The sequence below is a fragment of the Ascaphus truei genome, chromosome 23 (genome assembly GCF_040206685.1).
Source record: "Ascaphus truei isolate aAscTru1 chromosome 23, aAscTru1.hap1, whole genome shotgun sequence".
In the NCBI taxonomy this organism is placed as follows: Eukaryota; Metazoa; Chordata; class Amphibia; order Anura; family Ascaphidae; genus Ascaphus; species Ascaphus truei.
The window spans coordinates 3,768,818-3,836,473 of NC_134505.1; the positions used below are offsets into that span (position 1 = coordinate 3,768,818).

At 52.0% G+C, this 67,656-nt stretch overlaps 4 protein-coding genes across 7 annotated transcripts in view; all 4 read left to right on the plus strand.

The window, feature by feature from the left end:
- Positions 1-8,970: 8,970 nt before the first annotated feature.
- Positions 8,971-14,476, plus strand: LOC142473116 (uncharacterized). Its single transcript, XM_075580273.1, has 7 exons — positions 8,971-9,050; positions 9,703-9,859; positions 10,415-10,576; positions 10,683-10,808; positions 11,012-11,223; positions 11,958-12,790; positions 14,114-14,476. Exons 1-7 carry the CDS (start codon positions 9,025-9,027, stop codon positions 14,212-14,214), a joined length of 1,617 nt encoding a protein of 538 aa, XP_075436388.1. The 5' UTR covers positions 8,971-9,024; the 3' UTR covers positions 14,215-14,476.
- Positions 14,477-21,677: 7,201 nt separating this feature from the next.
- On the plus strand, positions 21,678-29,620 carry LOC142473117 (keratin, type I cytoskeletal 12-like). 2 transcript variants are annotated; one of them, XM_075580275.1, is made up of 8 exons: positions 21,678-22,438; positions 23,576-23,658; positions 23,791-23,947; positions 26,006-26,167; positions 27,290-27,415; positions 28,191-28,408; positions 28,502-28,582; positions 29,363-29,620. In XM_075580275.1, exons 1-7 carry the CDS (start codon positions 21,761-21,763, stop codon positions 28,575-28,577), a joined length of 1,500 nt encoding a protein of 499 aa, XP_075436390.1. In that variant the 5' UTR covers positions 21,678-21,760; the 3' UTR covers positions 28,578-28,582; positions 29,363-29,620. The 2 variants fall into 2 exon arrangements, with proteins under 2 accessions (XP_075436390.1, XP_075436389.1); XM_075580274.1 differs by having other exon boundaries at positions 28,502-28,569.
- A 15,419-nt stretch (positions 29,621-45,039) lies between these two features.
- Positions 45,040-52,166, plus strand: LOC142473118 (keratin, type I cytoskeletal 12-like). 2 transcript variants are annotated; one of them, XM_075580276.1, is made up of 8 exons: positions 45,040-45,802; positions 46,840-46,922; positions 47,434-47,590; positions 47,716-47,877; positions 47,964-48,089; positions 48,500-48,714; positions 49,334-49,395; positions 51,706-52,166. In XM_075580276.1, exons 1-8 carry the CDS (start codon positions 45,173-45,175, stop codon positions 51,801-51,803), a joined length of 1,533 nt encoding a protein of 510 aa, XP_075436391.1. In that variant the 5' UTR covers positions 45,040-45,172; the 3' UTR covers positions 51,804-52,166. The 2 variants fall into 2 exon arrangements, with proteins under 2 accessions (XP_075436391.1, XP_075436392.1); XM_075580277.1 differs by having other exon boundaries at positions 45,041-45,802; positions 49,334-49,404.
- A 4,768-nt stretch (positions 52,167-56,934) lies between these two features.
- Positions 56,935-67,656, plus strand: part of LOC142473119 (keratin, type I cytoskeletal 12-like) — a 17,967-nt gene continuing 7,245 nt past the window's right edge. The window contains exons 1-7 of one of the 2 annotated variants that reach the window (XM_075580279.1): positions 56,935-57,685; positions 58,723-58,805; positions 59,316-59,472; positions 59,598-59,759; positions 59,846-59,971; positions 61,018-61,232; positions 61,852-61,922. In XM_075580279.1, the coding sequence (XP_075436394.1) occupies positions 57,056-57,685; positions 58,723-58,805; positions 59,316-59,472; positions 59,598-59,759; positions 59,846-59,971; positions 61,018-61,232; positions 61,852-61,922 (1,444 nt within the window). In that variant the 5' untranslated portion in view covers positions 56,935-57,055. The remainder of the gene's footprint in view (positions 57,686-58,722; positions 58,806-59,315; positions 59,473-59,597; positions 59,760-59,845; positions 59,972-61,017; positions 61,233-61,851; positions 61,923-67,656) is intronic. The other variant, XM_075580278.1, reaches the window with a different exon arrangement.

Consider the following 67,656-nt stretch of genomic DNA (forward strand, 5'->3'; position numbering starts at 1 on the left):
GATTGTATTTGTATTGTATGTCTTTATTTATATAGCGCCATTAATGTACACAGCGCTTCACAGCAGTAATACATGTGGTAATCGAATAAATAACAGATCATGGGAATAAGTGCTTTAGCTCCCTCACCTCCACGAAGCTCCCTTACCTCACCGGCGCTACCTCCCCGGCGCTCCCTTACCTCGCCGGCGCTACCTCACCTCCCCGGCGCTACCTCCCCGGCGCTCCCTTACCTCCCCGGCCGCTGTGATGCCAAGCAGCCTCCTCGGATCTGCGCCAGTCCCACTCTCCACCACCTCTCACTCCCGTCGTGTGTGTGTGTGTGTGTGTGTGTGTGTGTGTGTGTGTGTGTGTGTGTGTGTGTGTGTGTGTGTGTGTGTGTGTGTGTGTGTGTGTGTGTAAAATTAAAAAAAAAAAAAAAAAAAAAATATACTCCTGCCAACAATTTGTGCCTCACTTTCACCCCTACCCCTGCCATTGCGCCACCTGTGCTGAAGCAGGGACTGATTGATCCACCTGGGCCATGAAGCATGGACAGATTGAGTCACCTGTGCTGAAGCATGGTACTGATTGAGCCACCTGTGCTGCAGCAGGGAACTGATTGAGCCACCTGTGCTGAAGCAGGGACGGATTGAGCCACCTGTGCTGAAGCAGGGGACTGATTGAGCCACCTGTGCTGAAGCAGGGACAGATTGAGCCACCTGTGCTGAAGCAGGGGACTGATTGTGCCATCTGTGCTGAAGCAGGGACTGATTGTGCCATCTGTGCTGAAGCAGGGACTGATTGAGCCACCTGTGCTGAAGCAGGGACAGACCGAGCCACGTGTGCAGAAGAAGGGACTGATTGAGCCACCTGTGCTGAAGCAGGGATATCCTTAAAACCTGACCTGTTGGGGGTTTCTTGAGGACAGGCGTTGAGAACGGTTAAACATTTACTGCACATTGAAGCACACAACTGTTTGTGGACAAATTAAGATACAGTTGACAATAGCTTATATCTTAATGGGGATTTTATTTATTTTACGGAAGTTGTACCCAATCTTTTCTTTCTTTCTTTGACGATGTTGTAATACGGTCTAAATTATCAGCAATAAAAGCCTTACCTACCCAATGAAACCCGCAGCCAAGGCACATAAAGGATTGAAACCCCTAATTACTCCTTTGGGAGAGCGTGCGTATAATTTAAAGTGAGTGCCTAGCCTGTAATCAGATTTAACCTACCCAAACGCAGTTCAAATAAGGTGTCTTCAATGTAATTATCACTGGGAGACGGTTGAGAAATATTGGCGAGAAGTAAAAAATATATACAGCTCAACCCCCTTATAACGCTGTGCTTGGGGTCTAAAGAATCACGTCACGTTATAAGCGGATGGCGTTAGAAATAATGTACCATTGTATGCATTGTACAATAAAGTATTTAAGACGCCAATAACCGTGTTGTAAAGTATTCATACGTACGAAAATTGGGAGCCACGCTCACATCGCGCTATAAGCGGATCCGCGTTGTAACGGGGTTGAGCTGTAGGTGGTTACAAATACACAGTTACATATAGGCGTATGTAACGGTTATAGATAATATATATTATAGGCGTATGTAACGGTTATAGATAATATATATTATAGGCGTATGTAACAGTTACAGGTAATATATGTTACTAGCTGAGAGACCCGGCGTTGCCCGTGAGTTAAATTTCCCGCTAGGAAAGGGGGGGGGAGAGGGTGGGGGACAGTGGACAGGAGGAGGGGAGGGGGGACGACAGTGGACAGGAGGGGGGAACAGTGAAGGGGGGGGGCAGTGGACAGGAGGGTGGGGGGCAGTGGACAGGAGGGGGGGGGGGAGACAGTGGACAGGAGGGGGGAGACAGTGGACAGGAGGGGGGGGAGACAGTGGATAGGAGGGGACGGGACAGTGGACAGGAGGGGACGGGACAGTGGACAGGAGGGGACGGGACAGTGGACAGGAGGGGACGGGGACAGTGGACAGGAGGGGACGGGGACAGTGGACAGGAGGGGATGGGGACAGTGGACAGGAGGGGACGGGACAGTGGACAGGAGGGGACGGGACAGTGGACAGGAGGGGACGGGACAGTGGAGAGGAGGGGACGGGACAGTGGACAGGAGGGGTACGGGACAGTGGACAGGTGGGGGACGGGACAGTGGACAGGAGGGGGACGGGACAGTGGACAGGAGGGGGACGGGACAGTGGACAGTAGGGGGACGGGACAGTGGACAGGAGGGGGACGGTACAGTGGACAGGAGGGGGGGGGACAGTGGACAGGAGGGGGGGGACAGGGGACAGTGGACAGGAGGGGGGGACAGGGGACAGAAGGGGGGGCAGTGGACAGGAGGGGACGGGGACAGTGGACAGGAGGGGACAGGTACAGTGGACAGGAGGGGACGGGACAACAGTGGACAGGAGGGGGACAGGACGACAGTGGACAGGAGGGGGACGGGACAGTGGACAGGAGGGGGACGGGACAGTGGACAGGAGGGGGACGGGACAGTGGACAGGAGGGGGATGGGACAGTGGACAGGAGGGGACGGGACGACAGTGGACAGGAGGGGACGGGACGACAGTGGACAGGAGGGGACGGGACGACAGTGGACAGGAGGGGACGGGACGACAGTGGACAGGAGGGGACGGGACGACAGTGGACAGGAGGGGGACAGGAGGGGACGGGACGACAGTGGACAGGAGGGGACGGGACGACAGTGGACAGGAGGGGGAGGGGACGACACTGGACAGGAGGGGAAGGGATGACACTGGACAGGAGGGGACGGGACGACAGTGGACAGGAGTGGATAGTGGACAGGAGGGGACGGGACGACAGTGGACAGGAGGGGAGGGGACGACACTGGACAGGAGGGGATGGAACGACAGTGGACAGGAGGGGACGGGACGACAGTGGACAGGAGGGGGATGGGACAGTGGACAGGAGGGGGACGGGACAGTGGACAGGAGGGGGACGGGACAGTGGACAGAAGGCGGGGTGACAGTGGACAGGAGGGGGGGTGACAGTGGACAGGAGAGGGTTGTGACAGTGGACAGGAGGGGGGGTGACAGTGGACAGGAGGGGGGGTGACAGTGGACAGGATGGGTGGTGACAGTGGACAGGAGGGGGAGGGGACAGTGGACAGGAGGGGTGGTGAAAGTGGACAGGAGGGGGGGTGACAGTGGACAGGAGGGGGGACAGTCGACAGGAGGGGGGACAGTGGACAGGAGGGGACGGGGCAGTGGACAGAAGGGGGGGTGGGTTGCTAAAATTTCCGGGTCCCTCCTCTCCACTCCCACCTGTATGTTTCTCGGCTCCCCCCTCTCTCTACGCTCCTGACCCCACCCCCCCCCCCCCGTAGCTCCGGTCCCCACCCTACAGTGCCTGACACACTCGGGGGGGGGGAGGTGAGTGGAGCATCGGGGGGGAGGTGAGTGGAGCATCGGGGGGGGAGGTGAGTGGAGCATCGGGGGGGGAGGTGAGTGGAGCATCGGGGGGGGAGGTGAGTGGAGCATCGGGGGGGGGAGGTGAGTGGAGCATCGGGGGGGAGGTGAGTGGAGCATCCGGGGGGGGAGGTGAGTGGAGCATCGTGGGGGAGGTGAGTGGAGCATCGGAGGGGGAGGTGAGGGGAGCATCGGGGGGGAGGTGAGTGGAGCTTTGGGGGGGGAGGTGAGGGGAGCATCGGGAGGAGGTGAGTGGAGCAGAGAGAGAGAGAGGTGTGTGTGTGTGTGTGTGTGTGTGTGTGTGTGTGTGTGTGTGTGTGTGTGTGTGTGTGTGTGTGTGTGTGTGTGTGTGTGTCGTCACTCCGCCTCAGGCCAATGAGAGGTGCGGGGGCGGGCGGGCCAAGGGAACAATGAGATTTCCCCTAGGGACACAGGAAGATGCAGACAGGCATACAGTGCTTTCATTTTTATTATATAGGATAGGCGTATGTAACAGTTACAGATAATATATATTATAGGCGTATGTAACAGTTACAGGTAATATATGTTATAGGCGTATGTAACAGTTACAGATAATATATATTATAGGCGTATGTAACAGTTACAGGTAATATATGTTATAGGCGTATGTAACAGTTACAGGTAATATATATTATTATATATATATTATAGGCGTATGTAACAGTTACAGACCAGATTAAAATGTGAGACCGCTTTAGTTATGAAAGAACTTAGCCTGGTGGCGGCTGTGAGAGTCTCCGGCAGACTGTTCCAGTTTTGGGGTGCACGGTAAGAGGAGGAGGAGCGGCCGGATACTTTGCTGAACCTTGGGACCATGAACAGTCTTTTGGAGTCAGATCTCGGATGACACGTGCTGCGTGTGGTAGGGGTGTGGATGTTATTTTAGGGAATAGCCATAGTTAAATAGGAATAATGTACAGGAGCATTTAGCTTAGCGGACTGGCACGCAGTATGTCATATATGTCTTGTGTGTCTCTGCCATGGTAAGGTGATGGGTAGATACAGTCGGGAAGGCTAGTTCCGGGTGTGCACCAAAGCACCAGGGGTCATGCTGGAAAGCTTTGGGCAATGACACACTCTAAATAAATTGCTCAACCCTACATTTACATCATCAGCGGTTTAATGAGAGGTTCCCATTGCCCTAACAATAAACAATTATTTGCCCTGCTCTGAGCAAAGTTAATTAAGCAGGGAATGGTACTCTGCTGTCAAAAGCCTGTATATCAATGTGGCACACCCTACATCCTCTCTCTATATATATACTGTATTGCCGGGGATCCCAGAATATTAGGTTCCTTTGTGGGATCGTTACTTTCTGCTCCTGGGGTGGAAGGTGACCCCCTGTGCGGTAACGCCATGTCTTCGCGTGCTATCAGACTGCCAGTCCAAAGACGTGGTGGAGGTGGGGGTAGTTATGCAGGATCGCGGTATGTGTCTCGTACTAATGAGAGGGTGAGCTGCAGTGGCGAGTCTGCTGGAAGCTTCCGAGGAGGGCAGTGCGGGGCCGAACGTTGGTTGGAGTAATGGCCAAGGAGAGAGCTTGGGGTTCATCTATGGTGGTGGGCAGGGCGGTGTTTATGGTGGATATCTTAGTGGCAGCTCAGGAGGAGGTTGTGGTGGGACCACAGGTGGAGGTTACCGTGGTGCCCCAGGTGGAAGTACTGGTGGTGCTGTAGGTGGAGGTTTTGGGGGCAGCAGTGGTGGAGGTTTCGGTGTTGGAATAGGCGGGTGGCAACGGTGGCTTTGGTGAAAATGTTGGTTGCCCTCTGGAAATGAAAAACTAACCATGCAAAACCTGAATGGCCGCCTGGCCTCGTACCTGGAGAAGGTGCGGGCCTTGGAGGGGGCAAACTCGGACCTTGAGGTCAAAATCAAGGAATGGTACGAGAAAAAACGTCCTGCCTCCGGCAGCGGAGAGTCCAAGGACGGCAGCCAACTATATCCCACAATGGAAGATCTTAGAAGTCGGGTGAGAAACTGATATAGTATGTACCTGTGACATTCTAATCCAGCTTAAGAACAAGCATACAGGATATGGGCAACGTCTCAGACATCCCGGAGAAGCTCGAGACAAGAACGGGAGGTCTGAATCATTGCCCATAACCCAACATCATTCCTGTCTCTCTGAGCCATTTGTGGGTCAAGCTTGTCGAGGGTTTTTATTACTTGCTTTCGAGACGATGTCGTATTAATCGTTCTCGGCGTCCTAAAGATGGTCGGCTTTTAGTTCCAACGTCTTTCTCTGTGTTCTTGAAATTGATTTATTTTTATTTTTTAAATGTCATCAAAGTGTATTACTGGCGTGATTCATTTTAATTTGGGGACCTTGCTTGGTGTCTCCAATATATCACTCAACGGTGATGATGGGCTCTGCACTGCTAGATTGGTTTGTGTATAATCTGTGTACTGCACATATAATTCCATGGTTCTCCACAACACTTGTGGGTGCTAGTAATTTTCAAGACTTGCTTTTCTTCTTGTTTTTCATTTGATGAGGTTTCCTACCTGGTTTGGTAGTAGATACTACGAAGTAGGTTTGGAGGGCTGTTTGTGTGAATTTGCACATGTATGTATGTACGTACCGATGCAACTGCCAGTTGTTGACTGCTTTCCAAGGAAAATCTGTGGACCATCTCACAGTAACTCGTGAGATGGTCCACAGCAGGCTGTAATGGCCCATCAGATTAACACAGCGGGGGGTCCCTGCGTTTGAATGAGACTCGTAGCCTGGTAGGATTCACACAGCGTGAGCCCCATTCAAATGCACGGACCCCCGCTATGTTAATCCGATGGGCCATTAGTCTGGCTGCTGGAATCTTGCGGTGTGGGATGGGTCTAAGTGCAGAATTGTCAAGGCAAGCAGTCTACAACCGGCAGTTACAGTTGTATGTATCTATGTATGTATATATGTATACTAGCTGATATACCCGGCGTTGCCCGGGATTGCAGGGGCGGGGTGGGAAGGGGGGGTGCGTGAAGGGCGGGGTGGGTGAAGGGCGGGGTGGGTGCGGGGGGTGAAGGGTGGGTGCGGGGGGTGAAGGGTGGGGAGGGGGTGGGGGATGAAGGGTGGGGAGGGGGTGGGGGGTGAAGGATGGGGAGGGGGTGGGGGGCGAAGGGCAGGGGGTGGGGGGCGAAGGGGAGGGGGTGGGGGCAAAGGGGAGGGGGTGGGGGGCGAAGGGGAGGGGGTGGGGGGCGAAGGGCAGGGGGCGAAGGGGAGGGGCGCGAAGGGCAGGGGGTGGGGGGCGAAGGGCAGGGGGGCGAAGGGCAGGGGGGCGAAGGGCAGGGGTTGGGGGGCGAAGGGCAGGGGGCGAAGGGCAGGGGGTGGGGGGCAAAGGGCAGGGGGTGAAGGGCAGGAGTAGGGGTGGGGAGTGAAGGGCAGGGGTAGGGCTTGGGGGGTGAAGGGTAGGGCGTGGGGGGTGAAGGGCAGGGGTGGGGGGTGAAGGGCAGGGCGTGGGGGTGAAGGGCAGGGGGGGGGTGAAGGGCAGCTGTAGTGGGGGTTTGAAGGGCAGGGGTAGGGGGGTGAAGGGCAGAGGTAGGGGGGGTGAAGGGCAGGGTTAGGGGGTGAAGGGCAGGGGTGGGTGGGGGTGAAGGGCAGGGGTAGGGGGGGTGAAGGGCAGGCATAGGGAGGTGAAGGGCAGGGGTAGAGGGGTGAAGGGCAGGGGTAGAGGGGGTGAAGGGCAGGGGTAGGGGGTGAAGGGCAGGGATAGGGGGGGAAGGGCAGGGTAGGGGGGGTGAAGGGCAGGGGTAGGGGGGGTGAAGGGCAGGGGTAGGCGGGGTGAAAGGCAGGGGTAGGGGGGTGATGGGCAGGGGTAGGGTGGGTGAAGGGCAGTGGTGGGGGGGTGAAGGTCAGGGGTGAAGGGTGGGGGGTGAAGGGCAGGGGTGGGGGATGAAGGGTGGGGGGTGAAGGGCAGGGGTGGGGGGTGAAGGGTGGGGGGTGAAGGGTGCGGGGTGGACGGCAGGGGTGGGGGTGGGTGAAGGGCAGGGGTGGGGGGGGGGTGAAGGGCAGGGTGTGGTGAAGGGCAGGGGTGGGGGGGTGAAGGGTGGGGGTGTGTGAAGGGCAGGGGTAGGGGGGGGTGAAGGGCAGGGGTGGGGGGGTGAAGGGCAGGGGTAGGGAGGGGGTGAAGGGCAGGGGTAAGGGGGGGGTGAAGGGCAGGGGTAGGGGTGAAGGGCAGGGGTAGGGGGGGGTGAAGGGCAGGGGTAGCGGTGAAAGTTAGGCACAAATTGTTGGCAGGAGTAAAATGTCCCTCTCCACACACACACACACACACACACACACACACACACACACACACACACACACACACACACACACACACACACACACACACACACACACACACACACACACACACACACACTATACACATTATATATTTTACACACACACACACACACACACACACACACACACACACACACACACACACACACACACACACACACACACACACACACACACACACACACACACACACACACACACACACACACACACTGTCACACACACACACACACACACACACACACACACACACACACACACACACACACACACACACGACGGGAGTGAGAGGTGGTGGAGAGTGGGACTGGCGCAGATCCGAGGAGGCTGCTTGGCCCCCCAGCGGCCGGGGAGGTAAGGGAGCGCCGGGGAGGTAAGGGAGCGCCGGGGAGGTAAGGGAGCGCCGGGGAGGTAAGGGAGCGCCGGGGAGGTAAGGGAGCGTTGGCGGCTGGGTTAGGAGGGCCGCGCCGCGCTTCCCCTCCGTCCGGGAGCCGGTTGAGAGCGAGTGGGGAGGAGCCTGAAGTTGGCGACTGTGGCAGGAGTACCGCGCCGCGCTTCCCCTCCATCCGGGAGCCGGCGCACGTGATGGGGGGGGAAAGTGGGGGGGTGAGAGAGAGAGTGTGTGTGTGTGTGTGTGTGTCCCCTTTGGCCCGTCACTCCGCCTCAGGCCAATGAGAGGTGTGCGGGGCCGGGCAGGCCAAGGGAGCAATCTCATTGGCCTGAGGCGGAGTGACGGGCCAGAAGTCCAATGTGATTGCCCCTAGGGACAGGGAGACACAGGACAAACAGACACGCACACAACGGTTTGAGAAATATATAGATAGATGTGTATATAGCGCCATCCAGGTACATAGCGCGTCATACGGTAACACACGTGACATAATAATATAACACATAGTGGGAATAAGACATAAAAGTAATATTAGGAAAGGGAGTCCCGGCCCCGAAGAGCTTACAATCGAATTAATCACTACAATCTTTAATGTGTGCGAGTGGATGATAGGAAATCATATAAAGAACAGCGGGCTTTGTTTATTTTTAATCGTGAAATGGAATGGCAATAGGTATGATGAAGGTGCCGACGTAGCGACACGGCACATGTAATGCGTATAACTCGAAAACGGACGCGCGCTTCACATGCATCATTCGAAAGTGACAGATTTGTTGGGGCCGGTGATACATTTGATAGCATTGTTTCGGGCCTCCCCCCCCCCTTTTTTTTTAATCCCAGATCATCAACGCTACTATTGACAACACCGGCCCCGTTTTGGAGATCGATAATGTCAGGATGGAGGCTGATGACTTCCGACTGAAGTAAGCAGCTTTATGACTGGAACTAACCCAATTACACATGAACTGTAACACACCTCGCCCCTGATCACCGAAACACAGGAGGCCCTAAGGCCAAGTATTTTAAGTTGGTACAGGTTTACTGGAAACACTGACATATTATCAACATACCAACATGATGGCTTAATTATATACTATTATGAACCAGATGCCAAAAAATGTGTTGACATTTTTTTTACCCCCCAAAAAATGCAATTTAGTCACTTTGACTTTGTCTGTTCTTTTCTCACGTTGAATAAAGGGTTATTTGTAGTGTTGACTCTGTTTAACCTCTTGAGCTCAGGACAAGCATTGCTGCTTAAGGTATTAAACGAAGTTAACAAGGAAATACTGGGGTTCCTATAAAGTAAAAAGGGATTTCTATCCTATTTTTGTCATGGGGTGTCTGGTGCGTCATTTCCTAAGCAGAACTATGGGAAACACAGCGCTGGAGGTAGGTAACTGATCATAAGATACTGTAGGTAGGGTCGGAGGAAACATGTATTATCATACTGCTACCCAATACATTGTGAAAACTAAAGGGTGTGTACATGACACACACTTCTAACCAGAGATTGTTGTATACTGTTGGCATTATGTTTTGTTGTCGGTAAATGATACCATTCGGTGATATAAGGTATGAGAATGAACTCCGCCTGCGTCAGAGCATCGAGGCCGATACTAATGGACTTCACAAGGTCTCGGATGAACTGGCCCTGACCAACGCAGACTTAGAAGAGCAGATTGAAAGCCTGACGGACGAGTTGGCCGATCTCAAGAAGACTCACGAGACGGTAGGCAAACTAACCTTACCCTTACATGCCGGCCAGGACGGGAAAGCATGGGACTGTGTCTTCTCCAACAAAAAAAGGGGTTCAACTATCCCAATGTAGGACGAGGTTGGGTGGGGAATACTAACATGTCTTCACATTGCCCCCCCTCAAAAAAATGAATTGAACTACTTTGAGGCAACCTTTTTAAACTCTGCATGCGTAATAGGAAAAGGTGGTGTAGAGTAATCGGAAATGAAGGAAAGCTTGGCATCTCCAATTTTTAATCGGTGAAATTGATCCATTTTTGGTCAATGAAATGTAGACACTGGTGAAACCAATCTTTTGTTTCTTTGGGGGATGATTCCATAATAGGACAATTTTGGTTCTGTTTGGAGCAGCCATTACTGCAACCAGATTTTCTAAAGAATCTGTGTGAGTGCCAAAAGCCCATGTCTGCTGAACGGCGCATAGCCCAAACAACTCCAAATTATCCTTAAAACACATTTCTTGGTTGAGAAATCCATTTTCGTTGAGTACTTTTGAGTGCATCTTGGACGTTTTCTGCTTCCTGCTTAGGACATCCAGTCTAACCAGAGTACCACTATTGGCCAAGTCAACGTAGAGATGGATGCCGCTCCCGGTAAAGATTTAACAAAACTTCTAAATGATACGAGAGCAGAGTATGAAGCCATCGCAGAGAAGAATCGGAGACGGGCGGAAGACTGGTTCAACCAAAAGGTCAACATTTTCTGCTCATTTGCTTTTTCTGGGAAAATCAAAAAAAGGTTAATTTAGAGCATTGCCCAATCATTTCCCCCCTCTTTGTTTTTTTTTATACCATCAGAGTGCAGAAATGAAGCAAGAGATGTCTGCCGGAGTGGAGCAAGTGCAGACAAGCAAGGCGGAGATCACAGACTCGAGGCGAATTTATCAGTCGCTGGAGATGGAATTGCAATCTCAACTTGTCATGGTAGGATTGTGCAATTGAGCAATATTTTGGGATATCCTCCAACAACAACTTTGTTGAAAGTAAATGATTTGTGTCTCCACCGGTTGTCCGTCAGAAATCATAGCTTCCTCGAAATATTTCAACTGAACCTAATATTGGTGAAGTAGGCCGTTTTCCCTCTACCCACACTACAACTTATGCCAACTCTTGTTCTTTATCAACAGAAAAACTCTTTGGAGGAGTCTTTGGCAAAGACCGAAGGGAACTACTGTGTACAAATATCCCAAATCCAGCTCTCAATTAGTAATATGGAAGAGCAGCTGACCAGGCTTCGGAAGGAAGTGGATGGCCAGAAATCAGAGTATGAGCAGCTTCTGGACATCAAGGCCCGCCTAGAGAAGGAGATCGAGACATACCGCCAACTTCTAGAAGGAGGGTAGGGGCAAAGCACAGGCAGATCATCCTTATAGTGTTTCTACATCACTACTGCAAATGACCAAAAGAAGTGTAAAATAGTAACAGCCTACCTTTAGTCATTGTAACCCAGGAAATACTTGAAGAAGACATGAACTTTTCAATGTATGAACCATTGTAAAACAAAAGACAGAGAACCCCAACGGAGAACATCTTTGGCCAAAGCATTGGTACGATTGCCAAGAAATTTAACTAAGTTACCCTAACTTATGAGGAAAGAACAGATAAGTATTGAACTCAATTATTTGTCAGGTTCGTTGTCACATTGGGGCACTCTGTCTTTTGTTTATACAATGTGCCATACCCTATAGCACTCCTTTTCGACATAAATATACAGTATGTGGTGAGGGTGGTTTGGGTTTGAGCTACAAGGGTTGTGTGTGTCCTTTGCAAAATTATTTAAATATGTATAGCAATACATATGCCAACTTGTACCTATAGACCGGTTCATTAAATGATTTCCAGTGCTTCACTCGTACATTTACAATATACTATTTACATATTAGTCAATAGGCCTATAATTAACGCAGTATTGTAGAAGACAACATGGAAAAGATGGGTAAGTGTATTTCTTACGCAGTACCTGAAGAAGTGCATTTGTACAGAACAGGGAGTGATGTAATAGCACAAGTTGAACGGGAACTAGAATTGCAAACCAGCATTAGTAATGATAGAACTGCCATTTGTGTTCAACAGGGATTCCGAATCTGGAAAAGACTCCGGTACAGGAAGTGGGGCAGCAGAAGGGCCAAGGACTGGAAGTTCCAGTGGCCAGGGCTCAAGATCTGGAAGTTCCATCAGCCAAAGCTCCAGCTCCCAGTCTTCCAGGACCTCTACAATTCCAAGTGCAGGGCCTGCAACCTCATCCACTCAAAGTTCAAGATCAGGAACTTTAGGCTCTGGAAGTCCAGGTTCTGGAGGTCAAAGCTCTGCTGCCTCAGGTTTTTCTGGCTCTGGAAGTGCAGGTTCTCAAGGTCAAAGCACTGATGCTTCGGGTTCCTCTGGCTCTGGAAGCGTAGGTTCTGGAGGTCAAAGCTCTGGTGCCTCAGGTTCCTCTGGCTCTGGAAGCACTGATTCTGGAGGTCAGAGCTCTGCTGCCTCAGGTTCCTCTGGCTCTGGAAGCACAGGTTCTGGAGGTCAGAGCTCTGCTGCCTCAGGTTCTTCTGGCTCTGGAAGTGCAGGTTCTCAAGATCAAAGCATTGATGTTTTGGGTTCCTCTGGCTCTGGAAGCACAGGTTCTGGAGATCAGAGTTCTGCTGCCTCGGGTTCTTCTGGCTCTGGAAGTGCAGGTTCTGGAGGTCAAAGCTCTGGTTCCCCAGATTCTTCAGACTCTGGACATGCAGGTTCTGGAGGTCAAAACTCTGCTGCCTCTGATTCTTCTGGCTCTGGAAGTGCAGATTCTGGAGGTCAGAGTTCTGCTGCCTCGGGTTCTTCTGGCTCTAGAAATGCAGATTCTGGAGGTCAAAGCTCTGGTTCCTCAGGTTCTTCAGGCACTGGACATGCAGATTCTGGAGGTCAAAGCTCAGATGGTAAACATATCCCTTTGTTAATGTCTTTGGTATCATATACTGTATATATATCAATAGAATCCACTAAAGGTTAAAAATAGGTCATGATGTCAAAACATTCTGCAGCACAGAGACACGAAAGACAGGTGCATACACTGTGTGTTGGGGCGCCGAGCGAAGAATACAGTATATAGTGACTATAATACTGTGCGGTTCCCGTTATATTCTGGTCATGGGGACAAAGCGGCAGTGTTGCGTGATGTTTGTTGACGCCAGTAGGAGATGTGTGTAGAGGTCATTAGAACAGGAGACTTTTTTTTTTAGGGGAAACCTAAATGTAGGCCTTTATTAGCCACAAATGTAACAACGTAAATAGCTTATCATCAGCCACCCTGAGGTTTACAGGAAAAGAAACAGCCTAACTCCTGGTAAGAGCGCTCGCTACACCTCTCCAGACATTCTATCCATGGGTTGGAGAGCGGGGCTCTTTACCCACAATGCATAGCACAAACAGAGTGGAGGTCAGTTACCTTGGGCTGAGGTAGGGTTCTCTAGGTTCTCTTCACAGCGGTCCAGGGCCAAGTTCCTTCCTGGCCAGAAAGATCTCAGTAGTGAGTCTGTGTGGGGGTTTGTGTTCCCCTGACGAGTAAAATTGAGATGAATCAAGCTTGCCTGCTTTTGGGACTAACCTCCTCAGTGCTGCATCAGGCGGTGTGAACAGGATTTCCCTCGGCCCACTATGCGAGCGGGAATCCAACTTGTTACAAGGCCTTTATTCTGCTGTAGTGAGCTCGGCATGTTACACAGCTACAGAATAAAATAGCAGACTTTACCAAGTAAAGAAGGAATAATTGACATATATACACCTGTAGATGCACTGTTCAATTACTATAACATGCAAAGGCTTACTGTATCCGTCTCACGTTTACTGCATACCAAAAAAAAAAAACTACGTAGAGGGGCCTTGCTCATGACGCGTCGCAATGACGTGGCTGAAACGCGGCTGTTTCCAGGTGGTCGCCGCGTGATCAGTCTAGTCGGACCTTCATGATCAAGGCCCCAACTCTGGGACACAACAAGGTCCGATGCAGTTGTATCTCACCCCCATCTGGCGCCAACTCCAGGACACAACAAGGTCCGATTCGGTGGTATCTCACCCCTATCTGGCGCCAACTCCAGGACACAACAAGGTCCGATGCGGTGGTAACTCACCCCATATGGCGTTGACTCGAGTGGGCAGGTAACCTCACATCGGACCTTCACTGGATCCACCTCCGCAGTCCTCGAAATGATGGTACCCCGGCACACGACTTTTAAACATTGACGCTTTCTTTTCATCTTTAGAGCCCGTCAAAATTAGAAAGACAAAGACGATAACGGAGACGCTCCTCAATGGAAACGTCGTGTCAACCAAGGTGGAGGAGACCGAAGAGACGATGGATTAAGGAACATCATCGGAAGTGAGGGTGGGAGATATGCGCGAGGACAACATAACCATCCATGCAATGACAAGCCAATTATAGTAGGGTCTTCTCACGTCTTCCTTTCTTTCTACTATGGCCATCATTGAGATATATATATAACCTGTGGCACCAGTTGGGTCCACCTGAAGCTGCTACATCTCCTTTGATCTATATACTTCTTCCTACTAAGTTTATTTACATATAGCATCTACAGCTCAACCACCTTACAAAATAAAGTCTTCTTCTGTCGCACGTTACACAGAGTCTGTTGGTTCTTGCTGTTTATCGGGGGCTTTGCTCACAAGCGCGAGGACGAGTCACATTTCGCAGCTGAGGAACGAACACCTTACATTTCAGTGTTGGGATTTTGCAGTAATATCAGGCACAGAATACCGCAGGATACGACGGGTAAAAGAACGACAAACTCTCCCGCCGGGGCAGCGTGCGGCGCATAAAAACACGCCGCGCGCGAGCCCATTCACATGGGCTCTGCAGCTCTGCCCTTCTCCCGTTATCTCTTGGCAAACTGTGCTTCCGCTGCAGTAAGGGATTCTGGGTAATGACAATGCAAATGGGCACTCGCAGTGTGTCCCTCTTTGCTACTTGTCTGTTGTAACATGGGATTCCCCCTGTGAGCTTCTGCCTGCCGCATTACACAGCTTTCTCAGCGCAGCCTGGGGGTTACAGAAGTGCAGAGCCTGCAACCTACTCGCAGACAGCGGTTGCCACCTGTTGGGTGTGACCCGTGTGCGGTTATTTACACTGGCTTTGTGATGTGGAGAAGCCGGGCGTGACGCATTAGAGGCGCATTCCGCCCCGGCGCGGTTTGTCTGGTTCTGGAAACCCGAACATGCTATTTACTATCAGAAAACCTCCCCCTGTCTGTAATTGTGAATCAATAGTGCCCTGTGCGACAGCTGGGATTCTATACATATGGTGGTATTTGGCAGGGACTTTCCTGGTTGCCTGATCACGCTCGCAGTCGTATTAAGCGCACACCCGGGGTCGCGTAAAAACCCGCTCCTTCATATTCCCAGATAGTAAAAAAAGATGTGGTCTGCCGTGTAGGGGCTCAGGGGCTTACAACACTTTGGCCAAAATGTTAAACCAAAAGACCATTTTATTCAAAAGATATCTACACATATATATTTAGGCACTGTACCGTGTATAAGTTTCACTGGATGTGCACTGAGCTCTGTCTGTGTTTCACGTTCTGTCTCTGGTTTTAAATAGTAAAAAAAAAAGAGCCTGAAACAAAGAATTTGGCGGATCAATGAATCTCAAGCAGATCTTACCCAAACATGGCAGCGTGAGATGCAGAATTCTTCCTTCATAGTGTAAGATGGGGAACGGTTATTATTAATATCTGCCGTTCAGAATCTACGCTCTGCAATATCCTACTGTACATTAATGCGTTCTGTATTATTAGATAATAATTACTGCCATTTTTTTTAAATTCAACACTTAATGCCATTTTTAATGAGGTTTAATGCACTAAGCATCCTGTGATTTCTATGGCACACCTCCCCAGCAGTGCAAGATCGTTGCCACCCTTTCCTGTTTGGGATCATTTGTTGCCAGTGTTCCCAGCAGTTTGTAGCTGCGAGCTGTAACAATAGACAATGTTACCTTGGTCGTATCAGGTTACATTGTAGCTGCTGAGTTACACTGGCAGACGGATTGATTGAAACGGGAAGGCGGCCATTACGTGAACCCCCCCCGGGGGAAGCCGGATCGTTGCCGATCGATCACGGGAGAACAAAACGATCGGCAGCTTAGGTGATTAGTTTTCAATAAAGGTAACCAAAGGCTGCATATATTAAAACTATATATATATATATCTACTATATATTTCTGAAAGTGTCCTATGTGTCCGGGTCTGTATGTGTCTCCCTGTGCCCCTCCCCGTGTCCCTAGCGGCAATCTCATTGGACCTTGGGCCTTGGGCCAGGCCAATGAGATTGCTCCCTTGGTCCGCCCGCCCCCCTCTCATTGGCCTGAGGCGGAGTGAAGGGGACACACCACACACATCACACACACATCACACACACATCACACACACATCACACACACCCCACACACCCCACACACCCCACACACACACACCACCTCCTCCTCTCCCCGGGTCTCCCGCTTTCCTGCGCTTTTTCCTCCCCCCATTCCCCCCCCCCCCGGCGCCGCTACAGTCAGTGGGGGAGCGGAGCGAGCGCCCGGGACACAGCGCCCCCACACACACAGCGCACGCGGCTCTCCCCTCTCACCTGCCGCTCACCCCCCCCCCCACACACACACACACAGAGAGCACGCGGCTCTCCCCTCACACAGGCCGCTCTCTCACCCGGCGCTCACCCCCCCCCCCACACACACAGAGCACGCGGCTCTCCCCTCACACAGGCCGCTCCTCCGGCTGTCTCCGCCTCTCCGCGGAGGAGCCCGAGGTGGAGGAGGAGGGCGGCCGGGACCCGCACGCCGTGTGCAAGGTGAGTACATGCAGGGAAATGCCTTATTTACCGCGTCCCTGACTCCCCCTGCCCTCCCTCCCCCTGCCCTCCCTCCGCCCCCCTGCCCTCCCTCCCCCCCCTGCCCTCCCTCCCCCCCCTGCCCTCCCTCCCCCCCCCCCCTGCCCTCCCCCCCCTGCCCTCCCTCCCGGGACGCTAACTATTTGCATGCCGCTGCCACGGGAGGTATGGGAGGTGCGGGGGGGGGGGGATGCCGGCCTGCCCTCTAGCTTCATGCCGCCACCACCGGTATGGGGGGGAGGGGGAAATGTCACCCAGTCACTCACTCCTCACCCACTCACCCACCCACTCAGTCACTAACGCACTCACCCACCCAGTCACTATCTCCCACCCAGTCACTAACTCCCACCCAGTCACTAACTCACCCACCCACCCATTCACTAACGCACTCACCCACCCACCCAGTCACTAACTCCCCTCACACAGGCCGCTCTCTCACCCGGCGCTCACCCCCCCCCCCCCCCCCACACACACACAGAGCACGCGGCTCTCCCCTCACACAGGCCGCTCCTCCGGCTGTCTCCGCCTCTCCACGGAGGAGCCCGAGGTGGAGGAGGAGGGCGGCCGGGACCCGCACGCCGTGTGCAAGGTGAGTACATGCAGGGAAATGCCTTATTTACCGCGTCCGACTCCCCCTGCCCTCCCTCCCCCTGCCCTCCCTCCCCCCCTGCCCTCCCTCCGCCCCCCTGCCCTCCCTCCCCCCCCTGCCCTCCCTCCCCCCCCTGCCCTCCCCCCCCTGCCCTCCCTCCCGGGACGCTAACTATTTGCATGCCGCTGCCACGGGAGGTATGGGAGGTGCGGGGGGGGGGATGCCGGCCTGCCCTCTAGCTTCATGCCGCCACCACCGGTATGGGGGGGAGGGGGAAATGTCACCCAGTCACTCACTCCTCACCCACTCACCCACCCACTCAGTCACTAACGCACTCACCCACCCAGTCACTATCTCCCACCCAGTCACTAACTCCCACCCAGTCACTAACTCACCCACCCACCCATTCACTAACGCACTCACCCACCCACCCAGTCACTAACTCACCCACCCAGTCACTAACTCACCCACCCACTCAATCACTACTCACACACCCACCCAGTCACCAACCCAGTCACTAACTCACCCACCCACCCAGTCACTAACTCACTCACTCACCCAGTCACTAACTCGAATTCACCCACTCAATAACTCACCCAGTCACTAACTCAGCCACCCACTCTCTAACTCAGCCACCCACTCACTAACTCACCCACCCAGTCACTAACACACCCACCCAGTCACTAACTCACCCACCCAGTCACTAACTCACCCACCCAGTCACTAACTCACCCACCCACCCAGTCACTAACTCACCCACCCAGTCAGTAACTGACCCACCCAGTCACTAACTCACCCACCCAGTCACTAACTCACACACCCACCCAGTCACTAACTCAATCATCCCACCCAGTCACTAACTCACCCACCCACCCAGTCACTAACTCATCCACCCACCCAGTCACTAACTCATCCACCCAGTCACTAACTCACTCACTCGCCCACCCACCCAGTCACTAACTCACCCACCCAGTCACTAACTCACACACCCAGTCACTAACTCACCCACCCACCCAGTCACTAACTCACCCACCCACTCACTAACTCACCCACCCACTCACTAACTCACCCACCCAGTCACTAACTCACCCACCCAGTCACTAACTCAACCACACAGTCACTAACTCACTCACCCACCCAGTCACTAACTCACCCACCCACCGTCAATAACTCACCCCACTAACTCACCCACCCAGTCACTAACTCACCCACCCAGTCACTAACTCACCCACCCAGTCACTAACTCAACCACCCAGTCACTAACTCACCCACCCACCGTCAATAACTCACCCACACACCCAGTCACTAACTCACCCACCCACCCAGTCACTAACTCAATCATCCCACCCAGTCACTAACTCACCCACCCACCCAGTCACTAACTCACCCACCCACCCAGTCACTAACTGAACCACCCAGTCAATAACTCACTTACCCACCCACCCAGTCACTAACTCACCCACCCACCCACTAACTCACCCACCCACCCAGTCACTAACTCACCCACCCAGTCACTAACTCACCACCCAGTCACTAACTCACCCACCCAGACACTAACTCACTCACTCGCCCACCCACCCAGTCACTAACTCCCCCACCCAGCCACTAACTCACACACCCAGTCACTAACTCACCCACCCACCCAGTCACTAACTCACCCACTCACTAACTCACCCACTCACTCACTAACTCACCCACCCACTCACTAACTCACCCACCGACTCACTAACTCACCCACCCAGTCACTAACTCATCCACCCACCCAGTCACTAACTCATGTCACTAACTCACCCACCCACCCACCAACTCACCCACCCACCCAGTCACTAACTCACCCACCCACCCAGTCACTAACTCACCACCCACCCTGTCACTAACTCACCACCCACCCAGTCACTAACTCACCCACCCAGACACTAACTCACTCACTCGCCCACCCAGTCACTAACTCACCCACCCAGCCACTAACTCACACACCCAGTCACTAACTCACTCACCCACCCACCCAGTCACTAACTCACCCACCCACTCACTAACTCACCCACCCAGTCACTAACTCACCCACCCACCCACCGACTCACTAACTCACCCACCCAGTCACTAACTCATCCACCCACCCAGTCACTAACTCATGTCACTAACTCACCCACCCACCCAGTCACTAACTCACCCACCCACCCAGTCACTAACTCAACCACCCAGTCACTAACTCACTTACCCACCCACCCAGTCACTAACTCACTGACCCACCCAGTCACGAACTCACCCACCCACAGTCAATAACTCACCCACACACCCAGTCACTAACTCACCCACCCAGTCACTAACTCACCCACCCAGTCACTAACTCACCCACTCACTAACTCACCCACCCACCCAGTCACTAACTCACCCACCCAGTCACTAACTCAATCACCCACCCACCCAGTCACTAACTCACTCCCCCACCCAGTCACTAACTCACTCAACCACCCAGTCACTAACTCACTCACCCACCCAGTCACTAACTCACTCACCCACCCAGTCACTAACTCACCCACTCACTAACTCACCCAGTCACTAACTCACTCACCCACCCAGTCACTAACTCACCCACCCACTCACTAACTCACCCACCCACACAGTCACCAACTCACCCAGTCACTAACTCAAAGTCACTAACTCACCCACCCACCCAGTCACTAGCTGAGACCCCGCTCACTAACTCACTTACCTGCCCTCACTAACCCGCCCACTCACAAACTCACCCATCCAATCACTAACTGACTAACTCACCCGCCCAGTCACTAACTCACCCAGTCACTAACTCACCCACCCACAGAGAGAGGGCAATGGGGAGCAGAGATAGGGGGTGAGTGGAGAGAGAGGGGGAGCGGGACCATTCAATCCCGGGCAACGCCGGGTCTCTCAGCTAGTATATATATAAATATGCTTTAGCTTAGGGCTCTTCAACCGGTGTTCTAGGAACCCGCCTGTCCCACGAAGGGCCTTGGACTCGCCGCTTCTGCTAAATTCTTTGCAGTTGCGCAAGCAGCTTAAGTGACATATTTCACACTTAAATTCACTTATAAGATTAGGTACTGTAAATACATACATTGTGTTGGTTATTCCACTTCAAGAGTTCGCCAGCGTGTGTAGGTGTTTAAATGTCTCCAAAATGACATATCATCATTCTTGTGGCCGGGCTACGCCTAATTTCCCCAACCCGTGCCGTGGTTCCAATGGTCTGGTATTGGAGTAATTACTGTATGTTAAACCAAGTCACTCAGCATTGGATATTGTGTCACTGGGGTTACCGAAGTGTAGAGCTTGTAACCCTACTCACAGACAGCTTTCTTCCACGTTTTTTTGTGGCTCATAAGTGTGAGGCTGGTTATAGTGGCTTTGCCATGTGAACCTGGGATAGGTTTCATGGGAAGGACGCTGATCCAGGGAGAAATCTGATTGCCAGTTCTTGGGGTCAGGAAGGAATTTATTTTCCCCCTATGAGATAACATTGGATAATGTCACTGGGGCTGTGTGTTTGCCTTCTCCTGGATCACTATACTGTAAGTACGGATATAGGATAAAGTATCTGCCGTCTACATTTAGCTTAGGGTGAACTTGATGGACGTACGTCTTTTATTCAACCTCATCAACTATGTAGCTACAGTATGCAACTATCCACCTATGCAGCTATGCTACTATGCAACTATGCATCTATGCACCTATGCAACTATACACTTATGCAACTATGCAATTATGCATCTATGAACCTATGTATCTACGCACCTATGTATCTCTACACCTATGCAACTATGCAACTTTTCAATTATGCACCTATGCAACTCTCCACTTATGCAGCTATGCAATTATGCAACTTGACCACTCGTATATTTTTTGGAGTTTATGAACGCCTGTGTTTGGGGAACAGGACGCAGCCTTTTGTCCGCTTCTGACAACCGCCACAACTCCCGTGAGCCATCTTTTAATCGGACACAGTGCGTTTGTCTGCGCGCCCGCCACGCAGACAGAGAGACGTTGCGATGAACGGCAGCGGGAAGTTCTTCGTTCCTCTGGCCAAGATTCAGCTGCCTCCAGCCCACCTGGAAAACAAGAAATAAACGAGCGTGAATAAATTGCCCGGGCAGGTTGAGAAAGTCTTTGGCAGATGAAAGGCAGCCCGACGAGGGCTTAATTTCACCCCACCCTTTTCCTACTTTTGATTTTAATAAAACACCGCCTCGGGGCTCAAATATTTCTGCAGATAGGGACGTATCTGGCACTGGGGCACAGACTGTTGCACAACCAACATTTCTTTCCACCGCAGGCACACCCACCTACAGTTTGTATAAAAGGCCCTCCCGAACTAACGGCATTGCCCTGTCTTCCGTTGAGCTATCTCTGATCGCTTGGGCAAGTGTTCTTCTGCTCTGCCATCATGTCCTCTGTCCGTTACTCAAGGTCCTTAGCCGGGGCGCCCAACACGGGCTCAGTTTCTTACAAGAAATCTGTGCAAACTTTCCAGAGAGGGAGTGTAGCAGGAGGTGGGGGTGGTGGTGGTTATGGAGGAGGTGGTGGTGGTTATGGAGGAGGTGGTGGTGGTTATGGAGGAGGAGGATTAGGTGGTGGTTATGGAGGAGGGATGAATGGCGTTGGCTATGCAGATGGCCTGGGCTTTGAAAATGGCTATGGAGGGAGTGAGTTTGGTGGTGGCTATCAAGCTGTAGGAGGGGGCGGTTATGGAAGTGCTTCTGGGGGAGGTTATGGAGGGGGAGCTGGTGGGGGATCCGGGAGAGGTTTTGGTGGGGGAGCTGGTGGAGGTTTCGGTGGAGGAGCTGGGGGAGGTTTCGGTGGAGGAGGTTTCGGTGGAGGAGCTGGTTATGGCGGCGGCGGTGGTTTTGAAGGCATCCTCGCCACCAATGAAAAGCACACCATGCAGAACCTAAACGACCGCTTGGCCACCTACCTGGACAAGGTGCGGGCGTTGGAAGAGGCCAACGCTGACCTCGAGCGTAAAATCCGGGAGTGGTACGAGAAAAACCGCCCAGGCTCGACTACCGGCGTGGCAGCCGACTACAGCAAATATTACACCGTCATCGAGGACCTCAGGAGTAAGGTAAGATGCCCTTCCATGAGTCCTTCCGTGGGGAGGTATTCCAGATAGGCGGTCTCGTTGCTGTAGAGTGCCGGAGTGTCCTGGGAGACGAGGCTGAGTGGTCCTCCTCTGGGCTGACATTCCATTTGGGGCGAGGTGTCGTAATGCCGGGATAAGACTCCCCGCCGGCTGAAACTCTGCCGGCGGCACAGACTTTGGGGGGGATAGGTGGGGTTAGAATGATTAACTTGACATAGACAAACGGATCATGTGAATGTGTCAACCGGCGACTCAGTTTTACACAATGCAAATCTTCATCTTTATCAATGAAAATAGCGGTAGCAAGGAATTAATGGTCTGTATAAGGCAGGGGGGGGGTGCTCAACTCAAGTCCTACACCCCCCCTTGCCCCCCCCCCCTTCAACAGGTAAGATTTACAGATATCCCTGCTTCAGCGTAGGTGTTTCAGTGAATGACTGATTGAGCCACCTGTGCTGATGCAAGGGCTGTTTGAGCCACCTGTGCTGAAGCTGGGCTATCCTGAAAAGCTGACCTGTTGGTGGGGGCTTGAGAACTGGAGTCGAGCCCCCCTAGTTTGAGGGATAAAGAAGGGGCGTGATCATCCAAATGGCACAGCAAGCTTGCATAGCAATATACATGTTTTTAAGATAGGAAAAGTAGAGAAATATAAAATTAATTCAGTTCACTGGTGTATATATGTATGTGTATATATATATATATATATATATATATATATATATATATATATATATATATATATATATGTACAGTACATATAGTATTATAGTAAATTATTATATTATAGTAAATATATATATTTTGGTTAGTGCATAAAGCAGACTTGTTGTATTGTATTGTATGTCTTTATTTATATAGCGCCAAAAGTGTACTCGGCGCTTCACAAAGAGTACAGCACAGGGAATTCTAATAATACAATAAGTGACTAAATACAGGATAATAAAAAAAAACCCCACGATGGGAGCATATTCACAAGTCTCAGGCAGGTCTGCGACCCTGCCCTTCCCCCATTATCGCTTAGCAAACAGTGCAGCAAAGGATTCTGGGTAATACGGGCAGTCACGTCACCCCCCCTGCCCGGCAGAATCAGAAAGCGTTGTCTCCTCTCCTGTGTCACAGATCATCACCGCCACCATTGAAAACGCCAGGGTCATCCTGCAGGTGGACAACGCCAGGTTGGCCGCCGACGACTTCAGGCTGAAGTAAGTCCTCGAGAGATAAGTTAACGTTGGTGTCTGATGTGTCCATGTCTGATGTGTCCATGTCCGTGTGGCTGGAGACTCTGAGACTCTCCCAACCCGTTCATGTGAGAATGACTCAATGTGTGTCCGCAGGTACGAGAACGAGCTGATCCTCCGCCAGAGCGTGGAGGCCGACATCAACGGTCTGCGCCGGGTCCTGGACGAGCTGACCCTGTCCAGGGCCGACCTGGAGGTGCAGATCGAGAGTCTGACCGAGGAACTGGCTTATCTCAAGAAGAACCACAAGGAGGTGAGGCTGGAATCACTTGTCGGAGCATCTGTGTAGCTATCGCCAGCCCGTATTATGTAATAAATACATGTAGAGCAGGGGTAGCCAACTTCAGTACTCAAGGGCCACCAACAGGTTAACTTTTCAGGATACCCCTGCTTCAGCACAGGCGGCTCAATCAGTGGCTCAGTCCAAGACTGAGCCACTGATTGAGCCGCCTGTGCTGAAGCAAGGCCTGGTTGAGCCACTTGTGCTGAAGCAGAGACTGATTGAGCCACCTGTGCTGAAGCAGGGATATCCTGTTGGTGGCCCTTGACGACCATCCCTGATGGAGAGTATACAGCTTATGTTTGGTTCCCGGAGGCCAAGAGAGAGGAAGTGGCTCACCCAAGGAGCCGGCCCTGAGATAGGCGCCAGGTTCGCCCCGCTTAGAAGACCATTGCCCTCTGCGACCCCCTTCCCTTCCCGGATGGTTAAAAGGTCGGCAATGTGAAGCAGCATGGGGTATGACCACACCCTTCCACGCTGCTGAAGCATCTTTTACTTAAGGAACAGATACTCTAAAACCTTTTGCTGAAGCGCTGTGAACCCCAATTCTCCCATGCAGTGAAACCCCCCCCCCCCCGAGAACCCCCTAAAGTAACTACGGACTTTCCAGTTTCCCCTGTGTACGGTTAGAGGGCACTGGAGAACCCCGAAATTAATATTCCCGTTATGACCACACCCTACTGCTTTGGGCAACCTGCCATGGGGCTTCAATGATTCCCATTTATATAAGCGCCGTCATTAATATTTGTCCCCCCGTGTCCCCCCCCCATCCCCCCGGAGGCTTTCAAGGGCGGGTGACATTGCGAGGTCATTAACCCTTTAAGTGCAGCCCAGCAGCACTCCGCATGCTGTACATTGCGGCATATAAATTCCCAGTTTAACGACGTCTCCCCTTTCGGTTTTACACAGAGGTGGGGGGCCCCACATGCTGATCCTGTCTGTAAGGTTAGGGCGAGGCGTTATTCCCAGCGCTCTCCTCCCCCTGGGGTCTCCTCCCGGTATAAAAATTCCGCTGCCCCGGCCACGATTGGGGGGGGTTTCCTGAAAAGGATTCTGGGAGGTTGTAATTGTGGAGCCCTGATGTTCAACATCTGTACTGTACTGTGCGGCAAAAGCCTGACAGCTCAGGCTGCTAAGGGTTAACTGACACAGTTCATGCCCTCAGCAATGCAGCTAGATAGATTATGACGTGTTTGACAGTCACCCATCATATCTACCTGCCTGCCAGCTACACAATTCCCTTTACATTTTGTTGCTGTGTTGGATCTTGGCACCTTGTTATATCCTGGTTGAAATGATTGGCCCATGATGCATGTAACGCAGATAGGTTTACCTCTGTGTATATATGTGTATATACATGGGGACGGAAACGTCGGCTCTGGGTGTGATATATACTGTATGTAAATAATAACGTGATATCTTTATTTCTTTCTATAATCGTCTTGTGCTGCTTTTCATTTCAGTTTTCAAATGTTAAAGCTGTGTACAGTGTGTAGAGGGGGAGAGGGAGGGAGGGAGAGAGAAAGGGAGGGATAGGGAGAGGGATAGAGTGAGAGGGGGAGAGAGAGAGGGTGTGGGGAGAGAGAGGAGAGAGAGAGAGAGGGAGAGAGAGAGGGGGGAGAGGGAGGGGAGGAGAGGGAGAGAGAGAGGGAGAGAGAGATGTAGGGGGAGACAGAGAAAGAGAGAGGGAGGGAGAGAGGGAGAGAGGGAGGGAGAGAGGGATAGAGATATATACATGTTTATACATATGCACACAATTTCTCTATTTTTTTCCCCTTAAATTCAAACATCTGCAAGTAATTCACTTATAAACATAAATGTGAAACCGTAAACACACCATCATATTCTGCAATTTCCATTGCTGGACCAAACGTCCTGTGAAAGATCGCCGATAGCGGTTCAGTGGTAGGATTCCCACAACCATGTGGTGGTCACAGATTCCCAAACTTTTCCACTGCATTATTGGCTGCCCAAAAACTCCGGTCCATTACGGTTTCCAACGCCGTGCTATTTGCCCTGTTCCCCATCTAGGAGATGATGTCCATGCACAGCGGGCCAGCCGGAGAAGTCTCCGTCGAGATGAATGCGGTTCCGGGCATCGATCTTCTCAAGGTTCTCAACGAGATGCGGGGTCAATACGAAACCATCGCCGAGAAGAACCGTTTGGAGGCTGAGTCTCGATTCAATGAGCAGGTAACGAGTCCTGCGAATCTCCTCTCATACTTCTCACTTTTAACATTAATGCTGCTCTCCACAAATGCTTCTACTGACCATCGCAGATGTAGCTATGTATGAGCTTTCGGGAGACCTCATATGTCTTCAGGTACAGCAGATTGCAGTCCGATTGCTGGTAGGCTACAACATTGGTAAAGAACTTTCACGTTGGTCCCAGGGTTGCCGAGAGGGGGAGAGCCAGGACAATTGTCCCAGGTCAGCTGGCCCGTCCAATATAGTTAGCCTGGACATCTGGTACAACTTTTTGTGACTGCCATCCAAGCTGGGCCATCCTCCGTGACTGGGTCCATGCACCCCTCCGCTGCCGGACCTGCTAACCCTCTCCCTGCTCAACGAACTGGAGGTCCGGGTCAACATTCTGGTCGGTCCATTAAAACGTATATGCGAACCTTCAATGAGCCTACTACACAACATGTCTACAATCCAAGACTGTGTTTTTGTTTTGTTTTGTTTATGTTCGTTTTGTTAAATACAGTATTGAAGCAGGGGGGTCTCCGGAGCTGAACCCTTACCTCCGGAGATACTTATCTCTGAACGGGGCGCCGGTATATCCTGCAGGTTTTCAGCTTCCTCGCCACAAGGCGCAAACAGGAAGCTGATCTGGGTGACGTCACAGCTTCCTGTTGGCCCGGCAGGTTCTGGGAGCTTTGAAAAGTAAACCATATAGTGAACCTGGAAGTGGCTACCGGCGCCCACTCCGGAGGTAAGTACCTCCGGAAGCAGGGGGTCCCCGGAGCTGAAATTACTCGCGTTCAGCCCCCCGGAAAACCCCTTGCTTCAATTCTGTATTTTTTTTTTTAAAAATGAAGACAAATAAAAGAATTAAACCGGGTTTGTATTACTTCTTTAAATGAAAAAAAAAAAAACGTTTTTAATCTAAAGAACGTTTTTTTTTTTTTTAATTATTATTTTTGTATTATTTTTTATTATTAATAGAACGGCTTTTCATCAGTCGTTTATTTTTTTAAAAAAATTTTTTACAGACAGTAACCCGTAATCTTGTACTGATAACCTGATAAGGGTCCTCTTCGTGAGCGGTGCTCCCGAGACACTGTCTAACCCTCGGTGTTACTGTTTTAGAGCAGGGAGCTGAAAAAGGAGATCTCGGTCGGCGTGGCACAGACGCAGTCCAGCAGCACGGAGATCACCGATCTTAGACGTTCCTTCCAAGCGTTGGAGATAGAGCTGCAGTCCCAACTGGCCATGGTAGGTATTCAATGGTGTTTTCTTGTTCGTAAATATGTAGTACCGTGCCAAAGCGCGGGGATACCGTGTCAGGTATGGAGAATTCCGGCTGGTGCAGTCAACACAACATAGACAAACAATGTCTTCAACGTGCAGGTCTCCTCTACGACAGAGATACAAGTTAATAATCAAGTTTCAGGCCCCACACGGTCCGTTCATCAGGTCAAGAAAGGCAGATGAAGCTTCCATATGGGACCTGAAATGTGGTCTTTCCACTGTTCTTGGCGGTCACATTAAATGGAGAACTTCATTATGAACTTGTGAGTAGATATGTACTTGGTACCTCTATCTAGGAGGAGACCTGCACTGTGAAGAAATAATTTGTCTATTCTTAAATATGAACATGCACCATAGTTGGAAGGAGGTTAAAACCACATTAACCATTTCCTTTACTTCCCATTCCACCCCCCCCCCCCCCCCAATTACCATGCTCCTCCCTTTCTCTTGTTTAGCCATAACCACTGGAAGACATTAGTGTGGAGTGCCATCACTAGTATTAAAAGGGGCCTGATGTAGAGAATACGCCTGAGTTCCAAAAAGGGAAACGCATAGGGGATAGGTCTATATCCGCCAAAGTGGCCGATCTATTTTCACCCAATATTCCCCATTGAAGCCAATGGAAAAGTCCATCCAGAAACTGCCATATGGTCCGCTTCGATGGATTTAGAAGACGCTCCGTAGTTTATAGACCACCGTAGGTAGGTGAGGATGACTCAGTGATTTTCTCATCCCACAGAAACAATCCCTTGAGTCCACCCTAGCGGAAACGGAAGGCCGTTACTGCATGCAGATCGGGCAGATGCAGTCCATGATCAGCAGCGTGGAAGAGCAGCTGACCCAACTTCGCTGTGACATGGAGAACCAGAGCGACGAGTACAAACGGCTGCTGGACATCAAGACCCGGCTGGAGAAGGAGATCGAGACCTACCGCCGGCTGCTAGATGGGGAGGGAGGGTAAGGAACGGGTACACGGGGCTACAGAAATGGCTTTACTCCCTCCCTGAAAGAACCGCTGCTTAACATAGGAAATCTTTATCTTATCTCCAGTGGACTGTCAATAGGTTCGTCAACAGCCGGTGGAAACTCCTCGGCTCATTCCGTGGGTTCCTCCAAAGGTAATTAACTCGGGTAGGTCACATTCTTTCCGAGACAGTATCTCTTGCTCCTCGAGGCATCATTTGACGGTCAACGAATAGCCATAAAAGGAGGGGATTTATGCCCTTTAACCACTAGTCTTTAATTATACTGTAGGAACAGGTGGGGGTTTTTTTTATACATCCTATCCATTACAATTCTACCAAGCTTTAAGCCGTATAGAGGACCATTGTGTTTAAATAAATCCCTCCCCCCCCCCCTTCAGACCAATCAGAATGCAGAGATTGATTTCCCATCATTCTGCCTGAACTCACAAGGTTCATAACCTCTTGGTACACAAGGAGTTCTTAGTGTTTCAGTCGATGTATAAGAAAAAGTAGACTCCTTTGTCGGCCAATTGATTCATGTTAATCTATAACTAGATCTACAAGGCGGATGAATACAACTCAACCTTAGAGACAGGAAAGCACAATTTGTGGTGAGAAAAGGTTTAGAAAGGGTTCATACTTCCACTAGATGATGAACCTATTAATGGGGCAACTCCCTCCGCCAATATCACATAACTAAGCCTTCAGACTTTAGGTAATTCATCTTCACCCAAAAAATTGGGAGCCGGCGAAGAAGACTTTGTGGGTTATTAATGAGGATCAACACGTGTTTCCCCCGCCAACAAAATCCAAGATAAGATTCCACGTTGGCCAAAAAGTAGAGATAGTTGGATACACGCGTACACGTGAGCCACGGAAACAGCCGTGAAGCCGGCCAGATCCGGAGAACAAAAATTGTCGACTGTCCCATCTCCTCTCATTTCAGATCCATCCAAAAGCAGGAAAGTGATGACCATTGTCGAGGAGGTGGTGGACGGTAAAGTGGTGTCTTCCAGCGTCAGGGAAATTGAAGAGAAGTATTAAGAAGATATACGAGAAAGAAACCGCTGGGGAATCTCCCTCTTGAAAACACAACATCATCTCCACCCTCGGAATGGACAATGTCCCCTTTCTGTTTTTTTTCTCCCCCCCCTGGCTAAAGGCTTTTAACTCTGTCATTCAATAAACTTTCTCAAGCATTCTACGTCTGTGGTGGGAAGTCCATTATTTATGGTTGCCTTAGCTCAGGGCTGCACAACATGCGGCCCGCCTGGCCTCTCTGTGTGGCCCTCGATGAGATTTAAAAAAAAAAAAAAAAAACTTTGAAAAAAAAAAAAAAAACTTTGAAAAAAAAAAACTTTGAAAAAAAAAAAACTTTGGAAAAAAAAAAACTTTGAAAAAAAAAAATGGCGGCGATTCCCCGCGGTCCCGGCGTGCATCCGCAGGGCCCGCTCCCGCTCCTTGCTCCCTCCCACTACCCCCACCCCCCGCTCGCAACGTGGGACGGAGGGGGAAGTCACAGCCAGCTGAGCTCTTCTGCGGCCGCTCCCCCCCCCTGATCCGAACTTGGATATGTGCAGGGGGGTGAGGTGCAGGGGGGTGATGTGAGGTGCAGGGGTGATTGGAGGTGCAGGGGATGTGATGTGCAGGAGGGGGGGGGGGGTGATGTACAGGAGGGGTGATGTGAGGTGCAGGGGGTGAGGTGCAGGGGTGATTGGAGGTGCAGGGGTGATTGGAGGTGCAGGGGTGATTGGAGGTGCAGGGGGTGATTGGAGGTGCAGGGGGTGATTGGAGGTGCAGGGGGGTGAGGTGCAGGGGATGTGATGTGCAGGAGGGGTGATGTGAGGTGCAGGGGTGATTGGAGGTGCAGGGGGGTGATTGGAGGTGCAGGGGGGTGAGGTGCAGGGGATGTGATGTGCAGGAGGGGGGGGGGTGATGTGCAGGAGGAGTGATGTGAGGTGCAGGGGGTGAGGTGCAGGGGTGATTGGAGGTGCAGGGGTGATTGGAGGTGCAGGGGTGATTGGAGGTGCAGGGTGGTGATTGGCGGTGCAGGAGTTGATTGGAGGTGCAGGGGGGTGATTGGAGGTGCAGGGGGGTGATTGGAGGTGCAGGGGGTGATTGGAAGTGCAGGGGGGTGAGGTGCAGGGGATGTGATGTGCAGGAGGGGGGGTGATGTGCAGGAGGGGTGATGTGAGGTGCAGGGTGTGTGGTGCAGGGGGGGAGAGTGGTGTGAGGTGCAGGGGGGGAGAGTGGTGTGAGGTGCAGGGGGGAGAGTGGTGTGAGGTGCAGGGGGGAGAGTGGTGTGAGGTGCAGGGGGGAGAGTGGTGTGAGGTGCAGGGGGAGAGTGGTGTGAGGTGCAGGGGGGGAGAGTGGTGTGAGGTGCAGGGGGGGAGAGTGGTGTGAGGTGCAGGGGGGGAGAAGGATGTGAGGTGCAGGGGGGAGAGTGGTGTGAGGTGCAGGGGGGAGAGTGGTGTGAGGTGCAGGGGGGAGAGTGGTGTGAGGTGCAGGGGGGAGAGTGGTGTGAGGTGCAGGGGGAGAGTGGTGTGAGGTGCAGGGGGGGAGAGTGGTGTGAGGTGCAGGGGGGGAGAGTGGTGTGAGGTGCAGGGGGGGAGAAGGATGTGAGGTGCAGGGGGGTGGGATGTGTGTGGTGTGCAGGGGGGTATTGTGTGTTTGATGTGGAGAGGGAGTATTATGTGTGTGGGTGAGGGGGAGATGGGGGTCTGAGAGATAGATGGGGAGTATCGCAATGGTTGATAGTGAGGGGTTCTGGGGGAGATATGAGGATGATGATGATGATTTTACCCGTGCGGCCCAATTTTTTTTTCCTTGGAGCAGTTCGGCCCTTCTCGCTTTACGAGTTGTGCAGGCCTGTCTTAGCTAATCAACAGTGCCCTCTTGTGGCCCCTTTGGTGTAGTGACACATACAGTAGCTGAAATGGGTTGATGCCATTGACGTGACACCACGGAAAGGCGAAAGAGTTATGTCGGTTACCACAACACATTTGGCAAACCCATGTGGCCTCCCGTTTGGCAATACGTAGAAATGCTCTATGGTAGGAAGGGTCCATAATTCTTCAGTGTGTTCGGTGTCCCAGTCCCTGCTCCGTAGGGTGTCCATCTTGATTCAAAATGGCGCCCAATGGCATCCAAACACACAGTAGACACAAACCTGCTCTTTGATCTCAGGAAGCGTCATGCGAAATGCAGTGATGATATCTTTAAGAGGTGTCCAAATGCCCAGCGCACAGACAGACACGGTGTAGTTTTCTTGGGACACACTAACAGGCTTATACATTACAGTCAAGACATTGCATGCACAGTTACAGATAATATATGTTATAGGCGTATGTAACAGTTACAGATAATATATATTATAGGCGTATGTAACAGTTACAGATAATATATATTATAGGCGTATGTAACAGTTACAGATAATATATATTATAGGCGTATGTAACAGTTACAGATAATATATATTATAGGCGTATGTAACAGTTACAGATAATATATATTATAGGCGTATGTAACAGTTACAGATAATATATATTATAGGCGTATGTAACAGTTACAGATAATATATATTATAGGCGTATGTAACAGTTACAGATAATATATATTATAGGCGTATGTAACAGTTACAGATAATAATATATGTTATAGGCGTATGTAACAGTTACAGATAATATATATTATAGGCGTATGTAACAGTTACAGATAATATATATTATAGGCGTATGTAACAGTTACAGATAATATATATTATAGGCGTATGTAACAGTTACAGATAATATATATTATAGGCGTATGTAACAGTTACAGATAATATATATTATAGGCGTATGTAACAGTTACAGATAATAATATATGTTATAGGCGTATGTAACAGTTACAGATAATATATGTTACTAGCTGAGAGACCCGGCGTTGCCCGGGATGTAAATGCGTAATAGGTAGTATTATTTATAAATCGTGGAACAATAGATGACTATTTGTTGTAAAGGTTGGATAATAATGTTGAAAAGAAAGATGGAATACTTTGGGGAAAAGGGAGCAGAGGGCGGGGGGAAAAGGGAGCGGAGGGCGGGGGGGAAAGGGAGCGGAGGGCGGGGGGAAAAGGGAGCAGAGGGCGGGGGAAAAGGGGAGCGGGGGGCAGTGGCAAAAGGGGAGCGGGGGGCGGGGGAAAAAGGGGAGCGGGGGGGAGAAAGGGGTGGGGGGGAGAAAGGAGTGGGGGGGAGAAAGGGGTGGGGGGGGGAGAAAGGGGAGTGGGGGGGGAGAAAGGGGAGTGGGGGGGAGAAAGGGGAGTGGGGGGGAGAAAGGGGAGTGGGGGGGAGAAATGGGAGTGGGGGGAGAAAGGGGAGTGGGGGGGGAGAAAGGGGAGTGGGGGGGGAGAAAGGGGAGTGGGGGGGGAGAAAGGGGAGTGGGGGGGAGAAAGGGGAGTGGGGGGGAGAAAGGGGAGTGGGGGGGAGAAAGGGGAGTGGGGGGGAGAAAGGGGAGTGGGGGGGAAAGGGGAGTGGGGGGGGAAGGGGAGTGGGGGGGGGAAAGGGGAGTGGGGGGGGGAAAGGGGAGTGGGGGGGGAAAGGGGAGTGGGGGGGGAAAGGGGAGTGGGGGGGGAGAAAGGGGAGTGGGGGGGGGAGAAAGGGGAGTGGGGGGGAGAAAGGGGAGTTGGGGGGAGAAAGGGGAGTGGGGGGGGAGAAAGGGGAGTGGGGGGGGAGAAAGGGGAGTGGGGGGAAAGGGGAGTGGGGGGGAAAGGGTAATGGGGGGAAAGGAGAGTGGGTGGGGAAAGGGGTGGGGGGGGAAAGGGGAGTGGGGGGGGAAGGGGTGGGGGGGAAAGGGGGGCAGGGGGGGGAAAGGGGAGTGGGGGGGGAAGGGGTGGGGGGGGGAGGGAGGAGTGGGGGGGGGAAGGGGTGGGGGGGGGGAAAGGGGAGAGTGGGGGGGAAGGGGTGGGGGGGGTAAAGGGGTGGGGGGGAAAGGGGAGTGGGGGGGAAAGGGGTGGGGGGGGAAGGGGAGTGGGGGGAGAAAGGGGAGTGGGGGGAAAGGGGAATGGGGGGGGAAATGGGAGTGGGGGGGGGGGAAAGGGGAGTGGGGGGGAAGGAGGGGGGGGGGGAAAGGGGAGTGGGGGGGGGAAAGGGGAGTGGGGGGGGAAAGGAGTGGGGGGGAAGGGGAGTGGGGGGGGAAGGGGAGTGGGGGGGGGAAAGGGGTGGGGGGAAGGGGTGGGGGGGAAAAGGGGAGTGGGGGGGAAAAGGGAGTGGGGGAAAAAGGGGAGTGGGGGGGGAAGGGGAGTGGGGGGGAGAAGGGGAGTGGGGGAGGGGGGGAGGGGAGTGGGGGAGGGGGAGAAAAAGGGGTGGGGGGGAAAGGGGAGTGGGGTAGGGGGGAAAGGGGAGTGGGGGAGGGGGGAGGGGTGGGGGGAAAGGGGAGTGGGGGAGGGGGGAGGGGTGGGGGGAAAGGGGAGTGGGGGAGGGGAGGGGTGAAAGGGGAGTGGGGGAGGGGGGTGAAAGGAGTGGGGTGGAGAGCAGTGGGCATATGTATTGTCATAATTTATGTATGTGTATGCCCCCCCCCCCCTCCGGGCGTCCTGGTCAGTGGTAGAGGGGGAGAAAAGAAGGTATAGCCCTGGGGGATGGAGGGAGGAGAGAGGTATGACGAGTAAAGCGGGGAGGAGGTATGGGCCTGGGGCAGGCAGGGCTGCATTAGAGGGGATAGCCCTAGTGCGGAGGGTGGCAGCCAGCGATGGGCCTGCAAAGGATTGTGGAGAACCGTGGAACGCAGGCCCGGGTTTGAGGGGTGGCCTCAGGTGGAGTGGAGGGACCTATACTGTAGGCCAGCAGAGGAGCCTGTGGAGGGTTGCAGAGGCCCACAGACGGGATATTAATAAGAGCTCCTCATACTTCCTCCCAAACCTGGCCCTACTTCCTCCTTCCACATTACTGTTAGAAGTACAGTACTATCATTCACCCAGTAGCCCAAGCACGCTGCCTAGGGGTCACACTCGACTCCTCTCTCACATTCAAAACATTTCTAAAACCTGTCGCTTTTCCCTCCACAATATCACAAAGATACGCCCTTTCCTCTGTTGCTCGACTGCTAAAACTCTGACTCAGGCCCTCATTCTCTCCCATCTCGATTACTGTAACCTCCTGCTGTCCGGCCTTCCTGCCTCTCACCTGTCTCCCCTACAATCTATCCTAAACACTGCTGCCAGAATCACTCTACTCTTTCCTAGATCTGTCTCAGCATCTCCCCTCCTGAAATCCCTCTCCTGGCTTCCGATCAAATCGCGCATCTCACACTCCATTCTCCTCCTCACTTTTAAAGCTTTACACTTCTGCCCCTCCTTACATCTCAGCCCTAATTTCTCGCTATGCACCACCCCGACTCTTGCGTTCTTCTCAAGGATGTCTTTTCTCTACTCCCCTTTGTATCTAAAGCCCTCTCCCGCCTTAAACCTTTCTCACTGACTTCCCCGCACCTCTGGAATGCCCTTCCCCTCAATACCCGACTAGCACCCTCTCTATCCACCTTTAAGACCCACCTTAAGACACACTTGCTCAAAGAAGCATACGAGGAGCTCCGTGGCTGATACTATACACAATACATAAAGCTTGGCCCCCTGCAGACGCACTTACCAGCACACCCTCCTACTGTCTCTGTACGTTCTTTCTACCTACCAATTAGATTGTAAGCTCTTCGGAGCAGGGACTCCTAAATGTTAATTTTATGTTGGAAGCGCTTCTCCCCTTTATGTATTATTTATATTATTTGTTATTTATGTGATTACCACGTGTATTACTGCTGCGACGCGCTGTGTACATTAATGGCGCTATATAAATAAAGACATACAAGTCTTGGCAAAACACCTCATTTTTATGGGTTTAGTACAGCAGTAACAAATCTAAAAATATTGTAGCAACGTTCCCACATTAGCAGGCATCTGTCAGCAAGGATTCTTTTAGCTTTTTTATTTTATGAGCTTTAATTGCCTACAATATAAAGTTTCATTGTAAAAGGAAATAAATTTCAACGGTTTTATACAACGCCACAAAGACTTTGATCCTACTTAAGCTTTGTTACCGGGTTCAGAAAAGATTCCATGTTTCACAAAACACTTCTGGATTGACGGAGTGCAAAGCAAGTGACATTCTTTACAAATTACCAGAGCAGCAGCTGAAAGATACACCTCAACCCCCTTATAACGCTGGGCTTGGGGTCCAAAGAATCACGTCGCGTTATAAGCAGATCGCGTTAGAAATAACGCACCATTGTATGCGTTATACAATAAAGTATTTAAGACACCAATAGCCGTGTGGTAAAGTATTCATAATTACGAAAATTGGGAGCCACGCGTGTATCGCGCTATAAGCGGATCCGCGTTGTAGCGGATCGCGTTATAACGGGGTTGAGATGTACGTGGCGATGCTACGGGGGAATTCTAAGAAAAATGAAAAAAATACTGAGATTTATAAATGGATCATTCATTTTTTTTTCTTCTTCGTTTCTTAATGAAAAAAAAAAAAAGGTCTGTATTTTTATTCTAATGTTATTGTGGAAACTACAGTATAATTTTGGTTTTTCCAAAAACGTACGCATTTTTCCCCAGTTCCCACTCTGGGGCGTCCAACGTAAAGTTGACCAAAGTGCAAAACTTGGATTTTCTAAATTCAGTCCCGCTACAATCATGCCTTAGGCCTGGGACATAGTAAGCGCTTAGGTGCTGCTGCTCGCTCTCGCTTGCTGACGCTCGCGCTACCAGGAGCTTTTTGCTGTCCTGGCAGAGGAGACAGCAAGCGCGCTTGGGAGGCGGGTATCCCTGTGTGTGTGTGTGTGTGTGTGTGTCACTTGGTAGCTGTCAGTGTGTGTGTGTGTCATTTTGAAGTGGTCTGTGTGTTTGTGTGTCACTGGGGAACGTGTGTGTGTACAGTACACACACATATACACACACATATACACACACATATACACACACACACATATACACACACACACACACACACACACACACAGATACACACACACATACACACACACACATATATACACACACATACATACACATACACACACACACACACACATATATACACACACACACACACACACACATATACATACACATGCACACACACACCTCTGTCTGGTGGCTCTGTAGTTACAATGCCGGACCGGCTGCAGCCCTATTGGATGGGCAAATTTCAAACTTGCCTGTCTCGGGGAAGTTTCTCAGCCTCCGCACGCATCAGCGCGCAAACGGAGGGAGAAACTATAGCCGCGCTGATAACAGATGCAGGGGCTTTGTGCATCTGTTCAGCGCGGCTCAGCGACGCTGAGTTCACAATGTCCTGGGCCTTAGGCCACGCTTATAGTCTCAGCAACGACGCGTCGCGTCAAATCAAGTTGATTTAATCCATCACGTGCACCTACAGTGGGCGCGACAAAAAACGCTGAAGTCAATGGAAATTGATTTTTTTTCCAAGAGTTTGCCACGTGACGTCAGAGGACACGTGAGCGGTTCAGCCAATGAGGGCGAACCTCACGGCCACGCCCCCCGCCAAGCCCCTTCCCCGGTCGCCATCTCTTGTCTCCTACACTATAGGCAGAATTCGCTATTACAATGACGACGGATGACGTCACGGCGTCGCATCGCCGGGACTATAAGCGCGGCCTTTTTTTGGTTAAAATCAGTGCAGTTCTCAAAGGTTCAATCCACCATCTTGATTCAAAATGGCGTCCAATTGTATCCAAACATGCAGTAGCCAAACACCTACTCCTCGATCTCAGGACTACGACTACAACTGTAGCAAGAAACGCAGACGCATCAAGTGGCAGGGCTGCTGGTAATGCTCATCTTTAATAAGGCCACATCCACATAATTACTGCTACAAGGTACTTCCCTCTTCTTACTTAAATATACTAAAAATAACACAGCGAACCGTCTGTGGAGATGGGTCACCAAGCAAGTCATCCAGCTCTTTGACCAACCAAAACGGTAACATTAACTGAAATATGTTTCATGGATTATCGGCCAAGTGGAACAGGCCCCGAATTACGCCCGACCTGTGTCACTGTGACAAGACGGGTGTATAATCCGGGGCTGGGTGGTGGATGTGGCTCTCGTCCACACCCGACTCTCTCTCTCTCTCTCTCTCTCTCTCTCTCTATCTCTCCCCCGTGCCTCGATAAGAGAGAGAGAGAGAGAGAGAGAGAGAGAGAGAGAGAGAGAGAGAAGAAGCTAGGCCTACATCACCTATTCAGCGACTTACAGCTAAAGACGCGTGCGTGTGCTCGGGGCGTCGATCCCACGTCCCCTCTGCGACAGCGTGTGGCCCCTTTCTACTAAGCAGTGCCGTTCAACGCGATACCTTGCAGGAAAACAGAAGGCCACTGGTGCCCCATTCTCTTGTGGTATAACGATGGTGAATACATTTGAGCCGAAATGTATGGATTCTAGAACTGGGGGGGAAAAATGCTGAAATTTTGTCACATATTTGTGACGGGCGGGATAGGGGCTTAAAATTCTTCTCATAGGCACGATTGTGAGTCTGTCCACTCTAAACCTGTAATGACTGGGGGGGGGGGGAGGTTTAGTTCTGGTTGAACCGGTTCTAATTGTTCACCCTCCCATGTATATCACGTCTGGCTCACCCAAATTACCCCCTATTTTGAGTCCATCGCGGCAGGACAGCTGAAAATGAAGCCGGACAGTGACTTTAACGCCTTATTACTAAAATAGTATCATAAAATTGTGGCAGGTTTCAACAAGACCTGTTCTCACCGACTGTCGATTTATTTATTTTCCCATGAACCTTTGGCAACGCTCCGTGTTGGGTGTGACCGCCCCAAAGCACGCAACCTACATATTTTGCAAGTAATTGTATTACTTACCAAACAAATGTATATCATTACCTGCAATTTAAGTGTCGTTGATTACGTTTTAATTACGAGCAGAAAGCGATTCGGACCGCGGGTTGTTCGGAAAGTCCCACCGTGGGTTTCTAATTAAAACCAACAACAACAAAAAAGGCGAAAGGTCGGCATTGTTCGTGAAATGAAGGGGGTGGAGAAGTGGGGTTCACTGGGTAAAGACGCTGGCTGGTAACAATGACCTTGAGTTTATAGAAGGGGAGCCTGGTTCAATTCCCGGTGTCACCTCTGTGTGACCTTGGGCACGTCACTTTATCTCCCTGTGTCTCAGGCACCAAAAACATAGATTGTAAGCTCTGCAGGGCAGGGACTGTGTCTGTAACAAGCCTATGTGCGGCGTACCCCGCGCTATATATTGTCATTGTGACGCGCTCTGAGAATTTGTCGGTTCTTCAGAATCCCCCCAACGGATCGTCGATTCCGCGGATCGGATTCTACAAATGCGTCCGCAGGTTTGTATCCGGCGGCGGGGCTTTTGCTCAATCCGCGCGGATTTTTTAAAAAAAAAAACGACCAAATCCGTTGGCGCATTTTAACAACGCGGAACGGATTTTTAGGGTTTGGAAATGCGAGAAAATCCGGAACAAAGCGGATTTGGGGCGAAAACTCTACTTCCTACCTAATGATCAGCGTTAACTGCGAGACCCCTTATTAACAGCCTTGTGATATCCCAGACTGGCACCTCTTTTTCGGGGAGGCGCTTCTTGCCTACTGGTGGAAGGGTTTGCGTGTGTGCTCCCAACAAATGTTAGGATGATCGAGGTCCCCCCGCTTTCATTTCTCACATCCGCGTTTGATTGATGGACGTACTCGGCATGTGCGTGAAAAATTGCAGCCATTGAATCACTGACGGAGGACCGGTTCTCATCCCAGACACGCCCTTCCTTTCACCGTAATTGGGCAGGACCCAGTTGTCCGCCTTTGGACTTTGGCAGATGTCGCAGTGCACAGGGGTGCAGCAGCAGCGGCGGCGGCGGGTACACGGCCTGGGAACGTCTTGCTTCCTTTGTTCTAGCCATAAGGCAGTCATTGCTGTCATTAACTCTTTGGCTGCTGGAGCAGCATAACATGCCGTCTCTACGGGGCCCAGCGGGGCTTAAAATGCACCATTCTAATGTTGCACTCAACATATGTAACATGGGCCCTTCCACTAGTGTTGCAAAAAGGAGACCGTACAATGTTACACGTTGGAAGGCCTGCAAGAGTATTGTATTCTCTCCCTTCTCGATTATTGTAACCTCCTGCTGTCCGGCCTTCCTGCCTCTCACCTGTCTCCCCTACAATCTGTAACTGTGCTCTGTATACATTGTATTCTCTCCCGTCTCCTGTAACCTCCTGCTGTACGGCCCTCCTGCCTCTCGCCTGTGTCCCCTACAATCTGTAACTGTGCTCTGTATACATTGTATTCTCTCCCGTCTCCTGTAACCTGCTGCTGTCCGGCCTTCCTGCCTCTCGCCCGTCTCCCCTACAATCTGTAACTGTGCTCTGTATATATTGTATTCTCTCCCGTCTCCTGTAACCTCCTGCTGTCCGGCCTTCCTGCCTCTCGCCTGTGTCCCCTACAATCTGTAACTGTGCTCTGTATACATTGTATTCTCTCCCGTCTCCTGTAACCTCCTGCTGTCCGGCCTTCCTGCCTCTCGCCTGTGTCCCCTACAATCTGTAACTGTGCTCTGTATACACTGGCGACACACTTTATTCGAGCTCGGCTAGTCCCACGAATTTGGGTATACCCGGGTGTATTGAGGTTTATGACTGTTTTCTGCCCGAGTGCATTGAGGTATTTTCCAAGCAGGGATTGAAGCATTTTATTCCCGCTGGCTGCAATACTGCACAGTATATATATATATATACTGCATTACAATTCATGAATTTATGCCATCTGGTAGACACGCGAAGCATTGCAGCCTATTAAATCCTAATCATTATCATTTAACAGATCAGCCGCCCGTCAGCCAGGCATGAACCCAGGCTTGGAAGGCAAACGCAACGGGGCTTGTCAGAGGTGAGGAGCGGCGCATTCCAGGTATCTGCCAGGTACATACTGGGTATTTGCTCGAATAAAGTGTGTCGGTGCAGTACATTGTATTCTCTCCCGTCTCCTTTAACCTCCTGCTGTACGGCCCTCCTGCCTCTCACCTGTCCCCCCTACAATCTGTATCTGTGCTCTGTATATATTGTATTCTCTCCCGTCTCCTGTAACCTCCTGCTGTCCGGCCTTCCTGCCTCTCGCCTGTCCCCCCTACAATCTGTAACTGTGCTCTGTATACATTGTATTCTCTCCCGTCTCCTGTAACCTCCTGCTGTCCGGCCTTCCTGCCTCTCGCCTGTCCCCCCTACAATCTGCAACTGTGCTCTGTATACATTGTATTCTCTCCCGTCTCCTGTAACCTGCTGCTGTCCGGCCTTCCTGCCTCTCGCCCGTCTCCCCTACAATCTATCCTAAACGCTGCTGCCCAAATCACTCTACTCTTCCTAAATCTGTCTCAGCGTCTCCATTGCTGAAATCCCTCTCCTGGCTTCCTATCAAATCCTGCATCTCACACTCAATTCTCCTCCTCACTTTTAAGGCTTTACACTCTTCTGCTCCTCCTTACATCTCACCCTAATATCTCACTATACCCTCCTCTGCCCCTCCTTACATCTCACCCTAATATCTCACTATACCCTCCTCTGCTCCTCCTTACATCTCACCCTAATATCTCACTATACCCTCCTCTGCCCCTCCTTACATCTCACCCTAATATCTCACTATACCCTCCTCTGCTCCTCCTCACATCTCACCCTAATATCTCACTATACCCTCCTCTGCTCCTCCTTACATCTCACCCTAATCTCTCACTACACCATCCTCTGCATCTCCTTACATCTCACCCTAATATATCACGATACCCTCCTCTGCCCCTCCTTACATCTCACCCCAATATATCACTATACCCTCCTCTGCCCCTCCTTACATTTCACCCTAATATCTCACTATACACTCCTCTGCCCCTCCTTACACCTCACCGTAATATCTCACTATACCCCCCCTGCCCCTCCTTACATCTCACCCTAATATCTCACTATACCCTCCTCTGCCCCTCCTTACATCTCACCCTAATATCTCACTATACTCTCCTCTGCCCCTCCTTACATCTCACCCTAATATCTCACTATACCCTCCTCTGCCCCTCCTTACATCTCACCCTAATATCTCACTATACACCTGCCCAATCGCTTGCGTTCTGCACAAGGATGTCTTCTCTTTGCCCCCTTTTGTATCTAAAGCCCTCTGCTGCCTAAAACTTTTCTCACTGACTGCCCCACACCTCTGGAATGCCCTTCCCCTCAACAACCGACTAGCACCCTCTCTATCCACCTTTAAGACCCACCTTAAAACACACCTGCTTAACGAAGCATACGAGTATCTCCGTGGCTGATACTATACACCTCATACATAAAGCTTGGCCCCCTGCAGACGCACTGACCAGAACGCCCTCCCACTGTCTCTGTACGTCCTTCCTACTTAGATTGTAAGCTCTTCGGAGCAGGGACTCCTATTCCTGAATGTTATTTGTATGTCTGAAGCGCTTATCCCCAGCATGTGTTATTTGCATTATTTGTTATTTATATTATTATATTACATATATGAAGCAGGGGATCCCCGGAGATGAAATGAACGGTGTACGACTTCGGAGACCCCCTGCTTCAACCCTGTCTAAAGAAAAAGAAAAAGAAAATCAAAAATCGGGTTGGATAGCTTCTTTAAGGTCTGGTTCCCCATTACTTGGGGTCTGCCAGACGTCCCGTCTCTTTATTATTGCATCAAACCAAAACTCTGATGCTTTGTGTCTGGGTGCTTCCAATGGTCTTCATCAGGTCGGCCAAAGGAATGGTGGACATTGCCTTTGAAACACTGCCCCCGTGAAATAGTTGGCAGTTCATACCCCGCTCCCTTTTCAGATGTTATGCTCTCAAATTCCCACCCACGCCCAATGTCAGACACACACACACACACTAAACACACACACAGCAGCAATATGCACCTCTGCCATTAGTCACTCTCTTTAGAACATGTTCCAACCAGCTCAAACAGTAGCCTACATTTTTGTCTCCCAGCATCGCCGAAAGCCTCAAACAAGAACGAGTATTTTGTCGATACGCAGAAAAAACTCTCTCTCTCTCTCTCTCCCAGAAGAACACCTCTGTCTGATCATCTTTTTTTAATTAATGGTGGTGAAACATATTCTTGGCAGGAGACATAACTTCACCTGCCACCGATGTGTTCGATGACTCAAAGCGAGGATTTGGAAGAGCACATTGTCAATAATCATTTTAATAAGCCGTGTGATCGTAGCTCGTGCGTGTGGTCATGAGTGGAGGGACAGTGACATCCAGTGTCTGGTTTCCAACACACTAGAAATATATGTTATGTTCCATAAGTGGTGCAGATATATGTGTTGAGATATATGTCATTTGCTTACCATTGTAAAGATTCTCCCCTCGGGTTCTGCCATAGTATATTCATTTAACCCACTACTCGAGGTACTCGACGTCTGGACCTTATTGCGAAACGTTGCAGGCTATGTCCTGAGTGTCGGGTCAAAGTAACCTCTTGATACTGGGGAGGTGCAGCTGTAGCAAGACCGAAGGATTAACGTGGGGGGGGGAGGTCCCGTTCAGAACCCTTCGCAACTCCATCGCGGCAGACGCTATCCCGAGCGCCGCAGACACTGTCCTGGGCGGCGTGGACATTCGCTTGCAGACTGGATGGTGGACCTCTTAGGCCCAGATCCTCAGGGCTTTGTTAAGTTGGAGCTCTTCCTACCTCGTTACCTAAAGCAGGTATGGACGTTATGTTCCCCAACTTAACGCGGTATCTCCCAAGATAATGACGCGCAACAACAACGGCCAGCTACATCTCAACAGCCTAAGCCTAACGTCACGTTGCTGTAGCCAAACGTTGGGTTATCTTCCAACAACGTGATGTTACGTCATTCTCTACTCCTACCCAGACCCCACAATAGGCCTTCTGCTAGGGGGGGAGAGAAATAGAGGAGCGGAGAGGGAAATAATGCCAGGAAAACACACCCTTGGGGTACCCCAAGACGCAGTCTCTACGTGATGGCTGACACAGATAGAGCTGCGCCTGCATGGCTGACATATCTGACGTCGCTGATACCCGACGCGCTTTTCGCTCAACAGAACTTCTTCTTGGGGGTTACACTTGTGTCTGTCATATCAACCTTTCCCTTCACGTTAACTCTCTACCAGCTTTGGGTATTTTGCGTCAAGCAGTGTTCGTCCATACCGGAATGGGACAGGAGGCCGTGGCGCCCTGTAGCTTTGGGCGAGTCACTTTACAGGCCGTGGTAACCAAAATAGAAATAATGGGTTTTTAGGGTTAGGCCCTGTATTGTTCTACTTAGTACAGCTCAACACTTGCTGGTAGTGTGAAGACACAATATATCACGGATGAGGATGGAATAGCTTCAGAACCAGCAGTAGTAGAGGCAGCCATCGCAATAATGGGTTCCTCAGCTTGAGGATCAAGCCTCAATACTTAGCAGGTCCCAGATTCCCAAGATGGGGAGCGGTGGAAGTCTTAGCCGGAGTACGACCCTTCAACCCACATGTGTTCCCGCGGTTCTCTCTGCCTCACGAGACACGGCGCCATCTTTACAATGCAGCACAATGCCATGGCACGCCCCCCCACTCACTCGCTCAGCTTAGCGGACGTGGCCCGATTGACTTGAATGGATGTCGTCCGGCAACGCAAAGGTGTCCTGTGGCGTAGTCAGGCTTAGTCAACGTGGGCTGCGATCTCCTGTCTGATCCGGCACGGCTCACTTGCCGGCTGTCCCTTCCCTGAATGTGTTAGGCTTACCTCCCGCGTGTATCTCCTGCTGGTCCACCGGCGAACTGCTCACACAGTTGTGAGCAGGGCCAAAGATACAGGAACACAGATGGATACACAGGCAGCCCTGTTATAAACCGCTCTCCCTGCGCCCATTGGAAGGAAACGGGTGCCAGTTCTGACACCCCTAAACCGTAGAGCAATGACGGGCAAGTAAGGTTAATAAAAGGGCCACGGGGGGGACGGGACACCTTAAACATTTTAATTGCTGGAGGGCTGACGCCTCTAGAAGACATTAGATCAGGGTGTCTCAAACTTTGTCCTCTAGGGCCACCAGAACAGCTGTGTACTATTGTCTGTCACCCTTGTTCTCCGGCACCCAAAATGCCCAGCCCATCGGAAAATAAAGAAGTAGGGTTTGCCACCCCATAATTATATAGAATTATATTATAATTATAATGATATATTAGGGCATATGTATCAAGGCAAAAAAATTGGCAATTTTGGGGGTAATATTCATCTTCATACAGGCAGCATGTAATATACAGACTGGGGGTTACATGGTAGGAAAATATAATGCAACCCAATGATAAACGCACTCGACTTGAAAATGAGACACGAGGAGAAGGGGAATCCCTGCATCGAAGAGCTTAGGGTGGGGAGAGGTTTCCACACACAACTCGTGTGAACTCGCTGCTGCAGAGGAACGACTCTCTCCACTCCACCCATCAACCATCTTAACATAACAAACACCCCGAGGGCAGCAACGCCAGCGGACAAGGTGATGCAAGCTGATTAATAATGGAAATTGATCCAGGTATAGGCAGTTGGAAATAAATTGGCAAGCAATTCTGCTGATCGGAGAAGAAACAAAAATGTAAATGTAGATGGGGCACACCCTTTGGGTTCAACGTATAAAGGATCCAAGCTGTCGCCCTACCACACTTTCCACTCGAGCTGCTTTCTCTACACCTGGAAAGGGTGTCCTCTTGCTTCGACAACATGTCTTACCGCTCTGTCCAACAGTCGTCCCATTCCTCCCAGAAAGTTAGCGTAGGGTCGTCAGGCGGGGGCTATGGCGGGGGTGGCTATGGTGAGTGTGGTTTAGGGGGCGGTGGAGGTGGCTACGGCGGTGGTGATGGTGGCTACGGCAGTGGTGGAGGTGGCTACGGCAGTGGTGGAGGTGGCTACAGTGGTGGTGGTGGAGGAGGCTGTTATGGAGGTGGTGGAGTTGTCTATGGTGGTGGGGGCGGTAGTGGTGGTGGTGGCTACGGCGGTGGACACGGCGGTGGACACGGAGGTGGACACGGTGGTGGACACGGCGGTGGACACGGCGGTGGACACGGCGGTGGACACGGCGGTGGTGGCGGTGGTGGAGGTGGCTATGGCGGTGGCGGTGGCTATGGCGGTGGCGATAGCATCTTCTCCGGCAACGAGAAGCAAACCATGCAGAATCTCAACGACCGCTTGGCCAGCTACCTGGACAAGGTCCATGCACTGGAAGCAGCTAATGCCGAGCTGGAACGCAAGATTAAGGAATGGTACGACAAGCAACGCCCGGGGGGATCCACCGGGGAACCGGGCAAGGACTACAGCAAATACTATAAAATAATTGAAGATCTGAAACCTAAGGTAAACCCGGAAAACTGTCTCAGCGTGTAGAAATATTGTGACTCTCTCCTTTGTTTCATTTAATACTGGTGGTCTTATCTAAGTAATAATGTTGTCCTGTGTTTTATGATCGTTGTGTCTGAAGATATGTCATAATGGAAATGTGAGGTCCTAGCCGTACACCGTCCTCTTGGTAATGTAACAGGATCATACATGCTAGTCTGTACCTCATTCAACCTCTTCCCACACTCATCCCCGAGGAAGGGGGTGGACCTCTCTACTATATGTCCACCTGGTGGTATTCTCTGGTATCTCCGAATTTCACTGCGTTTACCAAAACATGTTGGCAGGTTCAAACGTATTTTATTCATTTATTTGTTGTATTTACAAAAAATGTGTTACCGAGAAGTAATACATTGAGCGTTACCTCTCGTTTCCAAGTATGTCCTGGGCACAGAGTTATAACAAATGCATGGTTACATTAAAAGAACAAGAGATTATAAAGTGAATTCAGAGATAGAGTTGGAAAATTGGGTACAAGGGATAAAGGGTTTATGAGTTCCAGATTGAAATAGAGCAGCTTTAACATCACCGAATGGCAGCAAACGGCTCACACCCTTTGGCTGCCCTTCGGCTGCGCCAAAGGCTGTCCGCCTATACTTGTTAATAATGAACTACTGTACCGGGAAACTAGATGATGTTGTAACAACCGAAACGCCAAGGGTGTAGATCTACATGACAAATCGAGGTCTACATGTCGTTTTCGTTTGTCTATCATTTAAGCCTGAATGCAGGCAAGTCGTAATGCATTCATCTTCGTACTAGCTACTTCAAAAACCGGAGGCACGGCTGACACTGAATTGTATGTGGCTTCCCCATCCCACCAGCCTTGTGGGGTATCCCTCTATTTCAGTATCCATACCTCTTGCAGAAAGTTGTACTCTGTTGTCACTTTTATCACCTAAGAAGCTAGTTGAAGGGATATCATAGGATGACCTTCAGATGTCCTTGAACTTGCACAATTCTCGTACCACTATATATCTCTCTCTCTTTTGCAGATCATCAAGGCAACCACCGAGAATGCCAGCATCGTCTTGCAGATTGACAACGCCAGACTGGCTGCTGATGACTTCAAGATGAAGTGAGTTGAATTTTAGATCAGTGAAGTATCTGGTATGATGTATATCAGGGGGGGGGCTCAAGAACCTCCAACAGGTCAAGTTTCAAGGATACCCCAGCTTCAGCACAGGTGGCTCTATCAGTGGCTCAGTCTTTGACTGACCCCTCCAACCCCTCACAGTGCTACAGCAGAGTTATCCTTAAAACTTGACCTGTTGGAGGTCTTGAGGGCGGGAGTTGAGCTGTATATTATGAATATCTTCCAGAGGACGATGGTAAGAAGTCATGCTCATAGTCATCATAGTCCATAGATACAAACGTCAGACGTTTAAGAATCTCTCTCAAGGAAATGGTCAACAACAACTCAACATTCAGTTTATCCCTTGGCATGCAACCATCATTTATCATTATACTGCTTTGCTTGCCACCATGACCTTCCAATAAAGGCCATCTCCTGGTGTCACCCTGGTGAGCCGTACAACACTTATCATGGAACATGTAGGAAGCAACAACCATATCTTTCTTTTTGTCAGGTACGAGAATGAGCTGGCCCTCCGCCACAGCGTGGAGGCCGACATCAACGGCCTGCGTAGGGTCCTGGATGAGCTGACCCTGAGCAAGTCTGACCTGGAATCCCAGGTTGAGAGTCTGACCGAGGAACTGAATGCTCTCAAGAAGAACCATGAGGAGGTACAGCTTCGTCCCGCAGGAACTTCAACTCTATGCCGTAGCTTTAGTTGGAGACATTAATGAATAGGCTAGATGTATTCATATTCAAAGGTCCATTGTAACCAGTTATGCATTCCACTATTTAGGAAGGTAAAGGCACCACAGAAACGACAGTGGGCGAGGTCAGCGTGAAAATGAATGCTGCTCCAGGCATCGATCTGACCAAGCTGCTGAACGACATGAGAGCCCAGTATGAGGCCCTGGCCGAAAAAAATCGCAAGGATGCCCAAGACCAGTACGACAAATTGGTAAGAAACCTTTGCTCATGGAATCCCCCCCCCCACCCCAAATCGCTGGGAATCCCGTGCTAATCACTCTTCCCTTCCCCTGGCAGAGCGCCGGCTTGCAGAAAGAAATATCCCAAGGAGTGCAGGCGACGACATCGAGCAAGAGCGAGGTCTCGGAACTTAGAAGAACCCTCCAATCCTTGGAGATTGAACTTCAGTCTCAACTTGCCATGGTATGGAGCAAAACAAAAGTGTGACTAGTTGTAGCATGGGTTGTCTGGTGCTGACTGGTGTGAAGTTCTGGTATCGTTTTCACTGGGAATATGTGGATCTGCATATATCAAGGTTCCTAGGTATTTACAATTCATCTGACGCGCTATTAGAGAGGGTTGGGGTTCCTTACAAAGCATCTGATCTCAGACGCGCTATTAGAGAGGGTCGGGGTTCCTTACACTGCATCTGATCTCAGGCGCGCTATTAGAGAGGTGTTCAACACCCCAAAAAGGTATATACTGTAGCAGGCAGAAATAATTGCCAGATTAGATGAGATAAATATGTCCCCTGCCCTGTCACAGGAGGAGATTACTTCGAATGGATTAAAGACGAATCCTTAACAGTATTTTTATTTTCTTGCCGTCGGCAGAAAAAATCTCTGGAGGAGACCTTGGCAGAGACCGAGGGGCGCTACTGCGTCCAGATATCCCAAATACAGGTCAGCATTTCCCACGCCGAGGCGCAGCTGACCCAGATCAGGTCCGACCTCGAGTGCCAGACCGCCGAGTACGAGCAGCTCCTGGACATCAAGACCCGCTTGGAGATGGAGATTGAGACCTACCGCAAGCTGCTGGATGGCGTAGGGTAAGAACGAGGGAACGCCGATGACACCGTCTGGCCTCCGGGGACTCTTCCTCGCCGGCGCAATTTCACACGAGGCATAGGAGGGATAGCATGGGATGGGTCAGGGGTGTTGGGCCAACTGTGGTACTCAAGTACCCCCGACAAGTCCGGTTTTCGGGATATACCTGCTTCGGCACAGGAGGCTCAATCAGTAACAGATTCAGCAGAGGTGGCCCAATTAGCCCCTGCTTCAGCACGGGTGGCTCAATCAGCCCCTGCTTCAGCACAGGTGGCTCAATCAGTCCCTGCTTCAGCAGAGGTGGCTCAAGCTGCCCCTGCTTCAGCGCAGGTGGCTCAATCAGTCCCTGCTTCAGCGCAGGTGGCTCAGTCGAAGACAAGTCAGGTTTTCGGGATATACCAGCTTCGGCACAGGTGGCTCAATCAGTCCCTGCTTCAGCGCAGGTGGCTCAATCAGTCCCTGCTTCAGCGCAGGTGGCTCAATCAGTCCCTGCTTCAGCGCAGGTGGCTCAATCGCTGGCTCAGTCGAAGACTGTGGCCCTTTAGGGCAGGAGTTGGCCCGCTCCTTGTTGAAGGGTGTTACTGTTCTGTTAATCGGTGCCTGTTTCTTCTCCCACCCCAGTGGCCAGACCCCAGGACAAACCCCCGGGACAACCAGAGGTGGAACCTCAGATTCCAGCAAAGGTAAAAGATGTATGTATACCTTCACTTATATAGCACTCACAGTGTACACTGTGCTGTGCAAAGACAATACAGCACGGGGGGGGGGGGGGATTATAAAACAACAAGACACCAACAAAACATAGATTGTAAGCTCTGCGGAGCAGGGAAGAGCTCCTATAGTCCCGGGCTGTAGATCATCGGGGCGGGCGTCCGCCCTGACTTCCTGCGCGCGCCTTACTTCTGCGTTTCTTGATGAGTAGCGTATTTAAAATAAATAACAAAGGCGGACATTAGCGAGACCGGCTGCGCGTATTACGCAGAGCGCTACGGGTGCGCGGCACGCTGCATGGGGGGGTGGGGCTTCCGCGGGGGGGGGGGGTCGGTTGGCAGGAGTGCTGGACCAGTAGAGGAACCAGCGCGGTGCCTGTTTCAGGCACACAACATGTAGGAGGTTCTGCTACACCACCCTACCAGTCCCCCCCCCCAAACGTGTCACTGCCGCCACGTTTTTGTAGGAGTGTTAAACTAATAACAACATCCACCGGCGGTCAGTCCTTGTGACTCCGAGCCTGATCGTACATTGTACACGTCAGCACCCGTCAGCCCGAGGCACCCCTGGGTGTTACAGCGCCCCATGGCGGCGCAGCACCCCAGGTTAAGAAGCACCGGTCTGTGCGTTACTTCCGACGCTGGAATGTGTCTCTTGCCTCAGTAGAAGTCCTTGTCTGGCTGCTTCAAAGTGACAATTGTAGGGATGTTAGTCCCAAAGAAAATCCCAAATCAACAGGTTCGCTGACAACTTAGACCCAAGTTATTCGCCTTTTACCCGTAGCGAATTATTGCCAAGTAAAAGAAACGTTTAAGCCGTGATCACAAATCCTCTCCTGCCCCCTACTGGACACGAAGGGGTAGTGGACATTTGAGGTCTAACCCACACACACAAAAAAAGAAAACAAGTCTTATAACTGAATCTTTTAATAAGTTTCTTAATTAGGTGACACGTTCACAGGTCTGCAACCCCGCCCTTCCCCATTATCTCTTAGTATACCGCGCAGCCATTCTGGGCACCGGCGTGCAAACGAGCACGCAGCTTGTCACTCTATGCTTCTTCTTCATTGTAACACGGGGTCCCCTATAAACTTCTGCCTGCCGCATTACACAGGGGTTCGGGTACATCGATGACTAGCCGGGAGATTTCACACGTCCGCTGTAACCCGCTCCCTGCTATCATCGCCCGCTGTGACCCGCTCCCTGCTATCATCGCCCGCTGTAACCCGCTCCCTGCTATCATCGCCCGCTGTAACCCGCTCCCTGCTATCATCGCCCGCTGTAACCCGCTCCCTGCTATCATCGCCCTCTGTAACCCGCTCCCTGCTATCATCGCCCGCTGTAACCCGCTCCCTGCTATCATCGCCCGCTGTAACCCGCTCCCTGCTATCATCGCCCGCTGTAACCCGCTCCCTGCTATCATCGCCCGCTGTAACCCGCTCCCTGCTATCATCGCCCTCTGTAACCCGCTCCCTGCTATCATCGCCCGCTGTAACCCGCTCCCTGCTATCATCGCCCTCTGTAACCCGCTCCCTGCTATCATCGCCCGCTGTAACCCTCTCCCTGCTATCATCGCCCGCTGTAACCCGCTCCCTGCTATCATCGCCCGCTGTAACCCGCTCCCTGCTATCATCGCCCGCTGTAACCCGCTCCCTGCTATCATCGCCCTCTGTAACCCGCTCCCTGCTATCATCGCCCGCTGTAACCCTCTCCCTGCTATCATCGCCCGCTGTAACCCGCTCCCTGCTATCATCGCCCGCTGTAACCCGCTCCCTGCTATCATCGCCCTCTGTAACCCGCTCCCTGCTATCATCGCCCGCTGTAACCCTCTCCCTGCTATCATCGCCCGCTGTAACCCTCTCCCTGCTATCATCGCCCGCTGTAACCCGCTCCCTGCTATCATCGCCCGCTGTAACCCGCTCCCTGCTATCATCGCCCGCTGTAACCCGCTCCCTGCTATCATCGCCCGCTGTAACCCCCTCCCTGCTATCATCGCCCGCTGTAACCCGCTCCCTGCTATCATCGCCCGCTGTAACCCGCTCCCTGCTATCATCGCCCGCTGTAACCCGCTCCCTGCTATCATCGCCCTCTGTAACCCGCTCCCTGCTATCATCGCCCTCTGTAACCCGCTCCCTGCTATCATCGCCCGCTGTAACCCGCTCCCTGCTATCATCGCCCGCTGTAACCCGCTCCCTGCTATCATCGCCCGCTGTAACCCGCTCCCTGCTATCGTTGATCGAACCCGAGATTAATTTTTTAATTGTATTTTTTTTTTCTAATTAGGATCGGTGAGAACTATCAAAGTGAAAAAATTCATTGAAGAGGTGGTCGATGGGAAGGTCGTGTCCAGCAAAGTGGTGGAAGTGGAAGAGAAGGTCTAACTGGGGACGGGACGGCCATCTTTTCATGAAAAAAAAAACACTATTACTGCAAACTGGAAACCTGCAGGATTGATATAGAAATCCTTTTTTTTTGTTTATTTCCCTTTCTTTCACGGGACTGCACTAGTTTGGGATGTGACCACTTGATGGATTACTGAAAGAAGGTTAATTTAGAGCCACACTGGTTAAACCTATAGCTGCACGGTAGTCTTTAAAGGATCCGGTACGTGTATACGGTTGGAAGGTACATATACCGGTATCCATACCACCAGTGGTTGTGCTTGCTCTGTTCAATGTTAATCGCCCCATGTATTTCTCTCTCTTTGCATGATTTATCCAAATAAACTCTTTTCTGAAGCAAGACTCACTTGGTCTACTGGTTTTGTTCAAAGTGACCGCCTGCCATTTTCTCCGCGTCGATGACCGGTCTCTATCAAACGTTGGTCGTATGTGCATGATAGCGAGGACATACACCACTGCTAATAACCCCACACAGGCACCACACCACATTCTGCTAAATGGTAGCCAACATCCAAAGGACATCTAAGAAGGCCTTCCCCGTGTACCAAATAGTACCACTCAAAATGATGTTATAACCATGAATACATGCACATAACTCTGCTGATGAATGACCACCCTTTGTAGAGATTGTGATGGGGAAGTCTACTCACTTCCAGAGTTTGGTGAGACCTTAGAGCAGGGGTCGACCACAAGACATACCTCAAGGGCCGTATGTGCGGTCCTGGCATCCTCAAGAGGGCCACACGTTGCCGACATAGATATATATATATATGGGGCACAGGGCAGAAGGGACATTGCAGATGTTGGTCGGAGCTTCTGCCGCCCAGCCAGCTTCTTAATGCCATTGATATGGTCCCACTCATCTCCTTTCCGTTAGATGTTAGTGAGGAGCACGGCCATTGGCATGGTCCATCTGCTATCCCTTCACCTCAGGGCTCTCTTTGGTACGAGAACACACGAGTCTCCCCAAAGAGCGTCTCCCCAAAGAGCGTCATCCCACCATGCTTCCCCCCTCACTGCTCCCGTCCACTAAGCCAGTGTGGACAGGGTTAATTTAATCAAGAAAGGATAGGCACAGATTAAAAAACCTGGAGCTGGTCACCTCCCCATCCCCCCGCACCCCCGTCCCCCCGCCCCCCGGTTACCTAGATCAGTAAGGTTAATGCAGTACCATCAATGTCCAGAAGGAGGCTCAGCGAGTAAAGGACACTGACTCGACAAAACGATGATACTGAGTGTTCTGGACCAAGCACAGCCTGAGAGATGAGTAGGGGCATGTTAACTCAATCCCATATATCAAGCGAGGGAAACTTCTCACTGGCTGAAGTGTTTATTTGGGGCAACAACATACAAATAAATGGGGGGGAAGTACCGAGGGAATACTGGGACATGAGAGCAATGGAGGAGGAAGGGGAGCGATGGAGGGGAAGGGGCAGAGATGGAGGGGAAGGGGAGCGATGGAGGGGAGGGGGAGCGATGGAGGGTAGGGGAAGAGATGGAGGGGAAGGGGAGCGATGAGGGAAGTGGGATAAATGCAGGATATAGGAATAGGTAAAAATCCGTAACTTTCCCAGGATAGGAGAGATGACAGCTCCGGATGGCTGCTGTTACTAAGAGACAGCATGCTGGTCTGGGCTGCTGGGAAATTAACTGGGACATTACCCCCTAGGAAGGGCAGGGGGCGCCGTCCAGCCTGGTAAAAAGGGATCGAAACATTGTTGCAACAGCGAGGCTGAGGGGCGCAGGCAGGGAACACACACTCCTGTTCCAGGGCAGTGAGTGTGAAGCAGGGGAGCCTGGTTCAATTCCCAGTGTCGGCTCCTTGTGACCTTGGGCAAGTCACTTTATCGCCCTGTGCCTCAGGCACCAAAAAACCATAGATTGTGTCTGTACTAACGAATGCGCAGCGCCCTGGATAAGGACGCACTATAAATGGTCTTATAAATAAATACATTATATGCAGACCCAACAGTCAAAATACATCCCGTTAGCAGTGCCAGAAGGAAAACAATGCAGGGTATCACAATGAGATAGGGTACATCATCCCTAACTGTGGGGTTACACCCCATCCTGGCCCTGCAGAAGCCTTATTTCAGGGTCTGGGTGTATGGCCTAACTAACGTATCGTTACGTTGTCTGCGTTTACTTTAACTTTACACCTAAGCTGCGTGTAGTTACCACGAACGACTGCAACGCTGTTTCCCGGTCGGAAACATAACTTAGAGCGGCAGACCAAGCAATATCCTACATAATCTTGGCAGGAGACATAACTTCACCTGCCACCGATGTGTTCGATGACTCAAAGCGAGGATTTTGGAAGAGCACATTGTCAATAATCATTTTAATAAGCCGTGTGATCGTAGCTCATGCGTGTGGTCATGAGTGGAGGGACAGTGACATCCAGTGTCTGGTTTCCAACACACTAGAAATATATGTTATGTTCCATAAGTGGTGCAGATATATTTGTTGAGATATATGTCATTTGCTTCCCACTGTAAAGATTCTCCCCTCGGGTTCTGCCATAGTATATTCATTTAACCCACTACTCGAGGTACTCGACGTCTGGACCTTATTGCGAAACGTTGCAGGCTATGTCCTGAGCGTCGGGTCAAAGTAACCTCTTGATACTGGGGAGGTGCAGCTGTAGCAAGACCGAAGGATTAACGTGGGGGGGGGGGGGTCCCGTTCAGAACCCCTCGCAACTCCATCGCGGCAGACGCTATCCCGAGCGCCGCAGACACTGTCCCGGGCGGCGTGGACATTCGCTTGCAGACTGGATGGTGGACCTCTTAGGCCCAGATCCTCAGGGCTTTGTTAAGTCGGAGCTCTTTCCACCTCGTTACCTAAAGCAGGTACGGACGTTATGTTCCCCAACTTAACGCGGTATCTCCCAAGATAATGACGCGCAACAACAACGGCCGGGCTACATCTCAACAACCTAAGCCCAACGTCACGTTGCTGTAGCCCAACGTTGGGTTATCTTCCAACAACGTGATGTTACGTCATTCTCTACTCCTACCCAGACCCCACAATAGGCCTTCTGCTAGGGGGGAGAGAAATAGAGGAGCGGAGAGGGAAATAATGCCAGGAAAACACACCATTGGGGTACCCCAAGATGCAGTCTCTACGTGATGGCCGACACAGTTAGAGCTGCGCCTGCATGGCTGACATATCTGACGTCGCTGATACCCGACGTGCGTTTCGCTCAACAGAACTTCTTCTTGGGGGTTACACTTGTGTCTGTCATCTCAACCTTTCCCTTCACGTTCACTCTCTACCAGCTTTGGGTATTTTGCGTCAAGCAGTATTCGTCCATACCGGAATGGGACAGGAGGCCGTGGCGCCCTGTAGCTTTGGGCGAGTCACTTTACAGGCCGTGGTAACCAAAATAGAAATAATGGGTTTTCAGGGTTAGGCCCTGTATTGTTCTACTTAGTACAGCTCAACACTTGCTGGTAGTGTGAAGACACAAATATATCACGGATGAGGATGGAATAGCTTCAGAACCAGCAGTAGTAGAGGCAGCCATCGCAATAATGGGTTCCTCAGCTTGAGGATCAAGCCTCAATACTTAGCAGGTCCCAGATTCCCAAGATGGGGAGCGGTGGAAGTCTTAGCCGGAGTACGACCCTTCAACCCACATGTGTTCGCGCGGTTCTCTTAAACCCCTTAAACATTTTAATTGCTGGAGGGCTGGTGCCTCTAGAAGACATTAGATCAGGGGGTCTCAAACTTTGTCCTCTAGGGCCACCAACAGGCCAGGTTTTATGGATATCCCTGCTTCAGCGCAGGTGGCTCAATCAGTGGCTCAGTCTCTGACTCTGAGTCCCTGCGCAGAAGAGCTCACACTCTAACCGGTAGCGTTACTCCCTCTGGAACTGCGGGCCCGAAAACGCTTAAACCCGCAGCTCCGGAGATACGGCTTCCGTCCGTCCGTCCATGCATCCGGAATGGATACCCACCCCCCCTCCTTGCATTTAGCCGCCTTGTGCTGAAGCAGGGATATCCTGAAAACCTCAATCCGAAGAACCAAAAAACAAAAAACAGAAGACCATACATTGCAGCACAGAGATTTTCTTTATGGCTTCTTAATAGATGTCGTCCTAACCAATCACAGCGCAGAGACCTGGCCCGGGAACGGGCGGTTTCTTACACCGCGATGTGCGTGCGCCGACGGATTAAATTGGATGACAAACGCTGACAAACTCTGATTGGCCGCAAGGGGAGACCGTCGCCGAAAAAATAAAATAACAGTGACTACCAGATTTTTGGTCGCGCCGACGCGTGCACTGTAAACGTGTGACATTTCCACCTCCCTCACCGCTTAGTTTAACCCCCCCCCCCAGTACCTAAAAGCCCCCCCGATCCGGAGGAGAGAATAACCAGGGTCGAAAATGTCTCCCCCCCCCCCCTGCCGCCGTATCTCCGCATCGGTCCCCCATCAGCCTCCGGCGCCGGGCCAGCCGGTGCCAGAAATCCGCGAGTCTCGCTGTATCCGTAGATACCACGCTTTGGCTCATTCGTTGCTACGGTTCACGGCGCAGAGGACGCCGGTTCCGCAGAACAGCTGCGTACTATTGTCTGTCGCCCTTGTTCTCCGGCACCCAAAACGCCCGGCCCATCGGAAAATAAAGAAGTAGGGTTTGCCACCATTAATCATATATAATTATATTATAATTATAATGATATATTAGGGCATATGTATCAAGGCAAAAAAATGGGCAATTTTGGGGGTAATATTCATCTTCATACAGTACAGGCAGCATGTAATATACAGACTGGGGGTTACATGGTAGGAAAATATAATGCAACCCAATGATAAGCGCACCCGACTTGAAAATGAGACACGAGGAGAAGGGGAATCCCTGCATCGAAGAGCTTAGGGTGGGGAGAGGTTTCCACACACAACTCGTGTGAACTCCCTGCTGCAGAGGAACGACTCTCTCCACTCCACCCATCAACCATCTTAACATAACAAACACCCCGAGGGCAGCAACGCCAGCGGACAAGGTGATGCAAGCTGATTAATAATGGAAATTGATCCAGGTATAGGCAGGTGGAAATAAATTGGCAAGCAATTCTGCTGATCGGAGAAGAAACAAAAATGTAAATGTAGATGGGGCACACCCTTTGGGTTCAACGTATAAAGGATCCAAGCTGTCGCCCTACCACACTTTCCACTCGAGCTGCTTTCTCTACACCTGGAAAGGGTGTCCTCTTGCTTCGACAACATGTCTTACCGCTCTGTCCAACAGTCGTCCCATTCCTCACAGAAAGTTAGCGTAGGGTCGTCAGGCGGGGGCTATGGCGGGGGTGGCTATGGTGAGTGTGGTTTAGGGGGCGGTGGAGGTGGCTACGGCGGTGGTGATGGTGGCTACGGCAGTGGTGGAGGTGGCTACGGCAGTGGTGGAGGTGGCTACAGTGGTGGTGGTGGAGGAGGCTGTTATGGAGGTGGTGGAGTTGTCTATGGTGGTGGGGGCAGTAGTGGTGGTGGTGGCTACGGCGGTGGACACGGCGGTGGACACGGAGGTGGACATGGCGGTGGACACGGCGGTGGACACGGCGGTGGACACGCCGGTGGACACGGCGGTGGCGGTGGTGGTGGTGGTGGAGGTGGCTATGGCGGTGGCTATGGCGGTGGCGATAGCATCTTCTCCGGCAACGAGAAGCAAACCATGCAGAATCTCAACGACCGCTTGGCCAGCTACCTGGACAAGGTCCATGCACTGGAAGCAGCTAATGCCGAGCTGGAACGCAAGATTAAGGAATGGTACGACAAGCAACGCCCGGGGGGATCCACCGGGGATCCGGGCAAGGACTACAGCAAATACTATAAAATAATTGAAGATCTGAAACCTAAGGTAAACCCGGAAAATTGTCTCAGCGTGTAGAAATATTGTGACTCTCTCCTTTGTTTCATTTAATACTGGTGGTCTTATCTAAGTAATAATGTTGTCCTGTGTTTTATGATCGTTGTGTCTGAAGATATGTCATAATGCAAATGTGAGGTCCTAGCCGTACACCGTCCTCTTGGTAATGTAACAGGATCATACATGCTAGTCTGTACCTCATTCAACCTCTTCCCACACTCATCCCAGAGGAAGGGGGTGGACCTCTCTACTATACGTCCACCTGGTGGTATTCTCTAGTATCTCCGAATTTCACTGCGTTTACCAAAACATGTTGGCAGGTTCAAACGTATTTTATTCATTTATTTGTTGTATTTACAAAAAATGTGTTACCGAGAAGTAATACATTGAGCGTTACCTCTCGTTTCCAAGTATGTCCTGGGCACAGAGTTATAACAAACGCATGGTTACATTAAAAGAACAAGAGGTTATACAGTGAATTCAGAGATAGAGTTGCAAAATTGGGTACAAGGGATAAAGGGTTTATGAGTTTCAGATTGAAATAGAGCAGCTTTAACATCACCGAACGGCAGCAAACGGCTCACACCCTTTGGCTGCCCTTCGGCTGCGCCAAAGGCTGTCCGCCTATACTTGTTAATAATGAACTACTGTACCGGGAAACTAGATGATGTTGTAACAACCGAAACGCCAAAGGTGTAGATCTACATGACAAATCGAGGTCTACATGTCGTTTTCGTTTGTCTTTCATTTAAGCCTGAATGCAGGCAAGTCGTAATGCATTCATCTTCATACTAGCTACTTCAAAAACCGGAGGCACGGCTGACACTGAATTGTATGTGGCTTCCCCATCCCACCAGCCTTGTGGGGTATCCCTCTATTTCAGTATCCATACCTCTTGCAGAAAGTTGTACTCTGTTGTCACTTTTATCACCTAAGAAGCTAGTTGAAGGGATATCATAGGATGACCTTCAGATGTCCTTGAACTTGCACAATTCTCGTACCACTATATCTCTCTCTCTCTTTTGCAGATCATCAAGGCAACCACCGAGAATGCCAGCATCGTCTTGCAGATTGACAACGCCAGACTGGCTGCTGATGACTTCAAGATGAAGTGAGTTGAATTTTAGATCAGTGAAGTATCTGGTATGATGTATATCAGGGGTGGGCTCAAGAACCTCCAACAGGTCAAGTTTCAAGGATACCCCAGCTTCAGCACAGGTGGCTCTATAAGTGGCCCAGTCTTTGACTGACTCCTCCAACCCCTCACAGTGCTACAGCAGAGTTATCCTTAAAACTTGACCTGTTGGAGGTCTTGAGGGCGGGAGTTGAGCTGTATATTATGAATATCTTCCAGAGGACGATGGTAAGAAGTCATGCTCATAGTCATCATAGTCCATAGATACAAACGTCAGACGTTTAAGAATCTCTCTCAAGGAAATGGTCAACAACAACTCGACATTCAGTTTATCCCTTGGCATGCAACCATCATTTATCATTATACTGCTTTGCTTGCCACCATGACCTTCCAATAAAGGCCATCGCCTGGTGTCACCCTGGTGAGCCGTACAACACTTATCATGGAACATGTAGGAAGCAACAACCATATCTTTCTTTTTGTCAGGTACGAGAATGAGCTGGCCCTCCGCCACAGCGTGGAGGCCGACATCAACGGCCTGCGTAGGGTCCTGGATGAGCTGACCCTGTGCAGGTCTGACCTGGAATCCCAGGTTGAGAGTCTGACCGAGGAACTGAATGCTCTCAAGAAGAACCATGAGGAGGTACAGCTTTGTCCCGCAGGAACTTCAACTCTATGCCGTAGCTTTAGTTGGAGACATTAATGAATGGGCTAGATGCATTCATATTCAAAGGTCCATTGTAACCAGTTATGCATTCCACTATTTAGGAAGGTAAAGGCACCACAGAAACGACAGTGGGCGAGGTCAGCGTGAAAATGAATGCTGCTCCAGGCATCGATCTGACCAAGCTGCTGAACGACATGAGAGCCCAGTATGAGGCCCTGGCCGAAAAAAATCGCAAGGATGCCCAAGACCAGTACGACAAATTGGTAAGAAACCTTTGCTCATGGAATCCCCCCCCCCACCCCAAATCGCTGGGAATCCCGTGCTAATCACTCTTCCCTTCCCCTGGCAGAGCGCCGGCTTGCAGAAAGAAATATCCCAAGGAGTGCAGGCGACGACATCGAGCAAGAGCGAGGTCTCGGAACTTAGAAGAACCCTCCAATCCTTGGAGATTGAACTTCAGTCTCAACTTGCCATGGTATGGAGCAAAACAAAAGTGTGACTAGTTGTAGCATGGGTTGTCTGGTGCTGACTGGTGTGAAGTTCTGGTATCGTTTTCACTGGGAATATGTGGATCTGCATATATCAAGGTTCCTAGGTATTTACAATTCATCTGATGCGCTATTAGAGAGGGTTGGGGTTCCTTACAATGCATCTGATCTCAGACGCGCTATTAGAGAGGGTCGGGGTTCCTTACAATGCATCTGATCTCAGACGCGCTATTAGAGAGGGTCGGGGTTCCTTACAATGCATCTGATCTCAGACGCGCTATTAGAGAGGGTTGGGGTTCCTTACAATGCATCTGATTTCAGACGCGCTATTAGAGAGGGTTGGGGTTCCTTACAATGCATCTGATCTCAGACGCGCTATTACAGAGGGTCGGGGTTCCTTACAATGCATCTGATCTCAGACGCGCTATTAGAGAGGGTCGGGGTTCCTTACAATGCATCTGATCTCAGGCGCGTTATTAGAGGGGGTCGGAGTTCCTTACAATGCATCTGATCTCAGACGCGCTATTAGAGAGGGGCGGGGTTCCTTACATGCATCTGATCTCAGACGCGCTATTAGAGAGGGTTGGGGTTCCTTACAATGCATCTGATCTCAGATGCGCTATTAGAGAGGGTTGGGGTTCCTTACAATGCATCTGATCTCAGACGCGCTATTAGAGAGGGTTGGGGTTAATTACAATGCATCTGATCTCAGACGCGCTATTAGAGAGGGTCGGGGTTCCTCACAATGCATCTGATCTCAGACGCGCTATTAGAGAGGGTTGGGGTTCCTTACAATGCATCTGATCTCAGATGCGCTATTAGAGAGGGTTGGGGTTCCTTACACTGCATCTGATCTCAGGCGCGCTATTAGAGAGGTGTTCAACACCCCAAAAAGGTATATACTGTAGCAGGCAGAAATAATTGCCAGATTAGATGAGATAAATATGTCCCCTGCCCTGTAACAGGAGGAGATTACTTCGAATGGATTAAAGACGAATCCTTAACAGTATTTTTATTTTCTTGCCGTCGGCAGAAAAAATCTCTGGAGGAGACCTTGGCAGAGACCGAGGGGCGCTACTGCGTCCAGATATCCCAAATACAGGTCAGCATTTCCCACGCCGAGGCGCAGCTGACCCAGATCAGGTCCGACCTCGAGTGCCAGACCGCCGAGTACGAGCAGCTCCTGGACATCAAGACCCGCTTGGAGATGGAGATTGAGACCTACCGCAAGCTGCTGGATGGCGTAGGGTAAGAACGAGGGAACGCCGATGACACCGTCTGGCCTCCGGGGACGCTTCCTCGCCGGCGCAATTTCACACGAGGCATAGGAGGGATAGCATGGGATGGGTCAGGGGTGTTGGGCCAACTGTGGTACTCAAGTACCCCCGACAAGTCAGGTTTTCGGGATATACCTGCTTCGGCACAGGAGGCTCAATCAGTAACAGATTCAGCAGAGGTGGCCCAATTAGCCCCTGCTTCAGCACGGGTGGCTCAATCAGCCCCTGCTTCAGCACAGGTGGCTCAATCAGTCCCTGCTTCAGCAGAGGTGGCTCAAGCTGCCGCTGCTTCAGCGCAGGTGGCTCAATCAGTCCCTGCTTCAGCGCAGGTGGCTCAGTCGAAGACAAGTCAGGTTTTTGGGATATACCAGCTTCGGCACAGGTGGCTCAATCAGTCCCTGCTTCAGTGCAGGTGGCTCAATCAGTCCCTGCTTCAGCGCAGGTGGCTCAATCAGTCCCTGCTTCAGCGCAGGTGGCTCAATCGCTGGCTCAGTCGAAGACTGTGGCCCTTTAGGGCAGGAGTTGGCCCGCTCCTTGTTGAAGGGTGTTACTGTTCTGTTAATCGGTGCCTGTTTCTTCTCCCACCCCAGTGGCCAGACCCCAGGACAAACCCCCGGGACAGCCAGAGGTGGTACCTCAGATTCCAGCAAAGGTAAAAGATGTATGTATACCTTCACTTATATAGCACTCACAGTGTACACTGTGCTGTGCAAAGACAATACAGCACGGGGGGGGGGGGGGGATTATAAAACAACAAGACACCAACACAACATAGATTGTAAGCTCTGCGGGGAAGGGAAGAGCTCCTATAGTCCCGGGCTGTAGATCATCGGGGCGGGCGTCCGCCCTGACTTCCTGCGCGCGCCTTTCTTCTGCGTTTCTTGATGAGTAGCGTATTTAAAATAAATAACAAAGCCGGACAATAGCGAGACCGGCTGCGCGTATTACGCAGAGCGCTACGGGTGCGCGGCACGCTGCATGGGGGGGTGGGACTTCCGCGGGGGGGGGTCGGTTGGCAGGAGTGCTGGACCAGTAGAGGAACCAGCGCGGTGCCTGTTTTGGGCACACAAAATGTAGGAGGTTCTGCTACGTCCCCCTACCAGTCCCCCCCAAACAACTCACTGCCGCCACGTTGTTGTAGGGGTGTTAAACTAATGACAACATCCACCGGCGGTCAGTCCTTGTGACTCCGAGCCTGATCGTACATTGTACACGTCAGCACCCGTCAGCCCGAGGCACCCCTGGGGGTTACAGCGCCCCATGGCGGCGCAGCACCCCAGGTTAAGAAGCACCGGTCTGTGCATTACTTCCGACGCTGGAATGTGTCTCTTGCCTCAGTAGAAGTCCTTGTCTGGCTGCTTCAAAGTGACAATTGTAGGGATGTTAGTCCCAAAGAAAATCCCAAATCAACAGGTTCGCTGACAACTTAGACACAAGTTATTCGCCTTTTACCCGTAGCGAATTATTGCCAAGTAAAAGAAACGTTTAAGCCGTGATCACAAATCCTCTCCTGCCCCCTACTGGACACGAAGGGGTAGTGGACATTTGTGGTCTAACCCGCAGACAAAAGAAAAAAAAAACAAGTCTTATAACTGAATCATTTAATAAGTTTCTTAATTAGGTGACACGTTCACAGGTCTGCAACCCCGCCCTTCCCCATTATCTCTTAGTATACCGCGCAGCCATTCTGGGTAACGGCGTGCAAACGAGCACGCAGCTTGTCACTCTATGCTTCTTCTTCATTGTAACACGGGGTCCCCTATAAGCTTCTGCCTGCCGCATTACACAGGGGTTCGGGTACATCGATGACTAGCCGGGAGACTTCACACGCCCGCTGTAACCCGCTCCCTGCTATCATCGCCCGCTGTAACCCGCTCCCTGCTATCATCGCCCGCTGTAACCCGCTCCCTGCTATCATCGCCCGCTGTAACCCGCTCCCTGCTATCATCGCCCGCTGTAACCCGCTCCCTGCTATCATCGCCCGCTGTAACCCGCTCCCTGCTATCATCGCCCGCTGTAACCCGCTCCCTGCTATCATCGCCCTCTGTAACCCGCTCCCTGCTATCATCGCCCGCTGTAACCCTCTCCCTGCTATCATCGCCCTCTGTAACCCGCTCCCTGCTATCATCGCCCGCTGTAACCCGCTCCCTGCTATCATCGCCCGCTGTAACCCGCTCCCTGCTATCATCGCCCGCTGTAACCCGCTCCCTGCTATCATCGCCCGCTGTAACCCGCTCCCTGCTATCATCGCCCGCTGTAACCCGCTCCCTGCTATCATCGCCCGCTGTAACCCGCTCCCTGCTATCATCGCCCTCTGTAACCCGCTCCCTGCTATCATCGCCCGCTGTAACCCGCTCCCTGCTATCATCGCCCGCTGTAACCCGCTCCCTGCTATCATCGCCCGCTGTAACCCTCTCCCTGCTATCATCGCCCGCTGTAACCCGCTCCCTGCTATCATCGCCCGCTGTAACCCGCTCCCTGCTATCATCGCCCGCTGTAACCCGCTCCCTGCTATCATCGCCCGCTGTAACCCGCTCCCTGCTATCATCGCCCGCTGTAACCCGCTCCCTGCTATCATCGCCCTCTGTAACCCGCTCCCTGCTATCATCGCCCGCTGTAACCCGCTCCCTGCTATCATCGCCCGCTGTAACCCGCTCCCTGCTATCATCGCCCGCTGTAACCCGCTCCCTGCTATCATCGCCTGCTGTAACCCGCTCCCTGCTATCATCGCCCGCTGTAACCCGCTCCCTGCTATCATCGCCCGCTGTAACCCTCTCCCTGCTATCATCGCCCGCTGTAACCCGCTCCCTGCTATCATCGCCCGCTGTAACCCGCTCCCTGCTATCATCGCCCGCTGTAACCCGCTCCCTGCTATCATCGCCCGCTGTAACCCGCTCCCTGCTATCATCGCCCTCTGTAACCCGCTCCCTGCTATCATCGCCCGCTGTAACCCGCTCCCTGCTATCATCGCCCGCTGTAACCCGCTCCCTGCTATCATCGCCCGCTGTAACCCGCTCCCTGCTATCATCGCCCGCTGTAACCCGCTCCCTGCTATCATCGCCCGCTGTAACCCTCTCCCTGCTATCATCGCCCTCTGTAACCCTCTCCCTGCTATCATCGCCCGCTGTAACCCTCTCCCTGCTATCATCGCCCGCTGTAACCCGCTCCCTGCTATCATCGCCCGCTGTAACCCGCTCCCTGCTATCATCGCCCGCTGTAACCCGCTCCCTGCTATCATCGCCCGCTGTAACCCGCTCCCTGCTATCATCGCCCGCTGTAACCCGCTCCCTGCTATCATCGCCCGCTGTAACCCGCTCCCTGCTATCATCGCCCGCTGTAACCCGCTCCCTGCTATCATCGCCCGCTGTAACCCGCTCCCTGCTATCATCGCCCGCTGTAACCCGCTCCCTGCTATCATCGCCCTCTGTAACCCGCTCCCTGCTATCATCGCCCGCTGTAACCCTCTCCCTGCTATCATCGCCCGCTGTAACCCGCTCCCTGCTATCATCGCCCTCTGTAACCCGCTCCCTGCTATCATCGCCCTCTGTAACCCGCTCCCTGCTATCATCGCCCGCTGTAACCCGCTCCCTGCTATCATCGCCCGCTGTAACCCGCTCCCTGCTATCATCGCCCGCTGTAACCCGCTCCCTGCTATCATCGCCCGCTGTAACCCGCTCCCTGCTTTCATCGCCCGCTGTAACCCGCTCCCTGCTATCATCGCCCGCTGTAACCCGCTCCCTGCTATCATCGCCCTCTGTAACCCGCTCCCTGCTATCATCGCCCGCTGTAACCCGCTCCCTGCTATCATCGCCCGCTGTAACCCGCTCCCTGCTATCATCGCCCGCTGTAACCCGCTCCCTGCTATCATCGCCCGCTGTAACCCGCTCCCTGCTATCATCGCCCGCTGTAACCCGCTCCCTGCTATCATCGCCCGCTGTAACCCGCTCCCTGCTATCATCGCCCGCTGTAACCCGCTCCCTGCTATCATCGCCCGCTGTAACCCGCTCCCTGCTATCATCGCCTGCTGTAACCCTCTCCCTGCTATCATCGCCCGCTGTAACCCGCTCCCTGCTATCATCGCCCGCTGTAACCCGCTCCCTGCTATCATCGCCCGCTGTAACCCGCTCCCTGCTATCATCGCCCGCTGTAACCCGCTCCCTGCTATCATCGCCCTCTGTAACCCGCTCCCTGCTATCATCGCCCGCTGTAACCCGCTCCCTGCTATCATCGCCCGCTGTAACCCGCTCCCTGCTATCATCGCCCTCTGTAACCCGCTCCCTGCTATCATCGCCCGCTGTAACCCGCTCCCTGCTATCATCGCCCGCTGTAACCCGCTCCCTGCTATCATCGCCCGCTGTAACCCGCTCCCTGCTATCATCGCCCTCTGTAACCCGCTCCCTGCTATCATCGCCCGCTGTAACCCGCTCCCTGCTATCATCGCCCGCTGTAACCCGCTCCCTGCTATCATCGCCCGCTGTAACCCGCTCCCTGCTATCATCGCCCGCTGTAACCCTCTCCCTGCTATCATCGCCCTCTGTAACCCGCTCCCTGCTATCATCGCCCGCTGTAACCCGCTCCCTGCTATCATCGCCCGCTGTAACCCGCTCCCTGCCTTCATCGCCCGCTGTAACCCGCTCCCTGCTATCATCGCCCGCTGTAACCCGCTCCCTGCTATCATCGCCCGCTGTAACCCGCTTCCTGCTATCATCGCCCGCTGTAACCCGCTCCCTGCTATCATCGCCCTCTGTAACCCGCTCCCTGCTATCATCGCCCGCTGTAACCCGCTCCCTGCTATCATCGCCCGCTGTAACCCTCTCCCTGCTATCATCGCCCTCTGTAACCCGCTCCCTGCTATCATCGCCCTCTGTAACCCGCTCCCTGCTATCATCGCCCGCTGTAACCCGCTCCCTGCTATCATCGCCCTCTGTAACCCGCTCCCTGCTATCATCGCCCGCTGTAACCCGCTCCCTGCTATCATCGCCCGCTGTAACCCGCTCCCTGCTATCATCGCCCGCTGTAACCCGCTCCCTGCTATCATCGCCCGCTGTAACCCTCTCCCTGCTATCATCGCCCGCTGTAACCCGCTCCCTGCTATCATCGCCCGCTGTGACCCGCTCCCTGCTATCATCGCCCGCTGTAACCCCCTCCCTGCTATCATCGCCCGCTGTAACCCGCTCCCTGCTATCATCGCCCGCTGTAACCCGCTCCCTGCTATCATCGCCCGCTGTAACCCTCTCCCTGCTATCATCGCCCGCTGTAACCCGCTCCCTGCTATCATCGCCCGCTGTAACCCGCTCCCTGCTATCATCGCCCGCTGTAACCCGCTCCCTGCTATCATCGCCCGCTGTAACCCGCTCCCTGCTATCATCGCCCGCTGTAACCCGCTCCCTGCTATCATCGCCCGCTGTAACCCGCTCCCTGCTATCATCGCCCGCTGTAACCCGCTCCCTGCTATCATCGCCCTCTGTAACCCGCTCCCTGCTATCATCGCCCGCTGTAACCCGCTCCCTGCTATCATCGCCCGCTGTAACCCGCTCCCTGCTATCATCGCCCGCTGTAACCCGCTCCCTGCTATCATCGCCCGCTGTAACCCGCTCCCTGCTATCATCGCCCGCTGTAACCCGCTCCCTGCTATCATCGCCCGCTGTAACCCGCTCCCTGCTATCATCGCCCGCTGTAACCCGCTCCCTGCTATCATCGCCCTCTGTAACCCGCTCCCTGCTATCATCGCCCGCTGTAACCCGCTCCCTGCTATCATCGCCCGCTGTAACCCGCTCCCTGCTATCATCGCCCTCTGTAACCCGCTCCCTGCTATCATCGCCCTCTGTAACCCGCTCCCTGCTATCATCGCCCGCTGTAACCCGCTCCCTGCTATCATCGCCCGCTGTAACCCGCTCCCTGCTATCATCGCCCGCTGTAACCCGCTCCCTGCTATCATCGCCCGCTGTAACCCGCTCCCTGCTATCATCGCCCGCTGTAACCCGCTCCCTGCTATCATCGCCCGCTGTAACCCGCTCCCTGCTATCATCGCCCGCTGTAACCCGCTCCCTGCTATCATCGCCCGCTGTAACCCGCTCCCTGCTATCATCGCCCGCTGTAACCCCCTCCCTGCTATCATCGCCCGCTGTAACCCGCTCCCTGCTATCATCGCCCGCTGTAACCCGCTCCCTGCTATCATCGCCCGCTGTAACCCTCTCCCTGCTATCATCGCCCGCTGTAACCCGCTCCCTGCTATCATCGCCCGCTGTAACCCGCTCCCTGCTATCATCGCCCGCTGTAACCCGCTCCCTGCTATCATCGCCCGCTGTAACCCGCTCCCTGCTATCATCGCCCTCTGTAACCCGCTCCCTGCTATCATCGCCCGCTGTAACCCGCTCCCTGCTATCATCGCCCGC

Excerpts from the sequence above, each read along its gene's own strand:
- LOC142473116 (XM_075580273.1), top strand. The coding sequence starts at position 9,025 with ATGGAGGCTGATGACTTCCGACTGAA. Across the intron at positions 9,860-10,414 it reads TCAAGAAGACTCACGAGACG|GACATCCAGTCTAACCAGAG; the intron begins GTAGGCAAACTA and ends CTTCCTGCTTAG. Across the intron at positions 10,809-11,011 it reads TGCAATCTCAACTTGTCATG|AAAAACTCTTTGGAGGAGTC; the intron begins GTAGGATTGTGC and ends CTTTATCAACAG.
- LOC142473117 (XM_075580274.1), top strand. The coding sequence starts at position 21,761 with ATGTCCTCTGTCCGTTACTCAAGGTCCTTAGCCGGGGCGCCCAACACG. Across the intron at positions 23,948-26,005 it reads TCAAGAAGAACCACAAGGAG|GAGATGATGTCCATGCACAG; the intron begins GTGAGGCTGGAA and ends TTCCCCATCTAG. Across the intron at positions 27,416-28,190 it reads TGCAGTCCCAACTGGCCATG|AAACAATCCCTTGAGTCCAC; the intron begins GTAGGTATTCAA and ends CTCATCCCACAG.
- LOC142473118 (XM_075580276.1), top strand. The coding sequence starts at position 45,173 with ATGTCTTACCGCTCTGTCCAACAGTCGTCCCATTCCTCCCAGAAAGTT. Across the intron at positions 47,878-47,963 it reads AAGACCAGTACGACAAATTG|AGCGCCGGCTTGCAGAAAGA; the intron begins GTAAGAAACCTT and ends TTCCCCTGGCAG. Across the intron at positions 49,396-51,705 it reads AACCTCAGATTCCAGCAAAG|GATCGGTGAGAACTATCAAA; the intron begins GTAAAAGATGTA and ends TTTTCTAATTAG.